Below are 72089 nucleotides of genomic sequence, written 5' to 3' on the forward strand. Positions count from 1 at the left end.
TCTGCCTATTTAATTTATTTGCAAAGTACATCATGTGGAACGCCAGGCTGTAGAAAGCACCATTTGGAATCAAGATTGTCAGGACAAATATCAATAACCTCAGACATGGAGGTGACACCACCCTAATGGCAGAAGGTGAAGAGGAACTCAAGAGCCTCTTGATGATGGTGGAAGACGAGAGTGAAAAAGTTGGTTGAAACTCAGTATTCAAAAAGCAAAGATCATGGCATCAAGTTCCATCACTTCATGGCCAAAAAAAAGGGGGGGGTGGAATGGAAAATAAAAGATTTATTTTCTTGGGCTCCAGAATTACTGAAGACAGTGACTGCAGACATGAACTTAAAAGATGCTTGCTCCTTGGAAGAAAAGCTATGACAAACCTAGACAGGTTATCAAAAAGCAGGGACATCACTTTACCAACAAAGGTCTGTACAGTCAAAGCTATGATTTTTCCAGCAGTCATGATGGATGTGAGAGTTGGAACTTAAAGAAGACTGGGCACAGAAGAACTGATGGTTTCAAATTGTGGTGCTGGAGAAGATTCTTGATAGTTCCTTGAACAACAGGAAGATGAAACCAGTGAATCCTAAAGGATATCAGTCCTGAATATTCATTGGAAGGACTGATGCTGAAGCTGAAGTTCCAATACTTTGGCCACCTGATGCAAAGAGCCATTGGAAAAGATCCTGAGGCTGAGGAAGATTTAGGGCAGGTGGAGAAGGGTATGACAGAGGACAAGATGCTTGTTTGGCATCACTGACTCAATGGACATGAATGTGAGCAATCTCTAGGAGATAGTAAAGGATAGGGCAACCTAGCAAGCTATAGTCCATGGGGCCACAAAGAGTTGGACATAACTGAGCTGCTGAACAACAAGAACATCACTGCTCTGGGATACATAGCAAAATTGTTAAGAGGATGAATCCTAAGAGTTCCCATCACAAAGATAATTTTTCCCTTTTCTTTCTTTTTATTGTGTCTGTATGAAAAGATGGAAGCTGTCTGAACTTGTGATAATAATTTCACAATATATATAAATAAAACCATGCTATGCCCCTTAAACTTATGTAGTATTTTTTCAATTATTTCTCAATAAAATTGGAAAATTTTTACAAAAACGTATTTGTAGTAAGAATACTATTCAGTTTAGTTCAGTCACTCAGTCATGTCTGACTCTTTGCAACCCCATGGACTGCAGCACCTCAGGCCTCCCTGTCCATCACCAACACCTGGAGCCTACTCAAACTCATGTCCATTTCATCGGTGATGCCGTCCAACCATCTCATCCTCTGTTGTCCCCTTGTCCTCCTGCCTTCAGTCTTTCCCAGCATCAGGGTCTTTTCCAATGAGTCAGTTCTTCTCATCAGGTGGCCAAAGTATTGGAGTTTCAGCTTCAGCATCAGTCCTTGCAATGAATATTCAGGACTGATTTCCTTTAGGATGGACTGGTTGGATCTCTTTTCAGTCTGAGGGACTGTCAAGAGTCTTCTCCAACACCACATTTCATAAGCATCAGTTCTTCAGTGCTCAGCTTTCTTTTTTTTTTTTTTTTAATATGGTCATTTTTAAAAATTTATTTTTAATTGGAAGATAATTGCCTTACAATGTTGTGTTGGTTTCTGCCATACATCAATATGAATCAGCCACAAGCAGACATATGTCGTCTCCCTGTTGAGCTTTCCGGCCACCTCCCACCACCTCCCACCCCTTGAGGTTGTCACAGAGCACCAGGTTTCAGTTTCCTGCATCTTACAGCAAATTCCCACAGGCTAGTTGTATTGCAGTAATGTATAAGTTTCAGTGTTGCTCTATTTGTCCCATCCTTTCATTCCCCTACTGTGTCCAAAAATCTGTTCACTATGTCTGCATCTTCATTACTGCCCTGCAAATAGGTTCATCAGTAGCATCTTTCTAGATTCCATATACATATATGAATATGCAATATTTGTTTTTCCCTTTCTGACTTACTTCACTCTGTATAACAGGCTCTAGGTTCATCCACCTCATTATAACTGACCCAAATGTTTTCCTCTTTATGACTGAGTAATATTCCATTGTGTATATATAGCCACACCTTCATTATCCATTTACCTGTTGATGGACATCCAGGTTGCTTCCATGTACTAGCTGTTGTAAATGGCGCTGTTGTGAATGTTGAAGAACATGTGTCTTTTTGAATTATAGTTTGCTTTCTTTACAGTTCAACTCTCACATCCATATATAACTATTGGAAAAACCATAGCTTTGACTAGACAGACCTTTGTTAGTAATGTCTCTGCTTTTTAATATGCTATCTAGGTTTGTCATAGCTTTTCTTCCAAGGAGGAAGTTTCTTCTAGTTTCATGGCTGCAGTCACTATCTGCAGTGATTTCGGAGATGAAAAAAATAAAGTTGTTCACTCTTTTCATTCTTTTCCCATCTATTTGCCATGAAGTGATGGGACCAGATGCCATGATCTTAGATTTCTGAATGTTGAACTTTAAGCCAACTTTTCCACTCTCTTCTTTCAGTTTCATCAAGAGGCTCTTTAGCTCTTTTTCTCTTTCTACCATAAAGGTGGTGTCATCTGCATATCTGAGGTTATTGATATTACTCCTGGTAACCTAGATCTCAGCTTGTGCTTCATCTGGCCCTGCATTTCACTTGATGTACTTGCAAATATGTTAAATAAGCAGGATGACAATATATAGCCTTGATGTACTCTTTTCCCAATTTGGAACCAGTCTGTTGTTCCATGTCCAGTTTTCACTGTTGCTCCTTGACCTGCATAGAGAATTCTCAGGAGGCAGGTCAGGTGGTCTGGTATTCACATCTTTTGAAGAATTTTCCAGTTTGTTGTGATCCACACAGTCAAAGGCTTTGGTGTAGTCAATAAAGCAAAAGAAGATGTTTTTCTGGAACTCTCTTGCTTTTTCCATGATCCAACGGATGTTGGTAATTTGATCTCTGGTTCTTCTGCCTTTTCTAAAACCAGCTTGAACATCTGGAAGTTCACGGTTCACGTACTGTTGAAGCCTGGCTTGGAGAATTTTGAACATTACCTTACTATCATGTGAGATAAGTGCAATTGTGCAGTATTTGAACATTCTTTGGCATTGCCTTTCTTTGAGATTGGAATGAAAACTGACCTTTTCATTTCCTGTGGCCACTGCTGAGTTTTCCAGATTTGCTGGCATACTGACTGCAGCACTTTCACAGCACAATCTTTTACTATTGTTAACAACCAAAAACAAAAGAGCAATACAACATGGATAGCAGCCACTATAAACTATAAGCTATAGAAACAGAACCACAGAGCATCTGAAATTACCTGAAATAGACTATAAAATAGCAATATTTATTGTCTTCCAGAAGATAAAAGGGCTTTTTTGGTGGCTCAGATGAAAAGTATGCACCTGCAATGTGGGAGACCTGGGTTTGATCCCAGGATTGGGAAGATTCCCTGGTGAAGGGAATGACAACCCACTCCAGTATTCTTTCCTGGAGAATCTCCATGGACAGAGGAGCCTGTCCACAGGATTGCAAAGAGTTTTACTTTACTAAGTGACTAGGCACAGTACACATAAGATAAACATACATGATTAAAAATTTAGCAGATAACTGAATAATGTAAAAAATAGCTCGATGAAAATTCTAGAACTGGCAAATACAATAATCAGATTTAACAGTTGTAATTGATGGGTTCAGAAATAAGAAAGCCCAGAGACAAATCCACACACCTATGGACACCTTATCTTTGACAAAGGAGGCAAGAATATACAATGGAGAAAAGACAATCTCTTTAACAAGTGGTGCTGGGAAAACTGGTCAAACACTTGTAAAACAATGAAACTAGAACACTTTCTAATGCCATACACAAAAATAAACTCAAAATGGATTAAAGATCTAAATGTAAGACCAGAAACTATAAAACTCCTAGAGGAGAACATAGGCAAAACACTCTCCAACATAAATCACAGCAGGATCCTCTATGATCCACCTCCCAGAATACTAGATATAAAAGCAAAAATAAACAAAAGGGACCTAATTAGAAGTAAAAGCTCCTGCACAACAAAGGAAACTATAAGCAAGGTGAAAAGACAGCCTTCGAAATGGGAGAAAATAATAGCAATGAAGCAAGTGACAAATAACTAATCTCAAAAATATACAAGCAACTTATGCAGCTCAATTCCAGAAAAATAAGTGACCCAATCAAAAAATGGGCCAAAGAACTAAACAGACATTTCTCCAAAGAAGACATACATATGGCTAACAAACACATGAAAAGATGCTCAACATCACTCATTATCAGAGAAATGCAAATCAAGACCACAATGAGGTACCATTTCACACCAGTCAGAATGGCTGCGATCCAAAAGTCTACAAGCAATAAATGCTGGAGAAGGTGTGGAGAAAAGGGAACCCTCTTACACTGTTGGTGGGAATGCAAACTAGTACAGCCACTATGGAGAACAGTGTGGAGATTCCTTAAAAAATTGCAAATAGAACTGCCTTATGACCCAGCAATCCCACTGCTGGGCATACACACCGAGGAAACAAGAATTGAAAGAGACACGTGTACCCCAACGTTCATCGCAGCACTGTTTATAATAGCCAGGACATGGAAACAACCTAGATGTCCATCAGCAAATGAATGGATAAGAAAGCAGTGGTACATATACACAATGGAGTATTACTCAGCCATTAAAAAGAATACATTTGAATCAGTTCTAATGAGGTGGATGAAACTGGAGCCGATTATACAGAGTGAAGTAAGCCAGGAAGAAAAACACCAATACAGTATACTAACACATATATATGGAATTTAGAAAGATAGTAACGATAACCTTGTATGCAAGACAGCAAAAGAGACACAGATGTATAGAACAGTCTTTTGGACTCTGTGGGAGAGGGAGAGGGTGGGATGATTTGGGAGAATGGCACTGAAACATGTATAATATCATATAAGAAATGAATCGCCAGTCCAGGTTCAATGCAGGATACAGGATGCTTGGGGCTGGTGCACTGGGATGACCCAGAGGGATGGTATGGGGAGGGAGGTGGGAGGGGGGTTCAGGATTGGGAACACGTGTACACCTGTGGCGGATTCATGTTGATGTATGGCAAAAGCAATACAATATGGTAAAGAAATTAGCCTCCAATTAAAATAAATAAATTTAAATTAAAAAAGATATAATAAGATTTTTAATGGATAAAGAGATAATTAGTACTAAAAGATTGGTCAGAAGAAAAAAAATCAGAATTTAGCATAGAGAGGCAAAAGAATAAAAATCAAAAGGAAAGTTAAGAAACAAAGATGATGCCACATATAAAACTTAAACATAACACACAAACAAGGAAAAAAAATGTTATGTCTCTAAAGGCTGTGTTAGTGTGTGTATGTATACATTTATATTTTTACATATATGTATATGTGTGTATACATCCTTATATCTGAAGGTTTAAAATACTGTTGTAAAAGTCACCAGGATTGCCTACTTTTTTAAGGTTTTAACATTTTACCTCTCATTTACTGTTTTTAAATTTATTTATTTTTAATTGAATGATAATTGCTTTACAATACTGTGTTGGTTTCTGCCATATATCAACATGAATCAGCCATAGGTAAACATATATCCCTTCCCTCCCACCTCCTACCCATCCTACCCCTCTAGGTTGTCACAGAGTCCAGGTTTGTGTTTTCTGAGTCTTTCAGCAAATTCCCACTGGCTGTCTATTTTACATATGGCAGTGTATATTTTTCCATGCTATTATCCATTCTTCCTACCATCTTTTAATGTTATTGCTAAATAATCTTTTTTCTCAACATGTTAAATTTTATTTAATTATATAAAAGATATGTTTTCTACTGTTTGTTCTTCATCCTGATTTCCAGTTCATTTGAGTCTTTAAATCACCAAGGAGCCAAAACATTGGTTTGTTTCTTTATAGATAAGAAATATGAAAAGCTTTGCCAAAAGTAGAATTGACATCTCCTTACAGACTGGTTTCAAATAGGAAAAGGAGTATGACAAGGCTGTATATTGTCACCTTGCTTATTTAACTTATATACAGACTACATCATGAGAAACGCTGGGCTGGAAGAAGCACAAGCTAGAATCAAGATTGCCGGGAGAAATATCAATAACCTCAGATATGCAGATGACACCACCCTTATGGCAGAAAGTGAAGAGGAACTAAAAAGCCTCTTGATGAAAGTGACAGAGGAGAGTGAAAAAGTTGGCTTGAAGCTCAACATTCAGAAAACGAAGATCATGGCATCTGGTCCCATCACTTCATGGGAAATAGATGGGGAAACAGTGGAAACAGTGTCAGACTTTATTTTGGGGGGCTCCAAAATCACTGCAGATGGTGATTGCAGACAGGAAATTAAAAGACGCTTACTCCTTGGAAGGAAAGTTATGACCAACCTAGATAGCATATTCAAACCAGAGACATTACTTTGTCAACAAAGGTCCTTCTAATCAAGATAATGGTTTTACCAGTGGTCATGTATGGATGTGAGAGTTGGACTGTGAAGAAAGCTGAGTGCTGAAGAATTGATGCGTTTGAACTGTGGTGTTGGAGAAGACTCTTGAGAGTCCCTTGGACTGCAAGGAGATCCAACCAGTCCATTCTAAAGGAGATCAGTCCTGGGTGTTCATTGGAAAGAATGATGCTAAGGCTGAAACTCCAATACTTTGGCTACCTCATGCGAAGAGTTGACTTATTAGAAAAGACCTTGATGCTGGGAGGGATTGGGGGCAGGAGGACAAGGGGACGATCAAGGATGAGATGGCTGGATGGCATCACCGACTCGATGGACATGAGTTTGAGTGGACTCCGGGAGATGGTGATGGACAGGGAGGCCTGGTGTGCTGCGATTCATGGGGTTGCAAAGAGTCAGACACAACTGAGTGACTGAACTGAACTGAACTATGCTTTAAATCTAGGTCCTTAATTCTAGTTCTCAACCTCATGCAAGATATTGAACAGTTGTTTTTGTCAGATCCTCTTTTGGTGAAATATATTTCTTTACATCTTACTATTATTTCTTGCTTAGGCAATTGAAACATTATGGTGAAACATAGTCCTCAAATTAGAATCACAGGTTGACAAACATTAGGTGATGGTGGTAGTGTAAAACTGGAGAGGTCCAGGGTTCCTAGCACAAAACAAGGAGAAAAATGACCTAAGTTGGTCATTGTTGTCAGGCAGTTGGAAACCTGTACACTCTGCTATACTGTGCCATGTCCTGTACCTTCTGGTCCCAGCACTTCTTCCATGATCTGTCCTCTTGTTCTCATTCAGAAGAGAGAGGTCAAAGTAAAAGAATATAAAATGCTTGCCGGTAGCAATGATGAAAACCAATCTAAACTTTTTGGAGTGTTTTGAGTACTGCTCAGTGTTTTTATTCTGTGGATCATGCATTACCTACTGAGAGGGTATACTTTCCTTTTTCTTTTTGAATAGAAGATATTTAAGTAATTGTTCAGAGGACTAGATCTTCCTGTGATTCAAAGAGATGTTTAGCTCTGTAATTTGCTGTACTCAAAACAAATTGGCCAATTCATATTCCCAAAGTAGGAAACAATTGAGTACACAGCTCAGATTTTTTTTTTCCTGCTTCCTAATTTACTGAGTGGAAAACTAAAGTCCTATAGGCTAGAAATGATTTGCTAGAAATACTGTGAAGAATGCTCATTAAACTATTGACTTCAACTTGTAGCTTTGGGGTAAATGATCACATAGCCATTGAAAGAATTATTATTTATACCAATGTTAATGTGTTGTGCATTTTGGAGTTAGAGTCCAAATGAATTATTTATTAAATATTTATAATTGAATCTGGAAATGATTACGGAAAGTATTATTTCATGACAAAATGATTTTAACTCAATAATTTTGACATATTTTTCATCTTATGTTTTTTATTTGTTTACCTAAGCCAAGATAATATGAGATTCTAAGAAAAAAATTAGGAGATAATCTGTCTATCTAGGCAAAAGGAAGGACAGGTAAAACTCTGTTTATCGGGCTTGCCTGGCAGCTCAGTGGTATCTGCCGGCCAATGTAGGAGCCATGGGTCTGATCCCTGCTCCGGAAGCTCTCACGTGCCTTGGAGCAATTAAACCCACGCGACACAGCCACTGGGCCTGTGCTCGAGAGCGCGGGAGCTGAAACTCCGGAGCCCACATGCCACAGCTACTGAAGCCCTCTGCACGAAGCGAAGCCCCTGCACTAAGGAGCCAGAGCACTGAAACTAGAGGATAGCCCCTGCTCGCTGCCACTAGGAGGAAAGTGCAGCAGCAAAGACCCAGCACAGCCAAAAAGGAAAGAAAACAATTAAAAATAAGATCTCTATATTAACAGTACAAAGGAAAGTTTCACAGTCTTCTGCATCATGTTTACGTGCAATCAAGTAACCCAGCCAAAAGCAGCACTTAAGAATAGAAATCCCTTAGAAGAAACTTAAAAATGTGGAAAAGAAGGGCTTATGGTTGTTGTTACTGTTGGTAAAACCGATTTTCGTTTCCAAGAACAAACAAACAAACAAAAAAAGAATCAATGAGTGCAGGAATCTACCCTTCACTGATTAGAAAGGGAATGGATCAAAAACTTGCCTTCTGAATACTTCTTGTGTAATAGGCACTGTAAGGTAAAATTCTCATCATGATGCTCACAATTAATAATCCTGTGAGGTGTTATACTACCCATTTTCCAGACAGAGGTGATGAGTCTAAGTCATTTTCCCAAGTTAAATCAAGGGGTAAGTAATGGGAATTGATTTTGAATCATGTTCTGTTTACAAATGATGACCTTAATCTGCTATAACCCAATAAAAAAATAAAAGTTTAAAATTAAAAAAATAAATTAAAAATTGTGACCTTAATAATCTCTCTTGGAAATTTCTCTTGAATATTAGTTCCCTGTAGCTTCCTTTGTCCTCTGGGAATCTTCAATTTATCTCAATTTTAAAAAGAAATATTTTTAGTCCAGTGATAATTTTTAGACAACATAGCTCTTGCTAATACAGATTTGGAAAACAGATCCCAAAATATCAATTTGTGATTAAGTAAATATAATCACAAACAAAAATTACCAATCAATCTTATCTTAACTTCCCATCATTATCTGTTTTTCCGAGAACATATTGAAGTTGCAGAGTTTTAAATTGTTATTTTAATATATTTTGTAAAATTTCTAAAATGTTGAAAACAGAATTTTTTGTGTATCTGCTTATATACAACATGTATATCAGTGCTTTATAGCTGAAAAAATAAGATTTTGGAGGTTATGGCTACTTTATTCCCATATTGTTTGTGTTTTGTTTTCATTTTTACTTGAAAACTCTTTCCTCTGTTTGTTCTATTCTTTAGCCTTTTCCAAGTATCAATTTCAGGCTCTTTTGGTCCTGGTTTACTCTTTTATATCCTATTCCATTAATTTCTTCTTTTATACTTTTTAAAGTGAATAAATACTTCGTGTTCTAAATGTTTTCTCCAATAAAAATACTTAACACTTATATTCTGCCATAATTTAAGCATTATTTTATTAGTGCTAATAGTTACTGAATACTTACTTCTTTTGGAGAACTGTGGTAAAATTTTACATATTTTAGCTCATTTAATTCTCACACTAACTCATTAGGTCAATAGAGTTATTTTCTTCTTTTTCACGGAAACAAAGAGAAGTGAAATAACTAGGTCAAAGTCACACAGCTAATAAATTCTGGAGATAAGATTCAACTCAGGTAGTCTTAACTCAGGAATCTAGATTATTAACCATTAATGTTGTTGCCTGTTTTCTATTTTCATTATGATTTTCAATCAAAGCATACATTTATTAGAAGCCTTACTATACTTCTCTATATATGGGTGTTTAGTTGTCATTTTATATATATTTATAACTTAAATAATCAGAGAACATATTTGAATAGGACCAGTTGTTTGAAATATGTGATCTAATATATGACCAGTCTTCTTTAAAGTTTTATATTTACTGAAGAATTATACATTCATTTTCTTAGTTAATGAGGATAAGTTGCTATCATATTTATGGTTGTTCAGTCACTAAGTGCCTGACTCTTTGTGACCCCATGGACTGGAATACACCAGACTTTCCTGTCCTTCACTATCTCCAAGATTTTGTTCAAATTCATGTCAATTGAGTCAGTGATGCCAAACAACCATCTCATCCTCTGTCGGCCCCTTCTCCTCCTACCTTCAATCTTTCCCAGTATGATGCTGGGTCTTTTCCAATGAGTTGGCTCTTTGTATCAGGTGGCCAAAGTATTGACGCTTCAGCTTCAGCATCAGCCTTCCAAAGAACATTCAGAGTTGATTTCCTTCAAGATTGACTGGTTTGATCTCCTTGCAGTCTGTGGGACTCTCAAGAGTGTTCTCCAGTAACGGAGTTCAAAACCATCAATTCTTTGGCATTCAGCCTTATTAATGGTCTGACTCTCACATCTGTACATGACCACTGGAAAAACCATAGCTTTGATTATACAGAACTTTGTTGGCAAAGTGATGTCTCTGCTTTTTAATACACTGTCTAGGTTTGTCATAGTTTTTCTTCCAAGGAGCAAGCGTCTTTTAATTTCATGGCTGTGGTCACTGTCTGCAGGGATTTTGGAGCCCAAGAAAATAAAGTCTGTCACTACTTCCATTTTTACCCCCATCAATTTGCCATCAAGAGAGAGAACTAGATGTGTCATGATCGTAGTTTTCTGAATGTTGAGTTTTAAGCCAGCTTTTTCACTCTCCTCTTTCACCTGCATCAAGAGTTTCTTTAGTTCCTCTTTGCTTTCTGCCATTAGGGTGGTATCATCTGCATATGTGACGTAATTGACATTTCTCCTGGCGATCTAGATTCTAGCTTATAAATCATACAGACAGTACATATATATTTACTCTTCCTATAAGTTAAATAAGCATGGTAATAATATACAGCCTTTCTAAATTTTGAACTAGTCCATTGTTCCATGTTTGGTTTTAACTGATGCTTGTTGACCTACATACAGGTTTCTCAGGAGGCAGGTAGTTCAGTTCAGTTCAGTTCAGTTCAGTCGTTCAGTCATGTCCGACTCTGCGACCCCATGAACCACAGCACGCCAGTCCCCCCTGTCCATCACCAGCTCCCGGAGTCCACCCAAACCCATGTCCATCGAGTTGGTGATGCCATTCAACCATCTCATCCTCTGTCAGCCCCTTCTCCTCCTGCCCTCAATCTTTCCCAGCATCAGGGTCTTCTCCAATGAGTCAGCTCTTCACATGAGGTGGCCAAAGTATTGGCGTTTCAGCCTCAACATCAGTCCTTCCAATGAACACCCAGGACTGATCTCCTTTAGGATGGACTGGTTGGATCTCCTTGCAGTCCAAGGGACTCTCAAGAGTCTTCTCCAACACCACAGTTCAAAAGCATCAATTCTTCAGTGCTCAGCTTTCTTTATAGTCCAACTCTCACATCCATACATGACCACTGGAAAAACCAACTTTTTCACTCTTCTCTTTCACATTCATCAAGAGGCTCTTTAGTTCTTCTTCACTTTCTGCCATAAGGGTGGTGTCATTTGCATATCTGAGGTTATTGATATTTCTCCTGGCAATCTTGATTCCAGCCTGTGCTTCCTCCAGTCGAGTTTCTCATGACATACTCTGCATAGAAGTTAAATAAGCAGGGTGACAATATACAGCCTTGACCTACTCCTTTTCTTATTTGGAACCAGTCTGTTCCATGTCCAGTTCTAACTGTTGCTTCCTGACCTGTGTACAGATTTCTTAACAGGCAAGTCAGGTGGTCTGGTATGCCCATCTCTTTCAGAATTTTCCACATTTATTGTGATAAGGTGGTCTGATATTCTCATCTCTATAAAAATTTTCTGTAGTTTGTTGTGATCCACACAAAAGCTTTAGTGTAGTCAGTGAAGCAGAAGTAGATGCTTTTCTGGAATTCTCCTGCTTTTTCTATGGTCCCATGGATGTTGGCAATTTGATCACTGGTCCCTCTGCCATTTCTAAATCCAGCTTATACATCTGGAAGCTCTAAGTTAACATACTGTTGAAGCCTAACTTGAAGGATTTTGAGCATTACTTTGCTAGCATGTGAAATGTGTGCAAAGTCAAACATTTGCCACAAAATTGCAACTCATTTCACATGCAAGGTAATGCTCAAAATCCTAATTTTCAATATTTTCAGTACTTATTTATTTGTATCTTGTAATATCTGTGACTCTTATTTCTTAAAGATCTATTAGGTTCTATCATATTCATTTTTACAAATCAACTTGGCTAGGCCACAGTACCTAATTTTTGTCAAATACCATCTAAATGTTTCTATGAAGGAATTTTTGGTGTGATTACATTTAATTTAGTAAAGTTTTAATAAAGCAGATTACCCTCTGTATTTAATTACCATCCCTCATTTAATTATTTGAAGCCTTTAAGAGGAAAAAACTGAGGTGTCCCAGGAAAGAAGGATTTCTGCTTCCAGATTGCCTTTGGACTTAGACTGTAACATCAATCTTATGTAGCTTTCTACCCTGCTAGTCTGTACTGAAGATTTCACAGCCAAGTCCCACAATATCAAATCTCTAAACAAGTCCCACAAGCCAAATCTCTAAAATAAATCTCTGTCTCTCTGTCTCATAAAGTTTAGACTGAGCTTATATTTTTGTGGGAAAGCTATGAGGTCTTGATTAAGATAAGTTCCTCTGAAAAGGGTTTGAATTGGACCAGAGACAGACAGGAACTACCATTAGGAGAACATTTAAATTTTTAAAAAAATTATTTTCTTGATTTGAAGTTTCCTGTACCATGAAGGTAGAATAAATTTGAACCTCAAATCCACAGAAGACATGCCTGGTATTCCAATACTAGTGGGAGACATTCTTTTCTATCCAACTTCAGGACTAACAGATAAGCTTATTTTGTAATCTTCTTTTTCCAATGGGCAGCATTTTTCTTTCTATTTTATACTTTCCCTAAAGAGAGAACATTTTGATGGTTCTATTTTTATTTAAGAGTCTCAATTCCAAATCCCCACCTTGAGTAAGTTAAAACCCACTCCATGGTCAGTGATGCCTTTATAACATACTCTACCTAGTTCCTGGGATGGCCAATCCCCTCAGAACTACTTGACCTTCAAATTACCTCTCTGTTTTTAGGTGGTTGTTCATTCAATATCTCCGTGGTATTTATTTTGTGGTTTTAAAATATCAGCTATACTGAGAATCATATGTATTTTTTTTAGCTTTCCTACCTGATTCATATAAAGATATTTTTCAGAATATGTAGCCTTGAGACGATTGTTTAAAGCTATTTAAAATTCATGTCCTTGGTGAAACAAAAAACATAGTTTTATTTGTTATCTGTAGGGTTTTGAGTTCTAAAATTAAATTAAAATTTTGTAAATTCTTTTGTATATATGTAATTAAGCATAAAAATAAAATGAACATGGTTCTTTCTTTTCATTTCTACATGACTTACACATTCTGTCCATTGCATTAATATAAGAATTCCCTTCTTCTTTTGTAATTATTGATAAACAATGGAGAATACATATAAAATTTAAACTTCTCATATCTTGGTTAAGAGTTAAAATTTTTTGTGAACATTCTTGTGAATGATTTTCTTTCAGTATCATTTTATGAATCACTTTAGAACAAGTTTTAAATTTTAGTGATATTGAAATTTCTAAACAGGAATAAAAATAAGACATAGCACAAGATTTTGAAATTATACTATTGTGATAATTTATCTGTTGTTACTATATTTGGGCTGAATTTTGCATTGTATTTTTGATCTTGTCTTTTTGAGATGTTAAACAGAAAAAAAATTAGGATGAAACTCATTGTCCACTTTGTTCCTACAAAGGAAATTTCCCTTGAGTTCAAGAATATGCTTCAGAATATCTTTGTAAATTTTAAAATGTAGTGTCAAAAATGAATATGCCCTAGACAGAGCAACCGTTTTGGATAAACCTGAAGTACATTATAGGCTAAGTGAAATAAGCCAGACACAGAAAGAAAAATACTACATGATTACTTATATATGGAACTTTAAAAGGTCAAATTCATAGAAGCAGAGGATAGAGCAGTGGTTACCAAGGAGGGTAGTTGGAGGAAGTGGGAGGATGTTGGCCAAAGGATGCAAAGCTGAAGTTACATAGGTTGAATAAGTTCCAGAAATCTAATTTACAGCAATGTGAGTATAATTAATAATGCTATACTGTATGCTGGAAATTTGCTATACAGTGGATCTCCTTGTTCTCACTACACACACGCACACAAATATGTAACTATGTGAGAGGACAGTTATGTTAATTTGCTTTATTGTGGCAGTAATTTCATCGTATCTATATAGATAGAGACATGTCAAAACATCATGTACATTTAAAATATATACAATTTTTATTTTAAAAACTGAACATGCCTTGTTTAACTTTTTAGATTCTACATATAAATTATAACATATGGTATCTGCATTTCTCTGACTTATTTTACTAAGCATAAACCCTCCAGGTTCATCTATGTTGTTGGGAGAAGTCAAAAAGTGGAAGTGTTAGTCTCTCAGTCATGTCCAACTCTTTGCAATCCCTTGGACTGTAGCCTGCCAGGCTCCTCTGTCCATGGAATTCTCCAGACAAGAATACTGGAGTGGGTAGTCATTCTCTTCTCTAGGGGATCTTCCTGTCCCAGGAATCAAATCTGGGTCTCCTGCATTGTGGGCAGATTCTTTACCATCTGAGCCACCAGGTAAGCCCCATGTAGTTGCAAATGGCCAAATTTCATTCTTGTATGGCTGAGTAGCATCTCACTGTGTGTGTATATGTGTGTGTGTCTATATATATATACTTACATATACATATACCACATCTTCTTTATCTGTTCGTATGCTGATAAACACTTAGATTGCTTCTATTTCTTGGCTATTATAAATAATGCTGCTATGATTATTGGGATGTATATATCCTTTCAAATTAGTGTTTTCTTTTCTTTGGATATACCCAGGAGTGAAATGACTGGATCACAAGGTAATTCTAGTTTTAGTTTTTTGAGGAACCTTTATATTGTATTCCAGTGGCTGCACCAATATATGTTCACACCAACAATATACAAGGGTTCCTTTTTCTCCACATCCTTGCCAACATTTGTTTTTTTATGACATTTAGATGATAGCCTCTGACAAGTGTGAGGTGAGATCTCATTGTTTGATTTGCATTTGTTTGATAATTAAAAAGTGCTGAGCATCTTTTCACATTTCTGTTGGTCATCTATATGTCTTCTTTGGAAAAATGTCTGTTCAGGTCTTCTGCCTGAACTGATTTTTAATCCAGTTTTTTTTTTTTTTTACATTGAGTTGTTTGAGCTGTTAATATATTTTTCTCCCATGCAGTAGATTGTTTCTTTGTTGCATTGATTTTTTTTTTCTTTTTTTACTGTGCATAAGCTTTTAGGTTATTTAGGTCCCATTTATATTTGCTTTCCCCCGCCCCTTTTCTTTAGGAGATGGATCCAAAAATATATAGCTAGGATTTATATCAAAGAATGTTCTACCTATGTTTTCTTCTAGGAGTTTTATAGCTTTCAATTTTACATTTAGGTCCCTAATACATTTTGAATTTATTTTTGTATATGGTGTGAGAAATATTCTGATTTCCTTCTTTTACATGTAGCTGTCCAGTTTTCACACTTGGTGCCTACCTACTGGTAGGTGGGGCAGATTCGGGGACTAGTTCCAGCCACTGGCGAACAGAGCCAGACCTAGGTCTGGATGCAGGAATCAGGGGTCCCTGAGTTAGCGTAGGACTGCTGGTGGGCAGGGCTGTTTCCTGACCAGCTAGCTGGCTGTAGGATCCACGGTGTCTTGAGACTTTTGTCAGCCCGTTGGTGAGGAGGGCTGAATCTGGAAGGCCAGAGACCTAAGGTGTCAGAGCTGGTATCAGACTGCTAGTGGGTGGACTGGGTCCTGCCACAGCTGTCTGCTGGCCTGCAGTTGTCCTGGGGCTAATGTCTGCCTGTTGGTGGGTAATGCTGGTCCTGAAGGGTGAACAGGCTTAGTAGTGGACAGGGCTGGGGCCCAGGAGATTCTGGGACGGGTGCCTGCTCCCTGATGGAACTGTGTCTGGATCTCTGGCTGTGGGGCCCTGGAAGTCCTGGGTCTAATATCTATGAAGTGCTGTGGGGGCTATGTCCTGGCCCATCTTATGGGCAGGGCCATGTCCTGGGCAGCTGTAGGGTCAGAAGGTCTTAGGGCAGCCTGTCTGCTGATGAGTGGGGTTCTGCCCAGTTAGTTGCATAACCTGAGATATCCTGGTATTAGTGTCTACAGCCCTTTGGGCCAGGCCGGGCCAGGGTGAGGCCAATAAGCTAGAGGGAGAATTCCAAAATGATGCTCGCCAACACCAGTGTCCACATGGTAGAAAAGGCTCCTGATATGCCCACCACCTGTGTCTGTGTCCCCAGGGTGAGCTCCCGTTGCCTGTTGCCTCTCTGGGAGATTCTTCACAATTAGAAGGTAGGTCTGGCCAGGTTCTTTTCAAATTTTTGCTCTGAGTCTCAACAACTGTGAGATTTTGTGTGTGCTCTTTAAGAGTGGAGTCTCTATTCCCATAGCCCTCTGGGTTTCCTGAAAGTAAGCTGGTAACATTCTGAGGGTTTGTTTTCTCACCATGAGACCCCTGGATTTGGGAGCCCAATGTGGAGTTCAGATCCCTTGCTCCTTGAGGAGAACCTCTACAATTTCTCTCCTGTTTGTGGGTCACCAATGTGGGTGTGTCAGTATTGGCTGTACCGTGACTCTGTCCCTCCTACCCTTGTGGTTCTTTCTTTATATCTTTCATTGTAGATATTTCCTAGTAGTTTCCAGTCTTTTCATTGATAGTTAATTTGTAAATAATTGTAATTTTGATGTTCTGGTGAGAGGAGGTGTGCTGAGTCTTCCTACTCCACTATCTTCTTCATATATCATAGTTAATATTGTTAATGAAATTTTCTTGTCAAGACAGGAAAGCAGTAAGTTCATTCACTTGCAAGGGAAAGCAATCACTTCTTAATTTCCTTTATCTTTCTCATGTAACTCAGCTTTCCTAAGATAGGGACCAGAAAAACAGAAAGTAGTAGACAAGGGGGAAAAAAAACACCTGTTAATTTCTTCATTAAGCATCCCAAAAGGTCAAATAATAACAAGGGGGATATTGACATTTTTGCAAATGATTATATGGGAGACACACAAAGAAAAAGCTACTTAACCTTGCTTAAAATGAAAGGTGATGAAATATTACCACAAGCATTTCCTGAATAGTATCTACTTGAAACATTCCTTCCTGTCTCTTTCCCTCCCTCCATTCCTCTCTCTCTTTCTAGTTTCCATTCTATATACTGTCATTTATATTCACAATTTTCTCCCTGCTGATTTACTTTGATATAAAATGTTGATTCTGACTTACACTATAGATGGATCCTTTGTCTTGAAGAAAAAATTGTGCCCCCTCCTTGCTGTACCACTATGGTTATTAGGCCATTATGCTGGTTGAAGAGCAATGTGCTGAATTATAAAATAATCTCTGGGCATATCTTTTAGCTGAATGCTCAGCATGGTACTCATAGCACTGAATGTTTTAATTGGCTAATTTCTCCCTCTGGAGTGCAGAATAAAAGCAATAATGTTATTTTCCAGACACTGTTAGCACTGTTTGGCATTTTCCTAATAAAGCCACAGTGCTGCTGGCATTTCATCATAGTTTTCCAGTAGTTTCTCCAAACCATTCTACCCTAATTACTGTGGCCTAGAAACATCACCTCCCACCCCCTGTGAGTTTTGCTGAACAATCACCAACTTGCTGTGGATCAGAATTGAATGAGAAGCTGGGTGAGAAAGGGCCATGCAAGAAGAGATGTCATCTACCCAAAGTCAGTCTGTTGAAATAGGATTTCATGAGCATGGATTTTCCTTAGTTCTGTTTTAGTCTTTATTGAAATGAAAAAGAAATGCCTTAGGAAATTGAAATAAATTTCAATGACAGCACTGCCTACAAGTCAAGACATTTCTTTTCATATTAATCACCCATTTTGTCCCCATCAAATGAGTAGGAAGAGGTTTACTTGTCTTGAGATTCCTTTTTAAACCCCAAAGCCTGACAGGGTTCAGGCTAAATGAATCATAGTGAAATAGTTATTTTCAAAGGAGAGATTTATTATTAATAGTGTTCTTAATAAATGAAAGAAGTGGAGAACATGTAGACATTTGAGTTAGACAAGTACAAAGTGATCCATTAGAGAAGAACTCTACATTGCCTACTCAGAAGAGAAGATAGGAAAAGCTGCATGAGAAAGAATGAGAGATGGATGAGGGGGTGAGTTTGTATCAACACTGACAAAAGGCCAGCAGTTAGAACATGCAGGGAAATGGACCAAAAGTGCTATCACATATAATCAATATTCTCCTAAAGAGCCTGTGTTGAAGAGAAGGGGAAAAATTCTAATTTGGTAGTCATCATTCCATTTGTAATATCTTTTTTTCTTTGAAGGAACTCTTGATGATACATCATTTGCATTTCACAAATTAAGTATTATAAAGTTGATATGCCTGCTCCCAAATTACATAGCCAGAGAGTGAAGAAGTAAGATTTGTTGACCTCTGAACCCTTTGCTCTACTATAGTGAACTGTCTTAAACTAAGAAGCAGTTATATGTAGAGACAAAAAGATCTTTAAATATCACTCTCCAGTGTCTTTATGTAAAGACATATAATCTTCATTAAGTTGTCTAATCATTCATTTAACTTGTATGTATTGTTTATTAACATTATGTGTCTGGAGAAATAACATAAAATATGAACAAAATACAATATTTAGGAAATTCAGAGTATAGAAGGAAACGGGAAACAAATAGTTATCATTGTGAAGAATTTTCTGAGAGAATGTTCCTCAGTGCTATAGAAGTGCATAGGGCCCCACCTAATTTATAGGGTTCTGTAGTATGGCGACAGGAGAGGGAGATGACAGAGGCTGATCTCTCTCACAACTGTTGTGGAGTTCATTTGTTTGTTCACTTACTAATTAGACATAAATTAGGAAAAGAGGTGAAACTGTCACCCTTGGCACTTGACATTATTATGAAACTGAAATTCACCATAGAACCTATTGAAAAACCATACAAACAATGTGAACATGCAGTAAGGTGATAGGATATGAAATCAGTATATAGAAATCAGCGTTTCCCAAGTGGCGCTAGTGGTAGAGAACTCTTCTGCCAATGACAGATGTGAGTTTGATCCCTGGGGCGGGAAGATCCCCTGAAGGAGGGCACAGCAACTCATTCCATTATTCTTGCCTGGAGAATCCCATGGACAGAGGAGCCTGGCAGGCTATGGTCCACAGTGTCGCAAAGAGTTGGACATACCTGAAGCAACTTAGGATGCATGCATGCAGAAATCAACACCATTTGTGTATATATTAATAAAACAAATAACTTAGATGATATATGGTAAAAGAAAAGTTTTCTCATTTACAATCAAAACAGAACAAAGAAAGCTCAAGACCCATATGGAGAAATGTTTAAAATACCTGCAAAAAAGCAAACAAAGGAAAAAGTTGAAACAAATTCAAATATAAAACCATTCCGGTAGGAAGTCAAAAAATAAAGATGTTAATGTTCTCTGAGCTAATAGTTTTAACAAATAACCAAGGTGCTTCTAAAGATCAAATGATAAGTTAGCAGAAATAACCAGGAATTTTTGAAAATGAAGATCAGAGAAATGATCTTAGGGCTTAGTCCTACCATTTATAAAAATAATTATAAATTCTAAATAAAGAACACACATCCATGTGTCTTGAATGGACATGAAGATGAAAGGAATAGAATATGATGCCAGAATTTGAGCCAGTTACATTTAGGAATCTAAGTTATGAAAGGCAGCATATATAATAAATGAAGAAAATATAGAGAATTTAATACATTATTGAGGACAACTGAATTGTCATCTAGACATGGTGGGATTTATGCTTGTCATGCTTCACCAGATGGATGGCTAGTGGATTAAAGATGCACATGTAAAAAATGAAACCATAAAACAATTCATAAGTGAATCATAATCTAATCATCATAAATGAATGATTAGACAAGTCGTATACCTAATCTTGGAGCAAGAATATTTCTAATTCTGACTAAAAATTCAGGAGCCAATAAAATGGATAATTTCAAGTAACTTTACAAATCTGCATGCCTTAAAAAATCAAGCAGAAGAAAACCAAAACACTTCAAAACTAGCATGAGCAAAGTGAAAGAAATTGAAGTCGCTCAGTCGTGTCCGACTCTTTGCAACCCCATGGACTGTAGCCCACCAGGCTCCTCCATCCATGGGATTCTCCAGGCAAGAGTACTGGAGTGGGGTGTCATATCCTTCTCCAGGGGATCTTCCTGACCCAGGGATTAAACCTGCATCTCCCGCATTGTAGCGTGAGCAAAGAAAAATATAAGCTGACATAATATATTTTGAGTCTATACCTATAAAGGAATTATTTTACATAGATAAGTAGATAGATAATCTAGAAAATCTTAAGAAAAAGAGCAAGAATCACAAAGAAAAACAGGCAAAGAATATGAATAGAGAGTTCAGTTTTTTTTTTTTAAAGGAGGTAATACAAATATATCTTACAAAAAATCTAGGTAATAGCAATTTCATCCTTCTAGTTGCTCAAGCTAGAAAAGTTGGAGTAATAATTTGCTTCTTTATTTCCTTTACACTACATATCCAGTTTTTTCAGGAAGTCTTGTTTGCTATATCTTGAACATGTATTCAGAATCTGACAACCCAGTTTTATTAGTCAACCCTGAAACAATCTGCCATCATCTCTTGATAGGATTGAGGCAGTAGTCTTGAAACTGATCTTTCTGCTTCCACCCTTGCTCTGTATGGTTTAATCTTAATAGCATCTATAGTGATCCTTTAGAAGTATATGTTAGCTTTAAAATATATACTTTTATATTTTCAGTGGCTTTTCATTTATCCAGAATGAAAGCCAAAGTGTTTTCCATTGTGTACCAAAGCCCTGTGCATTCCTGCTTCTCATTATCTCTCTAACAATTTTTCTCACTCCTCCCCTCTCTGGTTCTGCTTCAGTCACACTGAACTTGTAATTCCTCCACAATGCCAACTATTCTCCACCTTGAGATTTTGCACTGGCTCCTTCCTCTACCTGGAATTCACTTCTCCCAGTTATCTCCCTCATCTTCAAAGTTTTTCCAAAATGTAACTGTCAATGAAGTTTATCCTGACTGTCATTCTCCCTTCGCCTTATTCTACTTTTATTTCTTCATGACAATTATCGCCATCTAATACTATACTGAATAATTCACTATATGTATATGATTACATGCATTGTCAGATAAATATATATGCTTTTTATGTTCAGTTCACTTTTATATTCCCATCACCTTGGATAAAGCTGGCACATAATAGGGATTCAATAAGTATCTGTTCAGTGAATAAATTTAATTCTATTCCTAATCATACAGAGAAAGGTAAATTAATATTCCAATAAGATGCCATTTTCATGTAACACATTGGCAAAAACCAGAAGCTGTTAACACACTTGTGCAAAATATACTTTCATAAATTCCTGGTGGGAGTGTAAAATGGTGCAAACCACCTGGAGGAAAATTTGGCAATATGTGCTTCAATATACTGGTATATGTTCTTTGGCATAGCAAGTATAGTTTTTGCACAAGGATGAAGTGACATATGTTTATATTATTCATTGTCATGTTGTTGCTAAAGAATAGAAAAAAATAAATATTAATAAAGAACTATTTGAACAAATTATGTTATGTTAATATATTGGAATGCTATATGACTTAAAAAAATAATTATTAGTCCTCTGTACACTGATTTGAAAAGTTTTCCAAATGATATATTCAAATTTTAAAGAAGATACAGATCAGTGTGTACAATAGCCTAACACTTATAAGAGAAACTAAACAGATATATATTAACATTTGTTTGTATCTATCAACTATGGAAGGATATAAAATAAATTAATTGGTGTTTCTAAGATGGAGTTAGTTCAATAAGAAAAACGGGAGGGAGGTGGGAGGGGTGTTCAGGATTGGGAACATGTGTACACCCGTGGCGGATTCATGTTGATGTATGGCAAAACCAATACAATATTGTAAAGTAAAATAATAATAATAATAATAATAAAATAAAATTAAAAAAAGAAAAACTGGAGACAAAGTGAAAGCAGGAGATATTTCTCTATATACATTCTTTTTCTTCAGATTTTTCGGTCATGTTAAAGATGATATATTGATATATTTAAAATACTGAATATAGAAACTAAGTTGAAAATTATTGCAAGATAGTATACACTGTAAGAGAAGTATAGATAAAAAGACTGACTTTTTAATCACATTCCAAAAAGTAATAGAGCAGCAGAAGTTTTCTTTAGAACTTGGAAATGTGTTAAAGTCTTGAGAATAGATTGAAGGAAATCAACATGTAAATAGATGAAATCAGTCATGTGGAAATACACCCATATAAGTAATTATTTCTTGAAAAGGAGTGGTCCTAATCAAGGGATGAGGGTGTAGTTTCTATCAAAATGTGAATACATTAAACATCTTTAAATTGTGACTAAGACAATACTGTTAATAAATTGAAAGGAAAAGGATATTTACTTAAGATAGGTGGTTTGTAAGAAACATAGAAAGGCCAGAGTTGGAAAGAGAAGCTGGCACTTCATTCCTTAGTGTCCCATCATAGGGGCTCACTGAATAATGGTCATTAGATTATATTAGGTATGCTTATTGTATATACTCACTCACTGTACAGATGAATGCACAGACTACTAAGGCCTTATGTCAAAATCCATTGAAAATATCTACTTTAATTAAAATCAACTTTCTAGTTGTTATCAGATGCAGCTGTCTGAAAGTGAATAAAAAGATAAAGCTAGTTTGAACATTCTGTTCTACTTGATATTAAGTTCTTCAATGGAGAGTAGTACATGTACATTTTGCTCTCTTGAGATTTTGATTAATATAAGTCTGCCTCCCTGACTTTGATTATCATAGGGATATTGACAAAACTACAAGCCCTTGAAACTGAAGGTTAGGTGCAGAATTCATGTCATAGCATCAAGGTGCTGTCGGAAAGAATTGTCTGGATGATAACACAGTGAGTATTACTGATGTCACCTTATAGTATTAGGCCCCTCCTACTATAATAATAAAGCAAAGGTAATTGGATAGAAGAACACAGGATTGAAAACATGAGGTGATTGAGTTAACTCCTAGTATGTCCCAGTTTTTAAAATGCTATTAGGATGAAAATGTGAAAAAGTTATTTGTTCCCTAAAATAATTAGCCATCAAGGTATAACTCAAAAAAGAGAAAAAATTTATCTCCCATTCCATTCATGGGAGAACAATGATAAAATGCACTGTTAAATCAACTACAAAGTAGAGCACTCTTTAAAAAACAAAAACAAAAAACTGGAAAAGTTGAATTTCCTCCATCTCAATTACTGTGCAAATACAAATTGATAGGAGCCTCCATGTCTCTTTCTTTCAATGACCACTCAAGCAAAGAGAATATTTCATTAGGGGGAAAAAAAAATAAAAACAACACTTCCCACACAGCATAACATTTCAAAGTATGTATATAGTGACTACTAGGTTTCTTTAAGGATGGGATTATGAAGGTGGAAAACAAAAGAACCCAGTTCTAGAAACTCCTAGTCCCCAGTTATCCAAACAATCCAAGAAAATTTAGAGGTTTTTCATTTCTGTCAAAATATTTCCATTTAAACTTTTTCCCATGAAGGGAGTTTTGTTGTTTGCCTGAGATGATGAATTTTTAACAAATCAAATGTTTATTGAATACTAGAGAATTATGGCAGAAAGCAAAGAACTAAAGAGCCTCTTGATGTAAGTGAGAGGAGAGTGAAAAAGTTGGCTTAAAACTCAACATTCAGAAAACTAAGATCACAGCATCCAGTCCCATCACTTCATGGCAATTAGATGGGGAAACAATGGAAAAAGTGAGAATTTATTTTGGGGGGTTCCAAAATCACTGTAGATGGTGACTGCAGCCATGAAATTAAAAGATGCTTGCTCCTTGGAAGAAAAGTTATGACCAAACTAGACAGCATATTAAAAAGCAGAGACATTACTTTGCAAACAAAGGTCCATCTAGTCAAAGCTATGGTTTCTCCAGTAGTCACGTATGGATGTGAGAGTTGGACGATAAAGAAAGCTGAGCACTGAAGAATTGATGCTTTTGAACTGTGGTGTTGGAGAAGACTCTTGAGAGTCCCTTGGACTGCAAGGAGATCCAACCAGTCCATCCTAAAGGAAATCAGTCCTGAATATTCATTGGAAGAACTGATGCTGAAGCTGAATCTCCAATACTTTGGTCGCCTGATGTGAAGAACTGACTCATTGGAAAAAACCTTGATGCTGGGAAAGATTGAAGACAAGAGAAGAGGATGACAGAGGATGAGATGGTTGGATGGCATCACTGACTCGATGGACATGAGTTTGAGCAAGCTCCGGGAGTTGGATAATGGACAGGGAAGCCTGACGTGCTGCAGTTCATGGGGTCGCAAAGAGTCAGACATGACTGAAAGACTGAACTGAACTGAACTGAGAGCATGGGGAGGATAAGAACTTGAGAAAACCTCGTGTTCTAAGTCCTGCCTGTCCTTTAAAGCTACTTGTCCTTCTGGACCATTTGATCTCTCCTTCCTCCCAAACTATACTTTACTGACTGCTGCATAGCTTTTGCTATCTTTCTAACTAACTTATCATTGCAGACAAAAGATACTACCTTACATAACTATCATTGCCTTCTCCGATTAAATCAGGTAACAGTTGTAAATATATAATGGGTGCTCCACTTCTATTTTCTCTACCGGGCACTCTGCTAAGCACTTCACAAATACTACCTCCTACAGTGCTCAAAATCACCTATTGCATTGCCATATTGATTCTAATTGATTGAAGTCCTAAAGGTTGATGATGTCCTTTTTGGAAAAAGCCAGTGAGGTTTATTCATACATTGGTCATACACTTTGGGTTTTCCAGAATTGATCTCTCAGTTGTTGTGTTGTGTTAGTCCCATAGTCATGTCTGACTCTCTGTGACCCCATGGACTGTAGCCTACCAATCTCCTCTGTCCATTGATTAGCAAGAATACTGGAGGCAGTAGCCATTCCCTTCTCCAAGGTCTCTCAGTTATAGATGCATTAACAAGAGTTTATTAGGTATTCTGAAATTTGCTGAATTAATAAAACAATTAATAATATATCATTATTAATTAATTATGCAGTTTGGGGCCCAGTCCACATTTATATAAAATGTATAGATTTCAACTTTGGTACATTACTTGCAAATTAGTTTCTTTTCTGGGAACATAGATGCTCACTTTGCCATGATGATAGGGAATTTGAATATTCAGAATTTTGTGGCGCAGGACATGTATGCTTTGAAAAATTTTTATTAATATTTATTATAACTTTGATACTTTGAAAATGAAAAAGAACAAAAAAAATTTATTAACACAGGCTGCAAAACATGAAGCTCTTAAAATCATCTGGAACAGTAGACCATAGGCTTGAAAACACTGTTGCAGGATTTAATTTGGAGAGGATTAATCTTAAAATATACAAGCAGCTCATGCAGCTCAGTACCAGAAAAACAAAAAGCTCAATAAGAAGTGGGCAGAAGACCTAAACAGACATTTATCTAAAGAAGGTATACAAATGGCTAATAAACACATGAAAAGATGCTCAGCATCGTTCATTATTAAGAGAAATGCAAATCAAAACTACAATGAGGTATCATCTCACACTGGTCAGCATGACTATCATCAAAAAGTCTACAAATGATAAGTGCTAGAGTTCAGTTCAGTCACTCGGTCGTGTCTGACTCTTTGAGACTCCATAGACTGCTGCACACCAGGCCTCCCTGTCCATCACCAACTCCTGAAGCTTGCTCAAACTCATGTCCATCGAGTCAGTGATGCCATCCAACCATTTCATCCTCTGTCATCCCCTTCTCCTCTTGCCTTCAATCTTTCCCAGCATCAGGGTCTTTTCTAATGAGTCAGTTCTTCTCTTCAGGTTGCCAAAGTATTGGAGTTTCAGCTTCAATATCAGTCCTTCCAATGAATATTCAGGACTAATTTCCTTCAGGATGGACTGGCTGGATCTCCTTGCAGTCCAGGAGACTCTCAAGAGTCTTCTCCAACACCACAGTTCAAAAGTATCAATTCTTCAGTGCTCAGCTTTCTTTATAGTCCAATTCTCACATCCATGCATGACTACTGGAAAAACCATAGCTTTGACTAGATGGACCTTTGTTTGCAAAGTAATGTCTCTGCTTTTTAATAGGTTGTCCAAGTTGGTCATAGCTTTTCTTCCAAGGAGCAAGTGTCTTTTAATTTCATGGCTGTAGTTACCATCTGCAGTGATTTTGAAGCCCAAGAAAATAAAGTCTCTCACTATTTCCATTGTTTCTGTATCTAAATGCTGGAGAGGGTATGAAGGCAAGAGAACCCTCTTACACTCTTGGTGGGAATGCAAACTGATACAACCAGTACCGAGCAGAGTATGGCTGCTGCTGCTGCTAAGTCACTTCAGTCATGTCCGACTCTATGCAACACTATGGACAGCAGCCCACCAGGCTTCTCTGTCCACAGGATTCTCTAGGCAAGAATACTGGAGTGGGTTGCCATTTCTGTCTCTGGAACAGTATGGAGATTTCTTTAAAAACTAGGAATAAAACTACCATATCATATATATCAAATCGCATCAGTCGTGTCCGAATCCTTGTGACCCTATGGGCTATAGCCTGTCAGGCTCCTCTGTCCATGGGATTCTCCAGGTAAGAATACTGGAGTGGGTTGCTATTTCCTCCTCCAGGGGATCTCCCCAACCCAGGGATCGAACCCATGCTTCCTGCAGCTTCTGCATTGCAGTCAGATTCTTTACCACTGAGCCACCAGGGAAGCTCAGTGAAAGTTGCTCAGTCATGTCTGACTCTTTGCAACTGAATAGTCCATGGAATTCTCTAGGCCAGAATACTGTAGTGGGTAGCCTTTCCCTTCTCCAGCGAATCTTCCCAACCCAGGGATCGAACCCAAGTCCCCTGCATCACAGGCAGATTCTTTACCAGCTGAGCCACTTGGGGAATCACAGCAATCCCACTACTGAAAAAACCCTGAGAAGACCCTGAGAAAACCATAACTGAAAAATACACATGTGCCCCAGTGTTCATTGAAGCACTATTTACAATAGCCAGGACATAGAAGCAACCTAGATGTGCATGGACAGATGAATGGATAAAGAAGTTGTGGTATATATACACATGGAATATTACTTAGCTATAAAAGGAACACATTTGAGTCAGTTCTAATGAGGTAGATGGACCTCGAGCCTATTATACAGAGTGAAATAAGTCCAAAAAAGAAAGACAAATATCATTTATTAACATATATATATAGAATCTAGAAAGATGGTACCTATCTGCAGGGTGGCAATGGAGACTCAGACATAGAGAACAGACTTATGGACATAGTGGGAGAAGGAGAGGGTGGAGCAATTTGAGAATAGCACTGAAAAATGTACATTAACATATGTCAAATTAGATACATGAAGCAACAGATAAATTTGCTGTATAACACAGGGAGCTCAAATCTGGTGCTTTGTGACAACCTAGAGGGGTGAGATAGGGTGGGAGATTGGAGGGAGGTTCAAGGTGGAGGAGACATAGGTATCCCTATAGCTGATTCATGTTGATATATGGCAGAAACCAACACAATATTGTAAAGCAATTATCCTCCAATTAGAATAAATCAATTTAAAAAAATCACTGTCATAATCATGCAGAGCAGTAGAAGCTGACACAGGGGGTCAGGATTCAACTAGCAAGTTTTGTTAATTTGCCTTTTCCCTAATCACATTTAGCTCCATCTTGGCCAATTTTTTCTTTGAAAAATTGGTATCCCTCTTTTAAAAATGAATATTACGTACATGAGCACTGACAATTTAGAGAATAGTTTAATTGGTTAGAGGTTTCTATCACTGCTGGAAGAGTTGTAGAAAGAATTAGATTGGGTAATAAGGGTGAAAAAAATGATTCACGTACTGTAAATAGCTGTGAGGAATGTGACCCTAAGGCATAGTAGAAAGGTTGAAGTGTTGTTTTTCAACATATTTTTGGCTTTAATAATTAGGTCTTGTGAATAGAAAATTGCTTGGGAGGAGAGTCAGATTATAGGGACTTAAATACTAAGCCGGTGGATAATGACAACAGCTGTCAGAGATCACTTAAGTGTGAACCCACTCTTCTAAGGCTGAAAGAGAGGATTAAAGGCAAAAAAAGAGAGAAGTGTGTTGAAGTAGGAGACAGAGACGATGGAAAATATAAGTGCTATGTGCAGTAACATTAAAAAAGGAGGAGGTAAACAACTCTTGAGACTAAAAAGTGAATTAGAAATGGTTGCATGAATAAGAAATATGAGTGGATTTTTTTTTTCAAAATGGAAATGGAATCTTTTGCTTTATTCAAATATGTAAAACCACCATGACAAAAATTGAATTTAATTCAGTAAATCTCTAAGCCCTATGGTCCTAAGTGACATCATGTGAGTTGATTTTTTATTTTGAATCTTAAGTACTATGTTCCTGCTGTCACTTCCTCCTACCAGTTCTTATCCCTCAACTGAGACTTCCTGCAGGCTTTAGCAACACTTTTTCATGTTGGAACCTTTTCGGCAATAGGTGACCAGTGTCAATTAACAAATCTTCCCAATTCATGAAGTATAACTTAAAATGGACATGTGCTCACTACTATATGTAAAGTAGATAAGTAATAAAAACCTACTATATATAGCATGTAGAACTCTACTCAATAATTGGTAATGACCTATATGGGGATAGAATCTTAAAAAGAGTGTCTATATGTATATGTATAACTGATTCACTTTGCCATACACCTGAAACTAATGCAACATTGTAAATCAATTATACTGCAATAAAATTAATTTTTAAAACATATAAATAAAAAAGTAAAATTTGGAGATATGCTCCCAAGGTTTCCAAATTTGCTGAATAATGTATGGGTAGCATTTTCAGGCTCCATATTTCATTCTGTTCATGCTAATGATATTTTCCCAGTATTCCCACAAATCTACAGAACACGTAAAATTCAATCAATCACTCTGAACACAAACATTACAGTTCAATACCTGGATTGTCCTAAGACTTAGTGAATTGTGAGTCTACTCCCTCTCCCACCAAAAAAAAGCAAGCCATTTTGTTTCTAATTTATTAGAAAATAAGTTAATTTCCCCAGTGAGTTAAAAAGTCAGCTTATCTAAACATTAAATGATTGTCTGTATTTTGGTCCATTTTCAGTTCAGTTCAGTTCCTCAGTCATGTTTAACTCTCTGCGACCCCATGGACTGCTGGAGGCTAGACTTCCCTGTCCACCATCCAACTCCCAGAGCTTGCTCAAACTCATGTCCATCAAGTCAGTGATGCCATCTGAAAATCTCATGCTCTGTTGTCCCTTTCTCACCCTGCCTTCAATCTTTCCCAGCACCAAGTTCTTTTCCAATGAGTCAGTCCTACAGATCAGGTGGCCAAAGTACTATAGCTTCAGCTTCAGCATCAGTCCTTCCAGTGAAGATTCAGGGTTGATTTTTGTTAGGGTTGACTGATTAGATCTCCTTGCTGTCCAAGGGACTCTCAAGGGTCTTCTCCAACACCATAGTTCACAAGCATCAATTCTTCGGCGCTCAGCTTTCTTTCTGGTCCAACTCTCACATGCACACATGACTACTGGAAAAACCATAGACTTGACATTCAGAAAATGAAGATCATGGCATCTGGTCCCATCACTCATGGCAAATAGATGGGGAAACAGTGGAAAAGTGGCTGACTTTACATTCTTGGGATCCAAAATCACTGGAGATGCTGAGGCAGCCATGAAATTAGAAGATGCTTACTCCTTGGAAGGAAAGTTATGACCTACCTAGACAGCATATTAAAAACCAGAGACATCACTTAGTCAACAAGGTCCATCAAGTCAAGGCTATGGTTTTTCTAGTGGTCATGTATGAATGTGAGAGTTGGATTAGAAAGAAAGCTGAGCACTGAAGAGTTGATGCTTTTGAACTGTGGTGTTGGAGAAGATTCTGGAGAGTCCCTTGGACTGCAAGGAGATCCAACCAGTCCATCCTAAAGGAAATCAGTCCTGGGTGTTCATTGGGAGGACTGATGCTGAAGCTGAAACTCCAATACTTTGGCCATCTCATGCAAAGAGCTGGCTCCTTTGAAAAGACCCCGATGCTGGGGAAGATTGAGGGCAGGAGGAGAATGGGATGACAGAAGATGAGATGGTTGGATGGCATCACCAACTCAATGGACATGGGTTTGGGTGGACTCCGGGAGTTGGTGATGGACAGGGAGGCCTGGTGTCCTGTGGTTTAAAGGGGTCTCAAAGAGTAGGACACGACTGAGTGACTGAATGAACTGAATTGACCAGATGGACCTTTGTTGACCTAGTAATGTCTCTGCTTTTTAATATGCTATCAGGTTGGTCATAACTTTCCTTCCAAGGAGTAAGCATCTTTTAATTTCATGGCTGAAATCACCATCTGCAGTGATTTTGGAGCCCCCCCCAAAATTAAAATCTGACACTGTTTCCACTGTTTCCCCATCTATTTGCCATGAAGTGATGGGACCGGATGACATGATCTTAGTTTTCTGAATGTTGAGCTTTAAGCCAACATTTTTACTCTCCTCTTTCACTTTCATCAAGAGGCTCTTTAGTTCTTCTACACTTTCTGCCATAAGGGTGCTGTCATCTACTTATCTGAGGTTATTGATATTTCTCTGGGCAATCTTGATTCCAGCTTGTGCTTCTTCCAGCCCAGTGTTTCACATGATGTACTCGGCATATAAGTTAAATAAGCAGCCTTGACGTACTCCTTTTCCTATTTGGAACCAGTCTCTTGTTTCATGTCCTGTTCTAGCTGTTGCTTCCTGACCTGCATGCAGGTTTCTCAAGAGGCAGGTCAGGTGGTCTGGTATTCCCATCTCTTTCAGAATTTTCCACAGTTTATTGTGATCCACACAGTCAAAGGCTTTGGCATAGTCAATAAAGCAGAAATAGATGTTTTTCTGAAACTCTCTTGCTTTTTCCATGATCTAGCAGATGTTGGCAATTTGATCTCTGGTTCCTCTGCCTTTCCTAAAACCAGCTTGAACATCTGGGAGTTCATTATTCATGTATTACTGAAGCCTGGCTTGGAGAATTTTGAGCATTACTTTACTAGTGTGTGAGATGAATGCAATTGTATGGTAGTTTGAAAATTCTTTGGCATTGTCTTTCTTTGGGACTAGAATGAAAACTGACCTTTTCCAGTCCTCTGGCCTCTTCCGAGTTTTCCAAATTTGTTGGCATATTGAGTGCAGGACTTTCACAGCATCATTTTCAGGACTTGAAATAGGTCAACTGGAATTCCATCACCTCCACTAGCTTTGTTCATAGTGATACTTCCTAAGGCCCACTTGACTTCACATTCCAGGATGTCTGGCTCTAGATGAGTGATCACACCATCATGATTTTTTTGGGTCATGAAGATCTTTTTTGTATAATTCTTCTTTGTATTCCTGCCACCTCTTCTTAATATCTTCTGCTTCTGTTAGGTCCATACCATTTCTGTTCTTTATCGAGCCCATCGTTGCATGAAATGTTCCCTTGTTATCTCTAATTTTCTTGGAGAGAACTCTAGTCTTTCCCATTCTACTGTCTTCCTCTATTTATTTGCATTGATCACTGAGAATGGCTTTTTTAAAAAAAATCTCTCCATGCTATTCTTTGGAACTCTGCATTCCAATGGGTGTATCTTTCCTTTTCTCCTTGATTTTCACTTCTCTTCTTTTTACAGCTATTTGTAAGGCCTCCTCAGATAGCCATTTTGCTTTTTTGCATTTCTTATTCTTGGGGATGTTCTTGAACCCTGTCTCCTGTACAATGTCATGAACCTCTGTCCATAGTTCATCAAGCACTCTGTCTATCAGATCTAGTCTGTTAAATCTGTTTCTCACTTCCACTGTATAGTCATAAGGGAATTGATTTAGGTCATACCTGAATGGTCTAGTGGTTTTCCCTACTTTCTTCAATTTAAATCTGAATTTGACAATAAGGAGTTCATGATCTGATCCAAAGTCTGCTCCAAGTCTTGTTTTTGCTGACTGTATACAGCTTCTCCACTTTTGGCCGCAAAGAATATAATCAATTTGATTTCAGTGTTGACCATCTGGTGATGTCCATGTGTAGTCTTCTCTTGTGTTGTTGGAAGAGGGTGTTTGATATGACCAGTGCATTCTCTTGGCAAAACTCTATTATTTTTCCCTACTTCATTCTGTACTCCAAAGCCAAATTTGCCTGTTACCCCAGGTATTTCTAGACTTCTTACTTTTGCATTCCAGTCCCCTATAATGAAAAGGACATCTTTTTGGGGTGTTAGTTCCAAAAGATCTTGTAGGTCTCTTTAGCACCATTCAACTTCAGCTTCTTCAGTGTTACTTGTCGGGACATAGACTTGGATTACCATGATATTGAATGGTTTGCCTTGGAAATAAACAGAGATCATTCTGTCATTTTTGAGACTGCATCCAGGTACTACATTTTGGACTCTTTTGTTGATTATGATGGCTACTCCATTTCTTCTAAGGGATTCCTGCCCACAGTAGTAAATATAATGGTCATCTGAGTTAAATTCACCAATTCCAGTCCATCTTAGTTTGCTGATTCCTAGAATGTCAATGTTCACTTTTTCTATCTCCTGTTTGACCACTTCCAGTTTGCCTTGATTCATGGACCTAACATTTCAGGTTCCTATGCAATATTGCTCTTTATAGCATTAGACCTTCCTTCTATCACTGGTCTCATCCACAACTGGGTGTTGTTTTTGCTTTGGCTCTATCCCTTCATTCTTTCTGGAGTTATTTCTCCACAGATCTCCAGTAGCATATTGGGCACCTACTGACCTGGGGAGTTCATCTTTCAGTGTCCTATCTTTGCACCTTTTCATAGTGTTCATGGGGTTCTCAAGGCAGGAATACTAAAGTGGTTTGCCATTTCCTTCTCCAGTGGACCACATTCTGTCAGACCTCTCCACCATGACCAGTCCATCTTGGGTGGCCCCACATGGCATGGCTTAGTTTCATTGAGTTGGACAAGCTGTGGTCCATGTGATCAGATGGGCTAGTTGCCTGTGATTCTGGTTTCTGTCTGTGCACCCTCTGATGCTCTCTCTCAGCACCTACCATCTTACTTGGGTTTCTTTTACCTTGGAAAAGGGGTATCTCTTCATGGCTGCTCCAGCAAAGTGCAGCCACTGCTCCTTACCTTGGACGTTGGGTAGCTCCTCTCTGCCACCACCCTTGACTTAGAGGGACCTTTTACAGCAAAGTAATGTTTATTCTTTTTAATGTGTTGTCTAGGTTGGTCATAGCTTTTCTTCCAAGGAGCAAGTATCTTTTAATTTCATGGCTGCAGTCACCATCTGTAGTGAATTTGGAGCCCAAGATTATAAAGTCATTCACTCTTTCCATTGTTTCCCCATCTATTTGCCATGAAGTGATGGGACCAGATGTCATGATCTTTGCTTTTTGAATGCTGAGTTTTAAGTGAACTTTTTCACTCTCCTCTTTCACTTTCAACAAGAAGCTCTTAAGTTCCTCTTTGTTTTCTGCTATTAGGGTGGTGTCATATGCAATCTGAGGCTATTGATAACCCCAGCAATCTTGATTCCAGCTTGTGCTTCATCCAGCCTGGCATTTCACATGATGTACTCTGCATATAAGTTAAATAAGCAGGGTGACAATACACAGCCTTGACGTACTCCTTTTCCTATTTGGAACCAGTCTGTTGTTTCATGTCCAGTTCTAACTGTTGCTTCTTGACCTGCATACAGATTTCTCAAGAAGCAGAAAAGATATTCCCATCTCTTTAAGAATTTTTCACAATTTGCTGTGATCCACACATTCAAAGGCTTTGGTGTAGTCAATAAAACAATAGTAGATGTTTTTCTGAAATTCTCTTGCTTTTTCAATGATCCAACAGATGTTGGCAATTTGACCTTTGGTTCCTCTGCCTTTTCTAAACACAGCTTGAACATCTGGAAATTCTCAGTTCACATACTTTTGAAGCCTGGCTTGGACAATTTTGAGCATTACTTTGCTAGCATGTGAGATGAGTGCAATTGTCCTTTAGTTTGAACATTCTTTGGCATTGCCTTTCTTTGGGATTGAAATGTAACTGAACTTTTCCAGTCCTGTGGCCACTGCTGAGTTTTCCAGATTTGCTGGCATATCGAGTGCAGCACTTTCACAGCATCATCTTTTAGGATTTGAAATAGCTCAGCAGGGATTCTATCACCTCTACTAGCTTTCTTCGTAGTGATGCTTCCTAAAGCCCTCTTGACTTCAGACTCCAGGATGTCTGGCTCTAGGTGACTATTCACACCATCATGGTTATCTAGGTAATTAATATCTTTTTTGTATAGTTCTTCTGTGTGTTCTTTCTACCCTTTCTTAATATCTTCTGCTTCTGTTAGGTCCATACCATTTCTGTCCTTTATTGTGCTTATCTTTGCATGAAATGTTCCCTTGGTGTCTCTAATTTTCTTGAGGAGATCTCTAGTCTTTCCCATTCTGTTGCTTTCCCCAATTTCTTTTCATTGATCACTGAGAAAGGCTTTTTTAAAAATCTCTCCTTGCTGTTCTTTGGAACTCTGTATTCAAATGGGTATATCTTTCTTTTTCTCCTTTGCTTTATCTTCTCTTCTTTTCTCAGCTATTTGTAAGTGCTCCTCAGACAACCATTTTGCCTTTTTGCATTTCTTTTTCCTGGGGATGGTCTTAAGCACTGCCTCCTATACAGTGTCACAAACCTCTGCCCATAGTTCTTGAGACACTCTGTCTATCAGATCCAATCCCTTTAATCTATTTATCACTTCTGCTATATAATTGTAAGAAATTTGATTTAGGTCATACCTGAATGGTCTAGTGATTTTCCCTACCTTATTCAATTTAAGTCTGACTTTGGCAAGAAATTCGTGATCTGAATGACAGTCAGCTCCCAGTCTTATTTTTGCTGGCTGTATAGAGCTTCTCCATCTTTGGCTGCAAAGACTATATCAATCTGATTTCAGTATTGACCTTCTGGTGATGTCCATGTGTAGAGTCATCTCTTGTGTTGCTGGAAGGGGCTCTATTTTGAGAATTACTATTTCAATGTATGTCGATCTGCTTTGAGAATTACTAATGTCTTCCCTAGTGTGCTTTATCATACTCTTTCTTCATTATTCAGTTGTTTTAATTATAGGAATTTAGACTATATTTAGCCACTCCAGTGTTCTTGCCTGGAGAATCCCAGGGACAGAGGAGCCTAGTGGGCTGCCATCTCTGGGGTTGCACAGAGTTGGACATAACTGAAGCGACTTAGCAGCAGCAGCAGCAGCAGCAAACTATATTTAATGTGACAAGACAGTTTCTTCCTCATTATTCCTCTTTCCAGAATTTTCCTGACTGTTGTAACATATTTATATTTCCACATAAACTGTAAAAGTTCTTCAAATTAATAAAGTAAACAGCATTTCCCTAAATAATATTGATGTTGTCAAATGTATAGATTTCCTTATGGGTAATACCTTTATATATTTTGCCTTTCATAAATTAGTTTTAAAGAATCAGGTCAGTGCTGTTCATCTGTTGGAAAGCTCTAGGTATTTCTATTTTTTATGTAAATATTTTAAGAGAGATAAAGTAACTTATTATATTTCCCCACCAGTTATTATTTATACTACTAAAAACCATACTGTTCTATAGATTCATTTGTTGATTGCCTAAATTGCCATTTTTATGTATAGTATAAGACACAGATCCAGTTTCTTTCCTTTGAATGTGGATATCCGGTTTTCCAAACATCATTTATTGAAGACACTCTCCTTTCCCCATTCTGGAATATTGGTGCTTTTATTCAGCATTAGTTGGTCATATATATGTGGGTTCATTTCGGGACTATCTATTCTGTGTTGTGGTTTATGTGTCTATTTTTATGCCAGTACCATATTGTTTTTAGTACTCTTGCTTTTATTATAATTTGAAATCATAAAGTGTGATACCTCCAGCTTTATTCTTCTTTCTTAAGATTGTTTTACTGACTTCAAGACTTTTCTGGTTCCACATAAATTTTGGGATTCTTTTTTTATATTTCTGTGAAAATACATTGGAATTTTGATAGCAATCACATTTAATATGTAGATATCATTGGATACTATGGAAATCTTAACAAATTTATTTCTTCCAATCATTGCACACAGGATATCTTTCCATTTATGTTTTCCTTCATTGTCCTTATCAGTATTTTATAGTTTTCAGTGGGCAGATCTTTCACTAGCAATATTGGGTAAAAGTATTCCTAATTTTTATCCTTTTTCATGCTATTATAAATGGAATTGTTTTATTAATTTTCGTTTTGGATGCTCATTGTTTTGTAAGCTGATATACCTTGAAACTCTATCTAATTCAATTATTAGTTCTAACAGATTTGGAGTATTTAGGATTTTCTATATACAAGATCAGACAAAATGTGGTCCACTGGAGAAGGGAATGGCAAACCACTTCAATATTCTTGCCTTGAGAATCCCATGAACAGTATGAAAGGGCAAAATGATAGGATACTGAAAGAGGAACTCCCCGGGTCAGTAGGTGCCCAATATGCTACTGGAGATCAGTGGAGAAATGATTCCAGAAAGAACGAAGGGACGGAGTCAAAGCAAACACAATATCCACTTGTGGGTGTGACTGGTGATAGAAGCAAAGTCCGATGCTGTAAAGAGCAATATTGCATAGGAACCTGGAATGGCAGGTCCATGAATCAAGGCAAATTGGAAGTGGTCAAACAGGAGATGGCAAGAGTGAACACCAATATTCTAGGAATCAGCGAACTAAAATGGACTGGAATGGGTGAATTTAACTCAGATGACCATTATATCTACTACTGTAGGCAGAAATCCCTTAGAAGAAATGGAGTAGCCATAATGGTCAACAAAAGAGTCTGAAATGCAGTACTTGGATGCAGTCTCAGAAACGACAGAATGATCTCTGTTCGTTTCCAAGGCAAACCATTCAATATGACAGTAATCAAACGCTACGCCCCAAACAGTAATGCTGAAGAACCTGAAGTTGAATGGTTCTATGAAGATCTACAAGACCTTTTAGAACTAACACCCCAAAATGAAATCCTTTTCATTATAGGGAACTGGAATGCAAAAGTAGGAAATCAAGAAACACTTGGAGTAACAGGCAAATTTGGCCTTGGAGTACAGAATGAAGCAGGGGAAAGGCTAATAGAGTTTTGCCAAGAGAACTCACTGGTCATAGCAAACACCCTCTTCCAACAACACAAGAGAAGACTCTACACATGGACATCACCAGATGGTCAACACCGAAATCAGATTGATTATATTCTTTGCAGCCAAAGATGGAGAAGTTCTATACAGTCAGCAAAAACAAGACCCGGAGCTGACTGTGGCTCATATCATGAACTCCTTATTGTCAAATTCAGACTTAAATTGAAGAAAGTAGGGAAAACCGCTAGACCATTCAGGTAGGACCTAAATCAAATCCCTTATAATTATACAGTTGACATGAGAAATAGATTTAAGGGCCTAGATCTGATAGACAGAGTGCCTGATGAACTATGGAATAAGGTTCGTGACATTATACAGGAGACAGGGATCAAGACCATCCCCATGGAAAAGAAATGCAAAAAAGCAAAATGAATGTCTGAGGAGGCCTTACAAATAGCTGTAAAAAGAAGACAAGCGAAAAGCAAAGGAGAAAAGGAAATATATCAGCATCTGAATGCAGAGTTCCAAAGAATAGCAAGGAGAGATAAGAAAGCCTTCCTCAGCGATCAATGCAAAGAAATAGGGGAAAACAGTAAAATGGGAAAGACTAGAGTTCTCGTCAAGAAAATTAGAGATAACAAGGGAACATTTTATGCAAAGATGTGCTCGATAAAGGACAGAAATGGTATGGACCTAACAGAAGCAGAAAATATTAAGAAGAGGGGGCAAGAATACACAGGAGAACTGTACAAGAAAGAGCTTCATGACCCAGATAGTCATGATGGTGTGATCACTTACCTAGAGCCAGATATTATGGAAAGTGAAGTCAAGTAGGCCTTAGGAAGCATCACTACGAACAAAGCTAGTGGAAGTGATGGAATTCCAGTTGAGCTATTTCAAATCTTGAAAGATGATGCTGTGAAAGTGCTGCACTCAATATGCCAGCACATTTGGAAAACTCAGCAGTGGCCACAGGACTGGAAAAGGTCAGTTTTCATTCCAATCCGAAAGAAAGGCAATGCCAAAGAATATTCACACTACCACTCAATTGCACTCATCTCACACACTAATAAAGTAATGCATAAAATTCTCCAAGCCACGCTTCAGCAATATGTGAACCATGAGCTTCCAGATGTTCAAGCTGGTTTTAGAAAAGGCAGAGGAACCAGACATCAAATTGCCAACATCTGCTGGATCATGGAAAAAGCAAGAGAGTTCCAGAAAAACATCTATTTCTGCTTTATTGACTATGCCAAAGCCTTTGACTGTGTGGATCACAATAAACTGTGCAAAATTCTGAAAGAGATGGAATACCAGACCACCTAACCTGCCTCTTGAGAAACCTATATGCAGGTCAGGAAGCAAAGTTAGGACAGGAAATGGAACAACAGACTGGTTCCAAATAGAAAAAGGTGTGCGTCAAGGCTGTATATTGTCACCCTGCTTATTTAACTTCTATGCAGAGTACATCATGAGAAATACTGGGCTGGAAGAAGCACAAGTTGGAATCAAGATTGCCAGGAGAAATATCAATAACCTCAGATATGCAGATGACACCACTCTTACGGCAGAAAGTGAAGAGGAACTAACAAGCCACTTGATGAAAGTGTAAGAGAAGAGTGAAAAAGTTGGCTCAAAGCTCAACATTCAAAAAAAGAATATCATGACCTCTGGCCCCATCACTTCATGGCAAATAGATGGGGAAACAGTGGAAAGAGTGTCAGAATTTTGGGGGGCGGGGCTCCAAAATCACTGCAGATAGTGATTGCAGCCATCAAATTAAAAGACTCACTCCTTGGAAGGAAAGTTATGACCAACGTAGATAGAATATTGAAAAGCAGAGATATTACTTTTCCAACAAAGGTTTGTCTGGTCAAGGCTATTTTGACTATAACCCAGGTATGTCTAGTCAAGGTTTTTCCAGTAGTCATGTATGGATGTGAGAGTTGGACTGTGCAGAAAGCTGAGCACCGAATAATTGACGCTTTTGAACTGTAGTGTTGGAGAATGTGGGAATGAGTTAGTTCCTTTACTTTTGAACACTCTGTTCAAAATAGTAATGTATAATCAGATGGAGAAATCTGCTTATACTTCCATTAAGTATTTTTCTATTTTTCCTTATGACCTTACATTTTTTGAAGTATAGACATTTAAATGATAATTTTTAAAAAATTACCAGATAAGAATATACCATGAGGACATTTCCCAATCTTAAACATTGTCATTCGGACTTTGGTATCTCTTGGTCCTATTGTTTTCAAACTGTGCTATGAAAACCGTCAAGTGATTTAAATTTAGTACTTCACAGCTGCTTTTGAGTAAGCCTGGGGAACTTAGAAGGGGATGCCCCCACTTTTCTCCATGTATTTTTTTGACTTAAAATGGTAAGACACTTTACATGGCTTCTTTACTTTTCTTTTGAAGAAACAGACTGCTTCATTAAAAAGAAAAAAATACTACCTTTTCTGCTTTACAAAGTTTTTTTTTTTTTTTTTAAGCTAATGCACTGGAGCCATTGACCTAGAGTGTTTTATTTAAATAACTCATTTAGTTTCATGTATTCTCTGGAGAGTCAGTAAAAATTTGGCCTGTAACATTTCTTTTAGTATTGTTCTTTTCCATGATAATATGAAATTCATCTTCTCCAGACCTTTCACAACTACTTACAGACATGAAGGCTTCCCTGGTGGCTCAGCTGGTAAAGAATCCACCTGCAATGCAGGAGACCTAAGTTTGATCCCTGGGTTGAGAAGATCCCCTGGAGAAGGGAAAGGCTACCCACTTCAGTATTCTGGCTTGGAGAATTCCAGGGAATTCCATGGAGAATTCCCTATTCCTATAGCCCATAGGGTCACAAACAGCTGGACATGACTGAGTGACTTTAACTTTTACTTTACAGACATGAACGTTCTTGTCAGAGAGAAAGGGCAACAGGATTAAAAAAAAACTGGTGTTTGATCTGGAGAGAACTTCACTGTGGCCAGCTGTAACTCCAGTTTGATAACATTGCTTTTGCTGTTTGAATCAAAGAAATGCTCTTTACATCTAGAGACTTTGTTCTAGTGATGGAAATGGCAGTACTTCCAAGAGGTAAAGATAATTCTCAAGTGACATTACATAGAAAGTGTAGGATGTGTAGGTGACAAAAAAAAAAAAAAAAAAAGCAAACCTGATTCAGAGAATAGACACTTAAGGAACAAAATGTGAACTCAAGGAGAGTGTCAACGAGAAGAAAGAGTTTTATGAGCATTTAGCAATAGAGGAAGTTGGCAGCTTGGCAAAAGATGGCTCCAACAACGGAGAGTCCTGCCATGTGGGGATGTGGAAGCAATGTCTAAGACTTCTTATTAAAATGTTACAGTTCCAATACAATTGATTTGTATGCTTGGCACAATATCCTGGACTCTTAAAACTTGAAGAACATTGAATGCCATCCAAAACTTCAATTCAAAATTTTTTTGAAAGTTTACTTTATCTGTGAAGAAAAATGAGATATTTGGAAGTTATTTTTTTTATATTTGGCTGCTGTTCTTCTCTCAAGTAATAACTTTGAAAAAAACATAATTCTGTGATAAGCACAATGTGCCAGAACAAAGCAGAGATTATCGTTTGAAACTGAGTTTATGGATCCAGAGAGGATTTTCAACATTATAAGAACATTAAACCATGCAAAATAGACCTGTGCTCTCCTTTCTATAATAGATTCATTTGTTTTTCTGTCTGAGAAGCTTCCAGATCCGCTTTTCAGCTGGTGCCTGCATTCCTGTACTGGTTTGTAAGGACTATGGGCATGCACATGCGCGCACACACACACGCACACACACACGCAAACACACACGCATAAATGCATCATGTTATAAAACAATAGCCTGGATCCTTTCAAAAAACTAGTTGAAACCTATATGCATTGCTGATAACGTACAAGTTATTGTTACCAACCAAATATTGAATAGATATCTCCTAGAATACTTAGATGGAGAAGGCAATGGCACCCCACTCCAGTACTCTTGCCTGGAAAGTCCCATGGATGGAGCAGCCTGGTAGGCTGCAGTCCATGGCGTCACTAAGAATCAGACACGACTGAACAGCTTCACTTTCACTTTTCACTTTCACGCACTGAAGAAGGAAATGGCAACCCACTCCAGTTTCTTGCCTGGAGAATCCCAGGGACGGGGGAGCCTGGTGGGCTGCCATCTATGGGGTCGCACAGAGTCGGACACGACTGAAGTGACTTAGCAGCAGCAGCAGGATAGTTAGAACCAGTTTTGTATTCTTCTTTTAAAAAAATTATCCTAGTTCATGCTTTATATACTAATCTCTTAGAAAAATTTTCTGTTTTTCAACATTTCTTCATTACCCTACTCAGTTGAATTGCCTGAAATTTCTGAAACACGTTCACACAAACACAGATATTTCCCTTGAGCTTCCATAGTGAAAACCGTGGTGTTTCTGCATATGTTTGGCATAATATCAAGGTTTTTGACTGACAGGCTGGCACTCCAAGCTAGCTGTGTTTCCCAAGGAGTGCTGTACAGAAGGGAGGGATGGCTTTGAAACTGATACTACAAAGTTATTTTTCTAAGGATGACTGCAGTGCCACAATATGAAACAGATTGCACTTGAGCTGGTTAAATCATGCCTCTGAAAGTGGTTTTCCTTGTTGTTTTATTTTTGTTATTGTTGAGTATAGAGAGGGAATGTAGATGGGGGAATATGCCTTATAACAATATTCTGGGAATTCAGAGTTACTCTATGGGTACAGCCCTTAGGCATATAATTTTTCCCCAAAGGATTGTTCAAAATGTAATAATTTTATTGTATCATTTTGCGTCAAAAATGTCCTCTGAGCTAAGAAAAGTAAAAAAAAAAACAACCCATCAAATTGCTTTGATATAATTCATCAAATTATTTGGTGATTCATTTTAGAGGGGGGAAATCACAATTAAAGGCTTAAGTCCTGGGGAAGAAATGGATATATAGCTGTAAAAAATAATAGTTCTTAATGATAGATGGTTGGTATTCATCTTTTAAAGTATATGACAGTTTCAATCATCTGGGAAACTTAAATGCCAGTAAAGTCTTTGGCTTTATGTGAAAATCATTTTATTAATATCTATAGACCCAGAAAAACTGATATGGAGGCACAAATGGTATTTTTAATGAATCAGTAGTTAGGGGGTATTATTATTTTCCTAAGTTTAGCAATATGGTCTTTGGGGGGAGGGGCTAAGAATTATATAAATATATAAACACATGAATAAAAATCTGTTAGGTATGAATCCTAAGAGAAAGTAATGTGAACAAGTTTAAAGGGCATAGATACCATTATTCTTAAAATGTATCATCAATTGGCATAAAGAGAAGCACAGAGTAGGTAAAAAGTAGCATTCCTTATCTTGTCTTGAGACATAGACACAGACTTAAAAGGAAAGATAATATCTAATTGTGTATAATATTGTAAATATAAATATTTTTGCCAGTCTAGGTTCCCATAGAGACTACAGGAAGATCTCCAGGTATTCTCCGCTCTCAATATTACAGCTATTCTGGATCACACTGACATGATCAAACATTGTCCTTAAAATAGGACTGCTATGTCCATGTGGCTGAGACAGACAGAGTTTTCAGCCTAAGCAGCATGCTTAGCTAGAATTAGCTCTCACCTGAGAACAAGTTAGGTCTGCTGTCACTTTTTGGGTGAATTTTCAGTTGAAGGTTTTTTTCCTCCAAGGAAATATCCATCCTGAACATTTCATTCTCTGATAGAGACTCTAGTAAAGTGAATTCTCAAAGAGGAAAAAAAATCTGGATTCCTTTTTCTCAAGATGCTCTTCAGCCCCTATGCATAGTTTTTCATCCATACTCCAGCTACCACCTCTGCATACCTAGGACATTTCAGAAAAAGAGTCAAAGCCTCAGGAGTTAACTGTCACATCTTTCCGTAGGTCAATGAGTACCACTAAAATGCTCTCTGTTTGCATTACTCTTTGGGGTCATTCAAATCATTGTTTTCCTAATAATGAAAATCTACTCTAGGTTTATATCTGCACTGTCTAGTCATAAGAGGGCTGGCATATATTTTTCTTAACAGCTCCTTAAAGGATATTTGCTTTTTTTGAGCTGAAACTTCCTTCTCCGAACATACCAAGGAAAGAGACTATGTTTTATTCATTTGATATTTACATTTCCTCTCCTAGTCTAGCATACCATGTGGAAAGCACTGATTGAATGTTAAGCTTGAATTAAATTTCTATCATTTGTCCATTTTCTGCTTATACAAAATATGTCTCTCTGGTGTTTTTCTTCTCCTTGGGAATACAAAAAATAAGTGTAATAACTTTCGAACATGAAAATGCATTAAATATTTGATAGTAGGTATTTTGTCCTTAAACCCTTCTGGTGTTCTTTACTACAGACTAAACATCTCCAATTCCTTTAACTGTTTTCATATGTTAGGGAAACAAAAAATCTCTAACCACCTCACCACTTGGTCTTAGATCAGAGATTCTTAAGCTGAAGCCCATATATCTACAGAATTCATAGATGGGTTGTAAGGAATGCTGTAAACCTTTCTGAAACTGTAAATAAAATTTTGCATGCAAACATTAAGCACAACTTGATAGGTGATATATCTATATGGCTTCTTGTATATTCTCAATGAAAGATTATCTGTGATCTCTCAATATTAAACATCACTGATAGACCAATTATCCAATTTGTTGTTGTTGATCTTAAAATGTGGTTCCAAAATTTGTACATAATCACATGGTACAACCAGAGAGAGCACAGAGGAGCTGGTATTTCTCTTCCTCAAGACATAATTTTTTTTAATTAATGCAACTTAAGTGTACATGTGCCTCTCTTAATCAGACAATCTTAGTTAATGCTAAATTTATTTGTAAGTAAAAGTAGAGTCTTACCATCATATACATGAGGACAAACACATACACAACCACACATATTCTTTAGCAAGCTGGTTTCCACTATGTTCATATATCTTTTAGTGTGGAATTCATATCTACATTTATACCTGTCAAACTTTATAATGTTGATTTGGCTCATCATAGAGTCATTTTCTTGCATCTTATATTAATTGACCTTTCTAGTTTTTAATCATTCATAAATTTGGTAACCATGCCATAGTTGAACTATTTGGAAAATCTGAGATTATGTTTTTAGATCAAATGTTGTATAAATATCTGTCTAAAGGAACTTTTGAATGTGAATTTGTTGAGTTCTTATATGCATCAGTTGCAACACTCTTAGTAATATCCTTCTCAAATCTTGTCCATCAATATGTGATTGCCTGCTTGTATGTTACAAAGCATTTATTTTCTTCCACCTGAAGAATGGCTAAAATCTCTGTTAATACCAAGTCCCCTTCCACTTCCTACTTGTTTACTCACAGAATTGCTTCATGTTTATCAGTCATTGAGTCATGGCATTCTATTAAGGGAGTGGCTTTCTGTGACTTTTGAATTCTGAGCTCAGTTGTTTATTTACTTATAATTATTGAAATGTAGGGAACAAAGAAATAATACATCATCCTACTATATAAAAGATAGAGAGCTTTCCCTTTTTGTTTCACTGTTATTTCTTCTACTTTGGAGATGAAAGGTGGCAATACAGACTATGGTGGGCATTCTTGAATACCCTGTGTAGTGAAAAATGAGATTTGTGGTACACCTTATCAGTAGCATACTGCTTAGAAATAAGAATGTACAACTGTTACACTCAACAGTCTAGGTAAATATCACAGGTTTAAGAAAGAGAAAAAGAAAATAGTCACACAAAATATATATTGTATGATTTTTGCTATATGAAGTCTAAGAACTGGCAAAGCTAAACTGTTGTGATAGGTTAGAGAGAATGATGATTGCCTTAGGCATGTAGTATATTCACTGAGATGGGGCTTGAGGGGACTTTTTGAAATGTCCTTTGTCTTGATCTGGCTGGTGATTACCTGGTTGCACAGATACATGTAGAAGCTCCTTGAGCCACACTTCGCTATATGATACTTTAATAAAACATTTTTATTTGATACTGAAATGTGGGCAACTATGTATAAATCAGCATATGTCACGTGTGAATATATATGATGTTAAGTTTTTCTGTTTTGATTTTTAGCTGCTCCAGTTACTTAACTACTACGTAAGACATTTTAAGTCTTATTTCTGGTTCTTCTTTTATAGCCTAACTGCATTATCTTATTCTTCATCCTAATTTTAATTTAAGTCACCTCTTGATATTGTGCAACTCAATTTAAATATCTTTTCTGAAATCGATATGTCTTAATTTACATTTATCCAAAGTTCTGTTTTAATAAACTTTACAACAATGCTGGTTAAGGAAACAGGGTTTCAGAAAAGAATCTTGCAAGCCCTTTATTTACAAACTTGATTTTTTGTTAGAATATAAAAGACTGTCACCTGGCCCTTCCATTTTTAAAAGTCATTGTCTTTTTTCATGATTGGGAAAATCACGACTAAGAATTCTGTCAGTTCAGTTCAATTCAGTCACTCAATCCTGTCCAACTTTTTGCGACCCCATGAGCTGCAGCAAGCCAGACTTCCCTGTCCATCACCAATTCCTGGAGCTTACTCAAACTGATGTCCATCAAATTGGTGATGCCATCCAACCATCTCATCCTCTATCGTTTCTTCTCCTCCTGCCTTCAATCTTTCCCAGCATCAGGGTCTTCTCCAATGAGTCAGTTCTTTGAACCAGGTGGCCAAAGTATTAGAGCTTCAGCATCAGTCCTTCCAGTGAATATTCAGGACTGCTTTCCTTTAGGATTAACTGGTTGCATCTCCTTGCAATCCAACTGGACTCTCAAGAGTCTTCTCTAACACCACAATTCAAAAGCATCAATTCTTCGGTGCTCAGCTTTCTCTATAATCCAACTCTCACAAGCATACAATGACTACTAGAAAAACCATAGCTTTGACTACATGGACCTTTGTCAGCAAAGTAATGTCTCCATATTTTAATATGCTGTCTAGGTTGGTCATTGCTTTTCTTCCAAGAGCAAGTGTCTTTTAATATCATGGCTGCAGTCACTATCTACAGTGATTTCGGAGCCCCCCAAAATAAAGTCTTTCACTGTATCCATTGTTTCCCCATCTATTTGTCATGAAATGATGGAACCAGATGCCCATGATCTTTGCTTTTTTTTTTTTTGCTTTATTTTACTTTACAATACTGTATTTGCCATACATCAACATGTATCCGCCACAGGTGTACATGAGTGCTTTTGGAATGTTAAGTTTTAAGCCAACTTTTTGACTCTCCTCTTTCATTTTCATCAAGAGGTTCTTCAGTTCCTCTTTACTTTCTGCCATTAGGGTGGTGTCATCTGCAATCTGAGGTTATTGATATTTCTCCCAGAAGTCTTGATTCCAGCTTGTGCTTCATCCAGCTTGGCATTTCACATGATGTACTCTGCATATAAGTGAAATAAGCAGGGTGACAATATACACCCTTGACCTACTCTTTTCCTGATTTGGAACCCGATTAGCACACATGGAATAGTGTGCTATTCCACGTCCATTTCTAACTGTTGCTTCTTGACCTGCATGCAGATTTCTCAGGAGGCAGGTCAGGTGGTCTTGTATTCCTATCTCTTTAAGAATTTTCCACAGTTTTTTGTGATCCTTGATAGCTCAGTTGGTAAAGAATTCACCTGCAATGGAGGAGACCCTGGTTCTATTCCTGGGTTGGGAAGATCCCCTGGAGAAGTGATGGGCTATGCATTCCAGTATTCTTGGGCTTCCCTAGTGGCTCAGCTGGTAAAGAATCCACCTGCAATGCAAGAGACCTGAGTTTGATCCCTGATTTGGGAAGATACCCTGGAGAAGGGAAAAGCTACCTACTCCAGTATTCTGGCCTGGAGAATTCCATAAACTGTATAGTCCATGGGGTTGCAAACAGATGGACACTACTGAGTGACTTTCACTCTCACTTTCTTATATAATAACATTTGGCAAGAAATTAATAGAAATATATGTGTTATATAAGTATAGTTATTTAGAATGATATATTTAAAATCTTATTCATAGTAAATACATTTTTGGGTTAGGTATCTTCTTACATGTGCTGTACATCACATGATGAACCACGACAGCAAGGAGATTTAAATTCTGATGAAGAATTCTGTAGTCTCTCATCCTGTCACTTTTAGCTTTCACAAAAGGGGAGAGAAAATATAGAAGGAAGATGTTATCCAACAGTATACTGACATTACTGGAACATCATGTAGACATTTTATAAAGAAAAGTCATGTTTTGTCTCTTAGTTTTACTTCACCAGAAAAATGAATCCTTCTTTTTTCTTCAGAAATTCATGTTTCCAAGAAACTGTTGCATTCCCTGAAATTAAAAGTCTAATCAAAGCATAATTTTCATATACCCCATGACACATGTGTGACTGCTTGGTGATGCCTATCTCCCCCCAGTTACCTGGAATTACTACATGTGATTATCAGTTGTGCTCACCTCAAAAGGAAATCAGTACTTGGAAAAACATGCACTACCTTCCTAAAAATAACTGCCTAAGAAGCATGTTTCTTCTAAAGATAAAAATCTCGTGGGAATATAACCGGCCTTCAGATTTCTTGTTTAATGAAATTTATGCTCTAAAACAGGAAGTGGGAAATTAGAAGAGTGATTTGTTTTGTTTTGTGTGAGAACACACAAATCCATTCTTATCATAACAGTTGAAAAAGGAATTTTATGTTCTTGTGACTGGCTAAGGAAAGAGGTCCTGTATTAGTGATTAAAATTAAAGATATTAAAGAAGTTTTAATAATGTAACAATACAGATTACAGACTACTAAAATTTTTCTTCATAATTGTAAGGTTTCAAAATAAAAGCAAAGGATTCAATGTATGTTAACTCTTGGGTCAGAACGGTCATGTAACTCTCTGTGATACATATAATCTTGGAATATAATGATATGAAATTTCCATTTTTCACAGTCAGGCTCTTGGAAACAAATCTTTGTGGAATGCCCAATTATTCTACTGTTAGAAGGTCAAGAAGGACATTGATGCTTTCAAAATATATAAACATCCTAGAACTAAGATTGGTAAATATAGAATTTTATAGAAATATTTATGATCACTTTCAGGAGACTTCCCTGGCAGCTCAGACGGTAAAGCGTCTGCCTACAATGTGGGAGACCTGGGTTTGATCCCTGCAGTGGGAAGATCCTCTGGAGAAGGAAATGGCAACCCACTCCAGTACTCTTGCCTGGAAAATCCCACGGATGGAAGACCCTGGTAGGCTACAGTCCATGGGGTCGCAACGAGTTGGACATGACTGAGCAACTTCACCTACCTACACCTATGATCACTTTTGATGTTTGTCCCATTTATTCATAATGTTGAACAACATATTAATGAGCCATGGATCCTGAACCATCTTATTCCATTACAATATTTCATCTGAAAATGCTATAGCATAAGTGAAACAGACTTTTCTAGAGAATACTAGAAACATTTGCAAATATTATATTTTTAGTTAATTAGAAATTCATAGCCCTCAAAATAACTAGATACTTGCATCTACCTTGAAAAATTATCTGGATATTTAGATTCTCTTAAAATTTAATTTTTCTTGACCTCCATTTACTTTTACCCCAGGAAGATTTTTATTTTTATTTTTATTTTCCCCAGGAAGATTTTTAAAACATGCAAGATTTCCACCAGTCTTAATAGAGCTCCTCCCTGAGTTATCAGCCTCTTCTGATTAGCAATTCACACACTGAACAGAGGTAAGGATAGTTAGATAGGAAAAGCTATTGCCACCAACTTTCGCTCTACTTTCTTTTTATAAAATCATCTTTTTATTTGTTGATTTATTTTGTTTTCCCCCAATGTTAACTCAAAAGTTTTAGGTTTGTTTTAACTTGGAGAGAAATATTAGGACTTAAATGGGGTTGAGCAAATTTCTCATTCCTAATGAAACTAAATGACTACTGGCTTTTTCTTTTTTTGAATACATAGTCACCATGCCAATATCAGTAAAGAGCTGTCTCTCAAATCATGTCTCTTTGGATAACTTTGAAACTAGTTAAATAAAGAAAATAGTTAAATAGATTAATCATTCATCTTCAAATGTTAAATATTTAAAAAGCCAATCTACAATAATATTCTTCTTCCTGAAATTTAATTGCAACTTTTGTATTTGTCTCACTCTTCTTTATTGAAAATGGACTTGTTGACTGAAAAAAAAAAATGCACAACATAGAAGTTGAGAATTATGCATCTCAACTTTCTGAGGTCTTCAAACCCAGGAGATGCTAAGGGACTGCTCTGGAAAGGGAAGAGCCAGGATATATAGGAGTTTTGACAACAAAGACCAGGTAGTCAAAACACCAAAAAATTACTGTTAATTAAAGAAAACCAGGTATCTCAGGTTCAGGAATTTAAAGTTTTCTATGTCTGGGAAGATGCAAGAGTCTGGGCTCATTGAAATATTTCCTTTGATATGCACCTTAGGTATCCAGGGTCAGTATCCTATTATTATTATTATTATTATTTCCATCCTGAGTCCCCTTTGGGTGCACCTTTGGCAGTGGCTGCAGTGGCTAAGGGCTTTATGGCTGGCATTCTGAATTCAAGGCTCTCTGTTAGCGTGGCTGTAACATGATGGCTTGATGACTGCAACATCCTTTGCTAACTCATATGGCAGGAAACATTTTTCATTGACAGACAGTTTTAACCTTAGCAGTGAAATTCGTTTTTTTTTTTTCTCTCCTTTTTTCCCCCACAGCTAGCCTAACCACTTTACCTGAAAAACTGTTTCTATGGGAAAATGCCTTCCATCTCCCAATTAGCCAATTTATAAACAAATGTGTGCCTCACAACCTAGTTTTAAGTGGATAACTTACTATATCAAAATGTCTGTGTTTTAGTGACATGCTGGTGTCATTATTAACAGTAATAACAAGTTCTGAATGCTGTTTCATTGCTAGTAGATTTAATTACAGGCATTAGAAAGCACCATGGAGAGAATCTATTCTCATAGTTACAAATACTTAAAAACATATTTCTAGGTCCATTTTTCTCTAAAAGATACGTCCACTAAACTCAATATATAAATACATAATAGCAGTAATTTATGTTGAATAATGTTGAGGATGGGTGTGAGAGATTAGTAGGTAAACATCTGCTCCCTCTCTATTATAATCCCTAGAGACCTCTGAGATATCTCCAGGGAAGCTTTGAATGAAAATGTCAGAGCTGGTCTGCCTATTTTGTTTATATAAAACAGATTCAGAAAGGAGAAATAACTTGCAGAATCAACACACGAGTCAGTGGAATAAAAAAGAGAATCTGGTCACCTGAATCATTTAGCTATCTTGCTTTAGATAGTGTTGGTTTATACAGAAGTTAAGTCATAAAATGAAGCTCAAGGGTGACTTATTTATATCTAGTATGTTAGCCATTTTCCTATTATCTTTCTGCAAAATTGGTAAAAATTAGTCTTAAATGGATTTTAAAGTATAAAAGGAACTGGTTACAGTAATGGTATCATTGAATAGTTTCAGTTTAAGTCCTAAATAACTTTTCTTTGATTAGCTTTCCTATGAAAATAATCTATTCTTCACTAAGCCCATTATCATAAGGATTCACTTTGGAAAATGTCCCTTCTAAAAATAAAGAAATGCTATCTTTGTGTTGCTTGTAGAACAGAAGTAGTCCATAACTACAGGTCCCACTGTTCAGCTGGTTGTTGGGTGGGAGCAAAAGGGGATCAAGAACAGGGACAGCTTTCAGCTATGCATTTTTTCCATGAAAAAAAAAATTGGCTTTCTCCATAATGAGATACCAACCTACCCTATAGAATGGCTATCAAAAAGACAACAAAGAATGTGTTTATAATTATGTGGAAACAAAGGAATGCTCAAGCATTGTTGTCAGGAACATAAATTGGTACAGCCATTATGGAAAACAGTATGGAGGGTCCTCAAAAAACTAAAAATAGAATTTTCACATTATCCAGCCATTGCACTTCTGCACATTTACTCAAAAAAAGAAAAAGCACTAACTCTAAAAGGTATATATTTTCCAATGATCATTGGAGCATTATTTACAATAGCTAAGATATAGAAGCATCCGACATGATTATTGATAAGTGAATGGATTAAGAAACTGTTGTATATCTACACAATGAAGTATTACTCAGCCATAAAAAAAAAAATATCTTGCCATTTGCAACAATGTGGATGGGTCTAGAGGTCATTATGCTAAGTGAAATAAGTCAGACAGAGATGGTAAAAATATCACATGATCTCACTTATATGTGGAATCTAAAAGCAAACAAGCAAACAAATAAAACCTCATAGGTATCTAGGCAGACTCATAGATAAAGAGAACAAACCAAACAAGTGGTTATCAGAAGGGAGGGGTATAGGAGGTTGCAGGAAAAATAAGTGGAGTGATTAAGAGCTACAAACCTCCAGTTATACGATAAATAAGTCACAGGGAGTATAATATACAGCATAAGGAATATGGTCAATAATATTATAATTACTTTGTATGGGGAAGTTTGCTTGCTTCCATTGGAGGCATGAACTATATCATCAGATTTGTTGAAATGGAGAGTCATGAAATAAAGCATCAGAAAATACCTTTAGACTGGTTTAAGATTAGCTATTAAAATTTTTAAACAATGGATTAACGGAATGTTCTCAATCTTCAGTTTTCTCATCATGTACCCCAGTTGCTAACAAAAATTTTTAACTCAACTAACAGGGAAATTATCAGAAATATCTTTTAAAAATCAGTGTTTAAGAAAATATGTATTTGAGGCTGCCAGCTCTTCAAAACTCATGCCATACTTATCAGCAATCCCTATATGTGAATGGCTTATGTTCTAATACGTTTGATAAGTTGTGACTTACAAACAGAAATGAGTTTCCTCAGTGTCTGAAGTCACAGTTATCTATCAAGGCAAGCCAATCCAATAAGCTATGCTTAGTTTATAAATGGCAACCCACTCTAGTATTGTTGCCTGGAAAATCCCATGGACAGAGAAGCCTGGCAGGCTAAAGTCCATAGGGTCACAAAGAGTTGGACACGACTGAGCGACACCACTTCACTTCAAAGTATTAAATATTTACATTAAATAATCAAGAGAATACTATGACTTCAAAAAATAATATTTCTAAATTGAATTTTAATGAAATACAACTGTGGTGTTGGAGAAGACTCTCGAGAGTCCCTTGGACTTCAAGGAGATCCAACCAGTCCATCCTAAAGGTAATTAGTCCTGAATATTCATTGGAAGGACTGACCTTAAAGCTGAAATTCCAATACTTTAGCCACCTCATGTGAAGAACTGACTCATTGGGAAAGACCCTAATGCCAGGAAAGATTGAGGGCAGGAGGAGAATGGGATGACAGAGGACAAGATGGTTGTTTGGCATCACTGGCTCAATGGACATGAGTTTGAGCAATCTCTAGGAGATAGTAAAGGATAGGTCAGACTGGCACGCTGCAGTCCATGGGGCCACAAAGAGTCAGAAATGACTGAGCGACTGAACTGACTGATAAACTTAATAAATAATTGTCAATATTTTCAAAGGTCTTGTTACATATTTCTCAAACTTCAGTAATTCAAAATTCCTTTCAAGGAAAACGACTTTTAGCTATTCTCATTATAATAATATTTAACATGTGTGCATATAAAATATGTGTACATCACATACAGATCTTATACATCTATAAGAAAAACTACAAAACCAATGATTAAATTAAAAGTTTAACAATATAATTTTTCTCTTACTAAATGAATATAACAACTTATTTTTGAATTGAGATAAGTTCAGTTCAGTCGCTCAGTCGTGTCCGACTCTTTGCGACCCCATGAATCGCAGCACGCCAGGCCTCCCTGTCCATCACCATCTCCCAGAGTTCACTCAGACTCATGTCCATCGAGTCCGTGATGCCATCCAGCCATCTCATCCTGGGTCATCCCCTTCTCCTGCCCCCAATCTCTCCCAGCATCAGAGTCTTTTCCAATGAGTCAACTCTTCGCATCAGGTGGCCAAAGTACTGGAGCTTCAGCTTTAGCATCATTCCTTCCAAAGAAATCCCAGGGTTGATCTCCTTCAGAATGGACTGGTTGGATCTCCTTGAAGCCCAAGGGACCCTCAAGAGTCTTCTCCAATACCACAGTTCAAACGCATCAATTCTTCGGCGCTCAGCCTTCTTCACAGTCCAACTCTCACATCCTTACATGACCACTGGAAAAACCATGGTCTTGACTAGACGGACCCTAGTCGGCAGAGTAATATCTCTGCTTTTGAATATACTGTCTAGGTTGGTCATAACTTTTCTTCCAAGGAGTAAGTGTCTTTTAATTTCATGGCTACAGTCACCATCTGCAGTGATTTTGGAGCCCCCCAAAATAAAGTCTGACACTGTTTCTACTGTTTCCCCATCTATTTCCCATGAAGTGATGGGACCAGATGCCATGATCTTTGTTTTCTGAATGTTGAGCTTTAAGCCAACTTTTTCACTCTCCTCTTTCACTTTCATCAAGAGGCTTTTGAGCTCCTCTTCACTTTCTGCCATAAAGGTGGTGTCATTTGCATATCTGAGGTTATTGATATTTCTCCCAGAAATCTTGATTCCAGCTTGTGTTTCTTCCAGTCCAGCATTTCTCATGATGTACTCTGCATAGAAGTTAAATAAGCAGGGTGACGATATACAGCCTTGACGTACTCCTTTTCCTATTTGGAACCAGTCTGTTGTTCCATGTCCAGTTCTAACTGTTGCTTCCTGACCTGCATACAGATTTCTCAAGAGGCAGGTTAGGTGGTCTGGTATTCCCATCTCTTTCAGAATTTTCCACAGTTTATTGTGATCCACATAGTCAAAGGCTTTGGCATAGTCAATAAAGCAGAAATAGATGTTTTTCTGGAACTCCTTTGCTTTTTCCATGATCCAGCAGATGTTGGCAATTTGATGTCTGGTTCCTCTGCCTTTTCTAAAACCAGCTTGAACATCAGGGAGTTCACAGTTCACGTATTGCTAAAGTGCCTTGGAGAATTTTGAGCATTACTTTACTAGTATGTGAGGTGAGTGCAATTGTACGGTAGTTTGAGCATTCTTTGGCATTGCCTTTCTTTGGAATTGGAATGAAAACTGACCTTTTCCTGTCCTGTGGCCACTGCTGAGTTTTCCAAATTTGCTGGCATATTGAGTGCAGCACTTTCACAGCATCATCTTTCAGGATTTGAAGGAGCTCAACTGGAATTGCATCACCTCCACTAGCTTTGTTCGTAGTGATGCTTTCTAAGGCACACTTGACTTCACATTCCAAGATATCTGGCTCTAGATTAGTGATCTCATAATCATGATTATCTGGGTCATGAAGATCTTTTTTGTACAGTTCTTCCATGTATTCTTGGCACCTCTTCTTAATATCTTCTGCTTCTGTTAGGTCCATACCATTTCTGTCCTTTATTGAGCCCATCTTTGCATGAAATGTTCCCTTGGCATCTCTAATTTTCTTGAAGAGATCTCTAGTCTTTCCCATTCTGTTGATTTCCTCTATTTCTTTGCATTGATCACTGAAGAAGGCTTTCTTATCTCTTCTTGCTATTCTTTGAACTCTGCATTCAGATGCTTATATCTTTCCTTTTCTCCTTTGCTTTTCACCTCTCTTCTTTTCACAGCTATTTGTAAGGCCTCCCCAGACAGCCATTTTGCTTTTTTGCATTTCTTTTCCATGGGGATGGGCTTGATCCCTGTCTCCTGTACAATGTCACGAACCTCATTCCATAGTTCATCAGGCACTCATCTATCAGATCTAGAGTCTTAAATCTATTTCTCACTTCCACTGTATAATCATAAGGGATTTGATTTAGGTCATACCTGAATGGTCTAGCAGTTTTCCCTACTTTCTTCAATTTCAGTCTGAATTTGGTAATAAGAGTTCATGATCTGAGCCACAGTCAGCTCCTGGTCTTGTTTTTGTTGACTGTATAGAGCTTCTCCATCTTTGACTGCAAAGAATATCATCAAACTGATTTTGGTATTGACCATCTGGTGATGTCCATGTGTAGAGTCTTCTCTTGTGTTGTTGGAAGAGGGTGTTTGCTATGACCAGTGCATTTTCTTGGCAAAACTCTATTAGTCTTTGCCCTGCTTCATTCCACATTCCAAGGCCAAATTTGCCTGTTATCCCAGGTGTTTCTTGACTTCCTACTTTTGAATTCCAGTCCCCTATAATGAAAAGGACATCTTTTTTGGATGTTAGTTCTAAAAGATCTTGTAGGTCTTCATAAAACCATTCAACTTCAGTTTCTTCAGCATTACTGGTTGGGGCATAGACTTGGATAACTGTGATATTGAATGGTTTGCCTTGGAGACCAACAGAGATCATTCTGTCGTTTTTGAGATTGCATATAAGTACTTCATTTTGGACTCTTTTGTTGACCATGATGGCTACTCCATTTCTTGTGAGGGATTCCTGCCTGCAGTAGTAGATGTAATGGTCATCTGAGTTAAATTCACCCATTCCAGTCCATTTTAGTTCGCTGATTCCTAGAATGTCGATGTTCACCCTTGCCATCTCTTGTTTGACCACTTCCAATTTGCCTTGATTCTTGGACCTGACATTCCAGGTTCCTATGCAATATTGCTCTTTGCAGCATTGGATCTTGCTTCTATCACCAGTAACATCCACAACTGGGTATTGGATAAGAGCTACCTGTTTTGTGGAGATCCAGTGACTTACTTTTTGTCTTTCTGAGCTCTACGAATTTATGGTTTGTTGACATAAATTAGTAGTCACTTAGTGGCAATACCTAATTCATAAATAAAATTTGCATTACTTCGTTTTCTGATCATGGCATAATAATTATGCCATGGCACTATCCTGTATCACTAAAGGGTTATATGCACAAATGGACACTTCTTTGAACAAAACCCATCAGTACATAGTAAGAAATTTGTCATCAGTGAAAAATGTTTAAATTAGTATTTTTAATTAGTCTCCATAACACAGAAGTGCATGTGTGTGTGTTGTGTGCTAAGAAGTGTATGGTGAAACAGTAAGTGCTAACGTAGAAAATGTAGCAAGTTACCCAGAAAATCTAGCTAAGATGATTAATGAAGGTGGCTACACAAAATAACAATATTTTCAATGCAGAGAAAATAACTTTATACTGGAAGGAGATGTTATAATACCTGGGGCTTTCATAGCTAAAGAGCTGGACTTCAAAGAACAGACTGACTCTCTTGTTAGGGGCTAACACAGCTGGTGACTTTAGAAACCAATGTGTCTTTTTTTGTTTGTTTGTTTGTTTTTTGCTCTTTATTTTTTATTTTTTTACTTTACAATACTGTATTGGTTTTGCCATATATTGACATGAATCTGCCACGGGTGTACATGAGTTCCCAATCCTGTACCCCCCTCCCACCATCCTCCTCATATCATCTCTCTGGGTCATCCCAGTGCACCAGCCCCAAGCATCCTGTATCCTATATCGAACCTAGACTGGCAATTCATTTCTTACATGATAGTATACATGTTTCAATGCAATTCTCCCAAATCACTCCACCCTCTCCCTCTCCTATAGAGTCAAAAATTCTGTTCTATACATCTGTGTCTCTTTCGCTGTCTCATATACAGGGTTATCATTACCATCTTTCTAAATTCCATATATATGTGTTAGTGTACTGTATTGGTGTTTTTCTTTCTGGCTTGCTTCACTCTGTATAATCGGCTCCAGTTTCATCCACCTCATTAGAACTGATTCAAATGTATTCTTTTTAATGGCTGAGTAATACTCCATTGTGTATATGTACCACAGCTTTCTTATCCATTCATCTGCTGATGGACATCTAGGTTGCTTCCATGTCCTGGCTATTATAAACAGTGCTGCGATGAACGTTGGGGTACACACATCTCTTTCAATTCTGGTTTCCTTGGTGTGTATGCCCAGCAGTGGGATTGCTGGGTCATAAGGCAATTTTATTTCCAGTTTTTTAAGGACTCTCCACACTGTTCTCCATAGTGGCTGTACTAGTTTGCATTCCCACCAACGGTGTAAGAGGATTCCCTTTTCTCCACACCCTCTCCAGCATTTATTTCTTGTAGACTTTTAGATCACAGCCATTCTGACTCGTGTGAAATGTTACCACATTGTGGTCTTGATTTGCATTTCTCTGATGATGAGTGATGTTGAGCATCTTTTCCTGTGTTTGTTAGCCATCTGTATGTCTTCTTTGGAGAAATGTCTATTTAGTTCTTGGCCCATTTTTTGATTGGGTCATTTTTCTGGAATTGAGCTGCAGGAGTTGCTTGTATATTTATGAGATTAGTTGTTTGTCAGTTGCTTCATTTGCTATTATTTTCTCCCATTCCGAAGGCTGTCTTTTCACCTTGCTTATAGTTTCCTTTGTTGTGCAGAAGCTTTTAATTTTAATTGGATCCCATTTGTTTATTTTTGCTTTTATTTCTAGTATTCTGGGAGGTGGATCATAGAGGATCCTGCTGTGATTCATGTGGGAGAGTGTTTTGCCTATGTTCTCCTCTAGGAGTTTTATAGTTTCTGGTCTTACGTTTAGATCTTTAATCCATTTTGAGTTTATTTTTGTGTATGGTATTAGAAAGTGTTCTAGTTTCATTGTTTTACAAGTGTTTGACCAGTTTTCCCAGCACCACTTGTTAAAGAGATTGTCTTTTCTCCATTGTATATTCTTGCCTCCTTTGTCGAAGATAAGATGTCCATAGGTGTGTGAATTCATCTCTGGGCTTTCTATTTTTTTCCATTGATCTATATTTCTGTCTTTGTGCCAGTACCATACTGTCTTGATGACTGTGGCTTTGTAGTAGAGCCTGAAGTCAGGCTAGAGCTAATCAATGAATATAGTAAAGTTGTGGGATATAAAATCAACACATAGAAACCAATGTTCATCTGCCTTCCTGAAAATCCTAGAGCCCTTAAGAATTATGCTAAATTTGCTCTGCCTGTGCTCTAATCCACAGACCAAAAATCATGATGACTGCATATCTGTTTACAGCCCACTATTGAGACCTACTGCTCAGAAAAAAAATTTTTTTTTCTTTCAAAATACTAATGCTTATTGACACTGCAACTGATCTCTCAAGAGCTCTCATGATGTACAGTGAGTTTCATGTTGTTTCCATGCCTGCTAACACAAAATTCATTCTGCTGCCCATAGATCGTGGAGTTATTTCAACTTTTGAGTTTTATTATTTAAGGAAAAAATGGGTAAGGATACAGCTGCCATAGCTAAGAATTCCTTTAATGGATCTGGGAAAAGTAAGTTGAAAATCTTCTGGAAGAATTTACCATTTTAGATGTGTTAAGAACGTTTGTGATTCATGGGAAGTGTTCAAAATATCAACATTAGCAAGAGTTTGGGAGAAGTGGATTTCAACTCTCCTGGATTACTTTGAGGGGTTCAAGACTTCAGTGAAGGGAGTAACTGGATACGTGATGGAAAGAACAAGGGGACCAGAATTAGAAGTGGAGACTGGAGATGTAACTGAATTGCTGCAATCTTGTGATAAAACATTAAGGGATAAGAAGTTACTTCTTATGGATAAGAAGGCTTATGGATATGCCAAGAAAGTGGGTTCTTGAGGTTCAATCTACTCCTGGTGAAGATGCTGTGAAGACAGTAGAAATGACAAAAAGGATTTTGAATATGACATAAACTTAAGTGATCAAGCAGCATCAGGGTTTGACAGGATTGACTCCAATTTTAAAAGAAGTTTTAGTGTGGGTAAATAACTATAAAACAGCATTAAATATTCCAGAAAGGAACATTTATAAACGTTGTGAAAGGAGGAGTCAATTGATGTGGCAAACTTTATTATTGTCTTATTTTAACAAACTGTCACAGCCACCCCAAACTTCAGCAACCACCCTGATCAGTCAGCAGCCATCAACACTGAAGCAAAACCCTCTCTCAGCAAAAAGATTACAATTCACTGACGCCTCAGATAAAGCTTAATATTTTTTTAACATTTTTTATTTCTCATGCACATTCTTTTAGATATAATGCTGTTGCACACTTAAGATATTAGAGTTTAATGTGAAAATAACTTAAGGCATGGGGAAAAAAACAAAAAAACTTGTGTGATTCACATTATTGAGATACTTCCTTTATTTAAAGCAGTGGCTTGGAAACAAACGTGCAATTCTCTGAAGTATTTCACTCAAACTCATGTCCATCCAGTCGGTGATGCCATCCAGCCATCTCATCCTCTGTCGTCCCCTTTTCCTCCTGCCCCAACCCCTCCCAGCATCAGAGTCTTTTCCAATGAGTCAACTCTTCGCATGAGATGGCAAAGGAATGGAGTTTCAGCGTCAGCATCATTCCCTCCAAAGAACACCCAGGGCTGATATCCTTAAGAATGGACTGGTTGGATCTCCTTGCAGTCCAGGGAACTCTCAAGAGTATTTTCCAATACGACAGTTCAAAAACATCAATTCTTTGGCACTCAGCTTTCTTCACAGTCCAACTCTCACATCCATACATGACCACTGGAAAAACCATAGCCTTGACTAGACGGACCTTTGTTGGCAAAGTAATGTCTCTGCTTTTAAATATGCTATCCAGGTTGGTCATAACTTTCCTTCCAAGGAGTAAGCGTCTTTTAATTTCATGGCTGCAGTCAAAGATACCTGTATTTTATTTTTTGGTAAAAGCTTATCAAGGGGAGTTTGAACAGTGTTTGCTCTGGCCTTTTTTATTGTTAACATTTTTATATAATCAACAAACTTTTAAAATTGAAATATAATTGAAAAAACATTGTGGTATTTTCAAATATATAACATAATGATCCAAAATATATTATACAATGGTCATGATGGTTAGTAACCATCTGTCTCCATATAGAGTTATTAGAATAGTATTAATCATATTCCTTATACTGTATATTATATCCATGTAGCTTGTTAATATCATAACTATCAATAAAACTTTGTACCTCTTAATTCCATTCATCTATTTCTCCCATCATCTCCACCCCACTCCTATATGGCAGCTACTTGTTTGTTCTCTGTATCTATGATTCAGTATTTTTTTGATATGTTTGTTTGCTTTACTTTTTAGAGTCTACATATAAATAAGATCATGTATTATACATTTTTTTTACTTCTTTGTCAGTTTTAATGAGTGGAATTTGTACAGTGATGATTCTTTTTTTTTTTTAATTAATTTATTTTTTATTTTACTTTACAATTCTGTATTGGTTTTGCCATACATTGACATGAATCCACCACGGGTGTACATGCGTTCCCAAACCTGAACCCCCCTCCCACCCACCTCCCCACAACATCTCTCTGGGTCATCCCCACGTACCAGCTCCAAGCGTGCCATATCCTGCGTCGGACATAGACTGGCAATTCGATTCTTACATGATATTATACATGTTTCAATACCATTCTCCCAAGTCATCTCACCCTCTCCCTCTCCCACTGAGTCCAAAAGTCCGTTATACACCTCTGTGTCTTTTTTGCTGTCCTGCATACAGGGTCATCATTGACATCTTTCTAAATTCCATATATATGTGTTAGTATACTGTATTGGTGTTTTTCTTTCTGGCTTTTTATTATCTGACTTTCTTTCATTTAACATTATCCCATCTAGACTCATCCATGTGTTCACAATGTCAAGGTTTTAATCGCACCCCACTCCAGTACTCTTGCCTGGAAAATCCCATGGACAGAGCAGCCTGGTAGGCTGCAGTCCATGGGGTCGCTAAGAGTCAGACACGACTGGGCGACTTCCCTTTCACTTTTCACTTTTCACTTTGATGCATTGGAGAAGGAAATGGCAACCCACTCCAGTGTTCTCTCCTGGAGAATCCCAGGGATGGGGAAGCCTGGTGGGCTGCCGTCTATGGGGTCGCACAGAGTCGGACACGACTGAAGTGACTTAGCAGTAGCAGTATAGCTGTATAATATTCCACTGATATTATATCATATTTTCCTTATCTATTTGTTTACTGATGTACAATTAGGCTGAGTCCATATATTGACTATTATAAATAATGTTACAATAAGCATAGGGTGCATATATCTTTTCAAATTAGTGTTTTTGTTTTCTTTAGGTCAATAACCCAGAGTGAAATTGCTGGATTCTATGGTAATTCACTTGCTTTTTCCATGATCTAGCAGATGTTGGCAAATTGATCTCTGGTTCCTCTGCCTTTTCTAAAACCAGCTTGAACAACTGGAAGTTCACAGTTCACCTATTGCTGAAGCCTGGCTTAGAGAATTTTGAGCATTACTGTACTAGCGTGAGTGTAATTGTGTGCAGTTTGAGCATTCTTTGGCATTGCCTTTCTTTGGAATTGGAATGAAAACTGACCTTTTCCAGTCCTGTGGCCACTGCTGAGTTTTCCAAATGTGCTGGCATATTGAGTGCAGCACTTTCACAGCATCATCTTTCAGGGTTTGAAATAACTCCACTGGAATTCCATCACTTCCACTAGCTTTGTTCGTAGTGATGCTTTCCAAGGCCCACTTGACTTCACATTCCAGGATGTCTGGCTATATGTGAGTGATCACACATTCGTGATTATCTGGGTGGTGATGATCTTTTTTGTACAGTTTTTCTGTGTATTCTTGCACCCTCTTCTTATATCTTCTGCTTCTGTTAGGTCCATACCATTTCTGTCCTTTATTGAGCCCATCTTTGTATGAAATGTTCCCTTGGTATCTCTAATTTTCTTGAAAATATCTATTTCTGCTTTATTGACTATGCCAAAGCCTTTGACTGTATGGATCACAATAAACTGTGGAAAATTCTGAAAGAGATGGGAATACCAGACCACCTGACCTGCCTCTTGAGAAACCTATATGCAGGTCAAGAAGCAAGAGTTAGAACTGGACATGGAACAACAGACTGGTTCCAAATAGGAAAAGGAGTACGTCAAGGCTGTATATTGTCACCCTGCTTATTTAACTTATATGCAGAGTACATCATGTGAAAAGCTGGGCTGGAAGAAGCACAAACTAGAATCAAGATTGCTGGGAAAAATATCAATAACCTCAGATATGCAGATGACACTAGCCTTATGGCAGAAAGTGAAGAGGAACTAAAAAGCTTCTTGATGAAAGTGAAAGTGGAGAGTGAAAAAGTTGGCTTAAAGCTCAACATTCAGAAAACAAAGATCATGGCATCTGGTCCCATCACTTCATGGGAAATAGATGGGGAAACTGTGGAAACAGTGTCAGACTTTATTTTGGGGGGCTCCAAAATCACTGCAGATGGTGACTGCAGCCATGAAATTAAAAGACACTTACTCCTTGGAAGAAAAGTTATGACCAACCTAGATAGCATCTAGTCAGGGCTATGGTTTTTCCTGTGGTCATGTATGAATGTGAGAGTTGGACTGTGAAGAAGGCTGAGTGCTGAAGAATTGATGCTTTTGAACTGTGGTGTTGGAGAAGACTCTTGAGAGTCCCTTGGACTGCAAGGAGATCCAACCAGTCCACTCTGAAGGAGATGAGCCCTGGGATTTCTTTGGAAGGAATGATGCTGAAGCTGAAACTCCAGTTCTTTGGCCACCTGATGTGAAGGGTTGACTCATTGGAAAAGACCCTGATGCTGGGAGGGATTGGGGGCAGGATAAAAGGGGACGCAGAGGATGAGATGGCTGGATGGCATCACTGACTCGATGGACGTGAGTGTGAGTGAACTCTGGGAGTTGGTGATGGACAAGGAGGCCTGGGGTGTCGCAAAGATTCAGACACAACTGAATGACTGAACTGATCTGGACTGAATTATGGTAATTCTATATATAATTTTTTGAGGACCCTACATACCATTTTCCACAGTGACTGAACAACTTGTAATCTCACTAACATTGCAGTTTTTCACATATTTGCCAATCCTTGTTATTTGTTGCATTTTTGACAACAGCTATTCTGACAGGTGTAAGATGGTATCTCACTGTGGTTTTGATTTGCATCTGGTTGATAATTAGACATAGTGTGCATCTTTTCATGTGTCTGAAGGCCATGAATAAAAGTTAGAGATAATGGACATTTTTATTTTGTTCCTACTCTAGAGGAAATGCTTTGAGCATTTTGCTTTATTTTAAATTTTTAAATCAAAGTGTAATTCGTTTCAAGTATACAGCGTAGTGATTCAGTATTTTTAGTTTATACTCCATTAAACATTATTACAAGATGATGGCAATAATTTCCTATGCTATAAAATATATCTTTGTTTCTTATCTATTTTACACATAGTAGTTGGTAGCTTTTAATCTCACATCCTATCTTACTCTTCCCTTCTTTCCTCTCCCTGCTGGTAACAACTAGTTTGTTTTCTGTACCTTTGAATGTGTTTCTTTTTTGCTATACACATTCCTTTGTTTTTAGGTTCTACATATAAGTGATATAATACAGTATTTGTCTTGCCTGACATTTCATTAAGCATATTATTTTCTATGTCCATCTTCATTGTTGTAAATTGCAGAATTTCATTATTTTTTATGGCTGAGTAATATATAGGCCAGGCTTCAGCAATCAATATGTGAACCGTGAATTTCCAGATGTTCAAGCTGGTTTTAGAAAAGGCAGAGAAACCAGAGATCAAATTGCCAACATCTGCTAGATCATGGAAAAAGCAAGAGAGTTCCAGAAAAATATCTATTTCTGCTTTATTGACTATGCCAAAGCCCTTGACTGTGTGTCAGTTGTGATACTTACTGTATCATAATTAACTGTGGAAAATTCTGAGAGAGATGGGAATACCAGAACACCTGACCTGCCTCTTGAGAAATCTGTATTCAGGTCAGGAAGCAACAGTTAGAACTGGACATGGAACAACAGACTGGTTCCAAATAGGAAAAGGAGTACGTCAAGGCTGTATATCATCACCCTGCTTGTTTAACTTCTATGCAGAGTACATCATGAGAAACGCTGGACTGGAAGAAGCACAAGCTGGAATCAAGATTTCTGGGAGAAATATCAATAACCTCAGATATGCAGATGACACCAGCCTTACGGCAGAAAGTGAAGAGTAACTAAAAGGCCTCTTGATGAAAGTGAAAGAGGAGAGTGAAAAAGTTGGCTTAAAGCTCAACATTTAGAAAACGAAGATCATGGCATCTGGTCCCATCACTTCATGGGAAATAGATGGGGAAACAGTAGAAACAGTGTCAGACTTTATTTTGGGGGGCTCCAAAGTCACTGCAGATGGTGTCTGCAGCAATGAAATTAAAACACACTTACTCCTTGGAAGAAAAGTTATGACCAACCTAGATAGCATATTGAAAAACAGAGACATTACTTTGCCAACACAGGTCTAGTCTAGTCAAGGCTATGGTTTTTCCAGTGGTCATGTATGGATGTGAGAGTTGGACTGTGAAGAAAGCTGAGCACCAAAGAATTGATGGTTTTGAACTGTGGTGTTGGAGAAGACTCTTGAGAGTCCCTTGGACTGCAAGGAGACCAACCAGTCCATCCTAAAGGAGATCAGTCCTGGGTGTTCTTTGGAAAGAATGATGCTAAAGCTGAAACTCCAGTACTTTGGCCACCTCATGCGAAGAGTTGACTCACTGGAAAACCCTCTGATGCTTGGAGGGATTGGGGGCAGGAGGAAGAGGGGACGACAGATGATGAGATGACTGGATGGCATCACGGAGTCAATGGATGTGAGTCTGAGTGAATGCTGGGAGATGGTGATGGACAGAGAGGCCTGGTCCACTGTGATTCATGGGGTCGCAAAGAGTTGGACACGACTGAGGAACTGAACTGAAAAGAAATGATAGTGGGATCTAGGATGACATCTCCAATTCAGACACAGTCATATTTCTGCACTGGAATTTAAGTGGGAGAAGGGCTTCCCTGGTGACTCAGATGGTAAAGAATCTTCCTGCATTGCAGAAGATGCAGGTTCAATCCCTGGCTTGGGAAGAATCTCTGGAGAAGGAAATGGCTACCCACTCCAGTATTCTTGCCTGAAGAACTCTCTGGACAGAGGAGCCTGACAGGCTACAGTCCATGAGGTCGCAAAGAGTTGGACAAGACTGTGCGGGAGACCTGCATTTGGTCCCTGGGTTGGGAAGATCCCCTGGAGAAGGGCAAGGCTTCCCACTCCAGTATTCTGGCCTGGAAAATTCCATGGACTGTATAGTCCATGGGGTCACAAAGAGTCCAACACAACTGAGTGACTTTAAAGAAGAAAGAAAAGAATGACTAACACTTTCACTTTCATAAATAGCCTTATATCATTTCAGGTCAGTTTTCATTGCTCATTATGCAAAATGTGTTATTCTTGGAGCTTTTTGGATTTCCAATTTGGAGCAAAGATGTACATGTGTATCTGGCACATAATAAACTGAGTAGAAACTCAATACATTTTATCTTTAAGGTTTATCCTCTCATTTTCATTACATTTGGAGGGAATGATGCTGAACCTGAAACTCCAGTACTTTGGCCACCTCGTGCGAAGAGTTGACTCATTGGAAAAGACTCTGATGCTGGGAGGGATTGGGGGCAGGAGGAGAAGGGGATGACAGGATGAGATGGCTGGATGGCATCACTGACTCGATGGACGTGAGTCTGAGTGAACTCCGGGAATTGGTGATGGACAGGGAGGCCTGGTGTGCTGCGATTCATGGGGTCTCAAAGAGTCGGACACGGCTGAGTGACTGAACTGAACTGAAAAGATAGATAGGATAGATAGATTGATAGATAGATAGATAGATAGATAGATAGATATAGAGATAGAGATATATATATAGGCTTTTCTGGTGTCTCAGTGATAAAGAATCCACCTGCCAGTGCAGGAGATAACAGGTTGATTCCTGAGTAGGGAAGATTCACTGGAGAAGGAAGTGGCAACCCATTCCAGTATTCTTACCGGGGAATGCCATGGACAAAAGAGCTAGGCGGACTATAGTCCATGAGGTCGCAGAGAGTCAGACAAAAGTTAATGACTAAAACAAAAAATATAAATATGTATAAATATATAGTAATATATATATGTTTGTTTGTATGTATACATATATCACTTTTTTATCCATTCCTTTATTAATGGACACTTGAGTTGCTTTCCTATCTTGCCTATTGTAAATAGTGTTGCTTTGACTATTGGGTTGCATTGTAGCTGGTCAGTTGCTAAGTCATGTCTGACTCTTTGTGACCCCGTGAACTGCAGCACACCATACTTCCCTGTCCTTCACTATCATCCTGAATTTGTTAAAATCATGTCCATTGAGTCAACAATGCCATTCCACCAGCTCATCCTCTGGTGCCCCTTCTCCTCTTGCTCTCAGTCTTTCTCAGCATAAAGTTATTTTCCAATGAGTCAGCTGTCTGCATCAGGTGACCAAAGTATTGGAGTTTCAACTTCAGCATGAGTCCTTCCAGTGAATATTCAGGGCTGATTTCCTTTAGGAATGACTGGTTTGATCTCCTTGTGGTCCAAGGGACTCTCAAGAGTCTTCTCCAGAGCAACCATCAATTCTTCGGTGCTCACCCTTCATTATGGTCCAACCCGCACATCCATACATGACTATTGGAAAAACCATAACTTTGACTATATGGACCTTTGTTGGCAAAGTGATGTCTGTGGTTTTTTAAACACTATCTAGGTTTGTCATAGCTTTTCTTCCAAGGAGCAAGTGTCTAAAAATAGAACTACCATATTTCCCAGCAATTTCGTTCTTGGCTATATATCTGTAAAAAAATAGTAAATAAAAACAAAAAATTGAAAAGATACATGCACCCCAATTTAGATTTAGAAAAGGATTTAGAAAAGGCAGAGGAACAAGAGATCAAATTGCCAACTCTGCAGTTTCCGTTTTCTCTACGTCCTCACCAACATTTGTTATTTGTAGATGATTTGATGATAGTCACTCTGATGATATGTGTGAGGTGATCTCATTCTTGTTTTGATTTACATTTCTTTAATAAGAGAAGTCTGTATATCTACAATCTGTAGAACCATCCATATATCTTATTTGGAAAAATGTTTATTCAGGTCTTCTGCTAATTAAAAAAAAATTTAATATTAAGCTGCATGAACTGTTTATATATTTTGGATATTAACCCCTAGTTGATCATGGTTCTATCATTTGCAAATATTTTCTCCCATTCTGTAATATGTCTTTTCATTTTGTCAATGGTTTCCTTTGCTGTGGAAAAGCATTTAAACTTAATTAGGTCCCATTTATTTATTTTTGATTTTATTTCTTTTGCCTTAGAAGACATTTAAAATCATTGCTATAATTTATGTCAAAGAGTATTCTGGCTATGTGTTCTAGGATTTTTATGGTTTCAGGTCTTACATTTAGGTCTTTAATCTATTTGGGGCTCATCTTTTATATGGTATGAAGAACTTTTCTAATCTCATTGTTGTACATGTAGCTGTCCAGTTTTCCCTGTACAGCTTATTAAAGAGATATTTTTTCATTGCATATTCTTAACTTCTTTGTTATAGTTTAATTGGCCATAGGTGAATGGCTTTATTTCTGTGCTCTCTATTCTGTTCCAATGATCTATTTATATGTATCTGTGTTTGTGCCAGTACCATGCTGTTTTGATTACTGTAGCTTTGTAATATGGTCTGAAGTCTGAGAGCCTGCTACCTCAAGCTCTGCTCTTTTTTTTCTCAAGATTGCTTTCACAATTCAAGGTCTTTTGTGCTATAGATTTTAGGATTATTTGTTCTGGTTCTGTGAAAAATGCCATGAGTATTTTGACAAGGATTGCATTCAATCTTTAGGTTGTTTTGGGTAGTATAAGTATTTTAATATTCTTCCAGTCCAACACCATGGGATTTTTTTTTCATTTCTTTGTATTATGCATTTCCCTTTATCAAGGTTTCGTAGTTTTCAGAATATAACATCGTAAGTTAAGTTTATCAGAGAAGGCAATGGCACCCCACTCCAGTACTCTTGCCTGGAAAATCCCATGGATGGAGGAGCCTGGTAGGCTGCAGTCCATGGGGTCACTGAGGGTCAGACACGACTGAGTGACTTCACTTTCACTTTTCACTTTCATGCATTGGAGAAGGAAATGGCAACCCACTCCAGTGTTCTTGCCTGGAGAATCCCAGGGACAGGGGAGCCTGGTGGGTTGCCGTCTATGGGGTCGCACAGAGTCGGACATGACTGAAGCAACTTAGCAGCAGCAGCAGCAGCAACATGCTATATCATAGTTTTTCCAGGCTGTTAAAGTGAGCATATAAAAAGTGCCCTTCTTTTGAAATTTGTATTGGTAGGAAGAGAAATTACATCAGAAGACTAAAGATAAAACAGAGTTTTTTAGAGGAAAAAATAATGTTTTTTGGCTGGACTTCTATTTTTTATATGAATTAAAATTTTAAATCATCCAACATTTGATATTTAGACAGGGCAGTTAGGACAAAATGATGAAAATTAGTCACTGTGCATATATTTCTCCAAGTAGGTAATTTTCTGAAACAGTATTTCAGGTATAACTTTCAGCTAAATATTTAATGTCAGTTTGGTTGGCTTTCCTGTTGGTTTTAAAATATTTCATAATGGACTCATGTGGTTTTTGATCAAATATCAATCCATTATATTATAAATATTTAGTTGGCACCTGACAGGTAATAAACAGTTTATTAGAGTTCAAGAAATTTAAAAAAATGAAACATGATACCCTCTCAAAGAGCTCAAAATCTTTTGCATGTGCAGTTTTATTAAAACAAGAAATTTGAAAATTCACTATGAGGGTTAATTTTAAAGTTGTAATCTTTTCCCTAATTATATCAGCTATTGTAATTAATTCCACCTGTCTCTTGACTCCTGGCAGAAAATCATTGTGCAGTCATCTTGGAAATATAATTGTTCTTCACTTAGATCAGTCCAGACACACTCAGAAATCGATCAACACAGCCTTTTATATTCCTCTTGATGACCTCGATATTTTTATATTTACACTCACCGCAAAAGCTTTCATTCCTTTTATTTTCCAGAAATATTTTATATAAAGAAATTAATAAGATGCATGTTATAAAAATGCAACAAATTAAAATTGTCTTTGGTTTATGATAAAATCATAAACCAGCAACCAAGGTCATCTTAACAATGAGGCTAGTGAAAGAGCATGTGCAAAGATCAGACAATACATTTTTCAAAGAGACTTGAGTATTCTTACATTATCATTTGTATAAATAATATAAAAACAGTGTTTTGAACATTTTCAGAGGAAATTTTTTGCTGTTTTTGTAGAATCACATGTTGTTCAAACTCACAACAGCTTCTGTTCAGATCATTTTTCCTTCCAGTTTTATTGAAATATAATAAACATGCAGCTCTAAGTTGAAGGCTTACAGGATAATGATTTGACTTACATATAATTACCACAGTGAGTTTAGTGAATATCTATCATTTTATCTACAGATACAAAATTAAAGAGAAACTTTTTTTCTTGGGATTAGAACTCTAACAATTTGTTCTCTAAACAGCTTTCATATATAACATATGGCAGTATTATATTAATCATGTTGTACATTATATCCCTAATACATATTTATCTAACACTGGAAGTTTGTACCTTTTGACTGTCTTCATCCAATTCTCCTTGTCCCCACTCTCCCACTCTAGTAACCACAAATCTGATCTTTTTTTCTATTGATATGATTGCTTATTTCTAAAGTATAATTGACCTACAACACTATGTTAGTTCCTGGTGCACAATATAATGTTTCAATATTTCTATACATTTCAAAATAATCACCACAGTTAAGTCTAGTTGCCATCTGTCATCATACAAAGATATCACATAGTTATTGACTATACTGCCCACACTGTGCATTTCATATTCATGACTTGTATATTTTGCAACCAGAAGTTTGTATCTCTTTATTCAAAGTCACAACAGCTTTTGTTCACAGAATTTTATAAAAACTAAAAGCAAAATAATTTGGTTCTATGGAAATGAAGAAGTCAGGAAGGCTCACTTTTTTAAAAAATTGATATATAGTTGATTTATAGCATTTGTAAATTTCTGCTGTACAGCAAAGTGATTCAGTTATACATGTGTATAGATTATTTTTATATTGTTTTCTATTATGGTTTATTTCAGATATTGAATATATTTCGCTATGCTATTCAGTAGGACTAGTAGCTTGCATATGCTAACCCCAGCCTCCCAGTTCATCCCTTCCTTACCCTCCTTCCCCCTTGGTGTCTACAAGTCTGTTCTCCATGTCAGTGAGGAAAATGCAGATTTTCACACCCCAAAATCCTTGTTAGTTTACTAAGGCCTAATAGTCCTTTCCCCAGTGTCTCTGTGGTAAAGAATCTGCCCACCAATGCAGAAGATTGAAATTCATTGACAAAATCTTCCTCATCCACAAATCTACAAATCCAAGCCCTATTTATCTACTTCCTTCAGTTCAGTTCAGTTCAGTCGCTCAGTCCTGTCTGATTATTTGTGACCCCGTGGACTGCAGCATACCAGGCTTGCCTGTCCATCACCAACTCCCAGAGCTTACACAAACTCATGTCCATTGAATCAATGATGCCATCCAACCATCTCATCCTCTGTTGTCCCCTTCTCCTCCTGCTCCCAATCCCTCCCAGCATCAGGGTCTTTTCCAGTGAGTCAGTTCTTCGAATCAGGTGGCCAAAGTATTGGAGTTTCAGCTTCAGCATCAGTCCTGCTAATGAACATTCAGGACTGATTTCTTTTAGGATTGATTGGTTGGATCTCCTTGCAGTGCAAGGGACTCTCAAGAGTCTTCTCCAACACCACAATTCAAAAGTATCAATTCTTCAGCACTCAGCTTTCTTTATAGTCCAACTCTCACAACCATGCATGACTGCTGGAAAAACCAAAGCTTTGACTAGACGGACTTTTGTTGGCAAAGTAATGTCTCTGCTTTTTAATATGCTGTCTAGGTTGGTCATAGCTTTTCTTCCAAGGAGGATCTTTTAATTTCATGGCTGCAGTCACCATCTGCAGTGATTTTGGAGCTTAAGAAAATAAAGTTTCTCACTGTTTCCATTGTTCCCCCATCTATTTGCCATGAAGTAATGGGACCTGATGCCATGATCTTTGTTTTTTGAATGCTGAGTTTTAAGCCAACTTTTTCACTCTCCTCTTTCACTTTCATCAAGAGGCTCTTCAGTTCCTCTTTGCTTTCTGCCATAAGGATGGTGTCATCTGCATACTTCCTTAATGAATATTAAATGTATCTGCTTACTCTTTATCCCCATTACTGCTGCCCTAGATCTGGCTGTTGCTATATCTTTCCTACACTAGGGCAATGCTCCCTCCACTTGTATCTCTGATTTCTGGGTGATCACAATCTAAGGTTTTCCATTCTGCAATCAAAATTGAAATTAAACTCAAATATTTCTGTCCCACCTTCTACTTCCCAGATTTTCATCCTACATTCTCCTTACCTCTAGCATACAACTTTTTACCTTGGATATCACAGTTGCCTATTCCCTTGCTTGGAGAAGGAAATGGCAACCCATTCCAGGATCCTTGCCTGGGAAATCCCATGGAGAGAAGAGCCTGACAGGCTGTACAGTCCATGGGGTCATAAAGAGTCGGACACAAATGAATGACTAACACATGTAACACACACATTCCCTTGCTTATCTTGCACTCTAGACCTTGAATGACCTAAGGGTCGGATAATGGTTTTCATGGAGGCTCAGCAGTGAAGAATC

This window comes from Oryx dammah, unplaced genomic scaffold, assembly GCF_014754425.2.
Source record: "Oryx dammah isolate SB20612 unplaced genomic scaffold, SCBI_Odam_1.1 HiC_scaffold_25, whole genome shotgun sequence".
NCBI classification, from domain to species: Eukaryota; Metazoa; Chordata; class Mammalia; order Artiodactyla; family Bovidae; genus Oryx; species Oryx dammah.